Source organism: Convolutriloba macropyga, unplaced genomic scaffold (assembly GCF_964194025.1).
Source record: "Convolutriloba macropyga unplaced genomic scaffold, txConMacr16.3 SCAFFOLD_1108, whole genome shotgun sequence".
Classification (NCBI taxonomy): Eukaryota; Metazoa; Xenacoelomorpha; order Acoela; family Convolutidae; genus Convolutriloba; species Convolutriloba macropyga.
The window spans coordinates 1-65385 of NW_027451001.1; the positions used below are offsets into that span (position 1 = coordinate 1).

A 65385-nucleotide genomic window follows, 5' to 3' on the forward strand; every position below is an offset into this window, starting at 1 on the left:
GTGAGAACAGAGATTGATTCTGGTACACCTAGAAATTACACGCAACGAGATAAGAAAAAAAATTCAAAATGAACGATATATCACACTTTACAAGATCAGGAAATTTTTTGAAAACTAAAACTAAAGACCTAGAAAACAAAGCATATCCCTTCCGAAAGAAATAGAATATCAAGCCTTCAAAAACTACAACAAAAAAATGCGTTCATTCCTTGAACAGGGATGTTAACGAGTTTTGGAATTTTTTTTACTCTCCTCATCGAAGAACTGCAGAGAACGTTGAAATCCTGTTAATGAAATCGGTATCTCAGCCAAAACAAAGAGAAAAATATAATCAAGCAAAAAAATTGCCAACTTGTTAGATGACCGTTTCTCACAACTTGGTAATTTCAACAAATTAATTAGTGAAAATTTACTGAATCCTTTACGTCACAGAAAAAATCTCCAAAGAAAACAAATGTTTGATTCATCACGGACCAAGAATGCATCCGAGGCATTAATGAATTAGACATCCAGGAACCCCAATGGCCAAGACTTATTCTTTATCGCGAGAAATATTCCTCTTAGCAAGCATCTCTGTTTCAAAATTAACGAGAGTTTCTGTAGGTCAATTTTTCCAGAAACGCTCAAAGCTAATCACGCTTCTCCATTTGGCAAGAAAAAAGAACCAGAGGAACTGGATAAGGACATTGACAGTTTAGTAAAAGAAAAATCTTATGAATTTCTGGAAAAATATGGGTTCCAGACTAGAACGCGTTTTTTAAGGAAAACGCAATCAACAACTGATGTGTTAGTATAAACCTTTGATTTTTAAGAAATCGAAATGAAAACATATTTTTTCAGCTGTTTGTATGAATTTGTCAAAAATTTTGGATTCTATTGACCGTATCTGATTGTTAGAAAAACCAAATTTTGTTGGATTTGACGAAAAACATTATTTATCGATAATTTCGTTCCGCTAAGAAGACAAAGTGTCCTTGTAAACAACACTGAGATCAACTAAACTGTATTAAATAGAGGAGTTTCCCGAGATGCTTTTAATTTGTTCATATATGGATTGGACAACTCTTTGAAAAAACATGTGAACTAGTCCAGAATGCGGATGGCAAGATGTTATTTTCAACATCAACAAAAAAGAAATAAGTAATATAGACTTTGAGCAAAACCTTCGGCTGCTCTAAAATCATCTTTTCAGAATGATGTTACAATTATATGGCTCAAAAACAGAAATTATCAATTTTAAGCAACAAAGAAAAGCAAAAAAAAACTAGTTTAATTGTTACTGGTCCTCAAGAGCCAAGTTTTGTCAAATTCGAAGGAGTTAATCATCCAGATAAAAACATAGATTTCCAAGAATATTTAAAAAAAGCTCCTTTACAAATGGCTTGAGGGATAAAAACCATATATGCACTTCGAAAATGCGTCCCAATAGTACTAATAAAAAAGTTCTTAGTGCTCTCGTAAGAATGAATTGACATTATTCTGCACTATTAGATCACTCAATAGGCACAGTGTTGATTCTAACTCTGGAAAAACAAATAAATTGGAATATTTGGGCCAGTAATAGTCGAAAAATGAAGTAATCATTGCAAGAACTTAAAACTAAATATTCTCTTCTATCTATGAAACTTTCTCAATCTCTCTGAAATTACCATTCGAAGACTCAAAGGCTCAATTGCCAAAAAAAATTCTTGAGGACTGGAATAATTTACCTGTTCAGCTAAAATCCCTAGAACCATATAAATTTTGCCTCAAATTAAAAATCCATCGTTTTCAACATCTTCAAAATTACAGCAACGATTCGTCTTTTTGGTACCATCAGTTGGCGAAAAATTAGTTTTAAAAAAATCTTGATTAGGTCTTATATCTTTACTTTTGTTGGCTCTTGGTCAAAAAAGCAAACAAAAATAATTTATAGCAATTGGTCACATGAATCTAATACATTTTTGTTGCTGTCTGTACACTCTTGGGCAGTCATGTTACAATAAATTAATGGTTACAAATACTTGGGAATAAAAATGTTATTTGTTTTATTTTCAACGTTTTTTTTCAAAAAAAAATCTGAAACATGTAAATTCAAAAAACCCATGTGTTGATAAGTGCATGCTGCACAGTGTTATAAATCATACAAAAGAAAACCAGTTTTTTCTCTAAAACTCACTAAGATTCAGATAATCTTTTCCTTCCCAATGAGATATTTCCTGATAAAATACTTTTGAACCATACCATTCTTTTGCACTGAACTCCAGGCGACATCAAATGGTTATTATGCAAGATCTTACATGATCCTGACAGAATCTGGCAAGTTGTTAGATCATTTTTCCAGATTTTCTTCCAAAACTTGTCTTCCAAACTTTTCCTGCAGTAATCTTGCACGACAACCATTAATCTTGCAATATTATATGCAACATGATCGAACTTGATCAGAATGAGACTCAAAAACTTGAAGTAGAGATACTAACTGAATAAATTCGTTGTGCATAGTCGAATGCGTTGGGGAGGTAGTCCGTCTTAGACATTAGATCAACTGCTCCCTCTGTTGTCTTTGTTAAATGCTCTGTATTTAAACAGCTAATCATTTCCTTTTTAAATAAAAGTTGTGCACGAACTGTAAAATGTCATGAAATTAGGTCAAGGTTTGAAAACCATTCATTTTTTCATTCTACTGGTTGCTACATTTTTTTGGCAGGCCCTAAAAAGAACAAGCCTTAAACTTGAATGACCGATTTGCCGTGCAATAAGATCGAACATCTGTACAACATAATCAAACATTTTTAATAATTCTGGCAAAATTTTGAATCCATCCCAATTTTTCTTGTTAAATGGCTCGGTTCGTCGATAGGTCGAGTTGTTGAGTGCCTATGCAAACATGATATATCTTATGAATTTATGGAAAATTTTGAGAAGAGAAAACAAATTAAAATGCCAAATTAAATTTTTCCCCGATATTCTGTTTTTTTTTTAAAAAAAAAACGATTTTCAAAGCAAGTATTTTAACTCAAACTTTCATCAGGTATTTTTTTCTTTTTCATTTGCTTTCTAAATAATACGCACGAACTCAACATCTTAAAGGAAATTCGAAAGATTAATGAAAATGTTTGCTCTCAAAAGCACTCTATTAATAATAGTTCCTGAAAATTTTCGTCGATCGCAAGCATTTTGCAAATATTACGAAAGTTTTTCGTTACAAACTATGTTTTTGAAACTTGTTGAAAGAGCATTTAACTGTTTCCAACTTAATTGGAGCATAGTAAAATTTTTCAATCTTTGCAAGATACTAATCATACTTTGTTATATTCTTGTAATTTTTCAAACATTTTGCAAACTTTATGCAAAATTTGAATCCACTTATAACTTGGGCCCACATTTTTGTGGTCAATTTGAAGTTACCTCAAACTGAAGTTAATTTTTTAGTTCATTGGGGCCTAATTGAGTCAAATACAGAATGATAAGCTCAAGAGATAAACTTAAAGCTCTATATCAGCATGATATTTCACATATAATTTGGATTCAAAAGGTAGCTGTCGCTGTTGTTGTTGTTGTAGCTGTCGCACACAGCTGCAATTCGCAGGTAATTCTGGCGGGATACAGGCACTTATTGCCATTTTAACTGGTACCCTGGTTGCATTTGTATCATGATAAAAACCGATATACTTGTAGTAGTGTGTGACCGCCTATCCACAACTTGCTTGTGGTGCTGCGACCTTTCTGCATCTACGCCATTGTGAATGAGATGAGGTCCCCAGGTTAGGGGGGACCAGGAGGGGCATCGTCAACATCAAGGGAAAGTGGAAAGGAAGGCGGATTCTTCTGTGCAGTGTGCTCGTGTAGGACTGATGGTAATAAGTCCGGCCATTTGGCTACCTCTATTGGTCTTTCCCACAGGTCAATCACTTTCAGGTCCATGGTGCTCTTACTGCAGTTGAAAGTGTGGTTTACGTCAAGTGGTGCTACATCACATTTCGGACAGCGTTTGTGAACATTGTCACAGATCCTACTCAACTAAGAGTTTAGCAGGGGACAGTTTGCAGTTCTCAGTTGTGCTAATCGGATACGTGCAATTCGAGGCAGCGTTTGCTCTTCTTCTGCTGTCTTTGGTAGAGTTGTACCTAGTTGCTTGCTGTCATTGCTCAATTGAGTATGGAGCGTGTTTCGATGCATAATTTCGCGCACATTTTTCTATTCCTTGCGATTTAGCGGTCGTTTTTTTGCTTTTGTGTTGTTTCACGCGGTCCCTATAAGTATCATTTAGTTTTGGTCTCATGGGACAAAAACTGGTTGAAGAAGTTGTGTAATGATCAGCACGATGGCTCTGACAACAACAGGCTAGAAAATGCTCTGCTAACTTTTCTGTGTGAGCTCTGACTGGCAGCATTTCACCCTCATTGTGTAAGCCATTGATGTCGCACATTTTTACACACCCAGTTTTTGTGCAGAGAGCAATATTTTGTTGCGTTTGCAGGTGATTCCAGTTTGTATTGCTGAATTTGGCAGCCTAAAAGAGATTACCGTAGTTCAGTACGTTTTGACCGATAATTTTGGCCTTGTGAGTCACCAAGAGTGTCTGTTTTGTGCAGCCCCAGTCGCTCTCAGCAATCTTTTTCAGCAGGTTGATGCACTTTTGTATTATCTCTTTGGTGCTTCTCACATGTTGTCCAAAATTAAGCATAATATCAAAGGGAGCACCCATTACTTTTACTTTGGACTTTACTGGTATTGCGGAATTGTTGATAGTGAGGTGTGGTTAAAACTTTGCCTCCTTGCTCCATGTTGTGAACAGAGTTGCCATTGATTTTCAGCTGCTAACTTAAGCTTTCTTGATTCTAGCCAGTCGTGTAAAGTAATTAATTATGGAGTTATCATGTCACGTAATGTTTCAACCTGTGGGTGAGATGTAGTTAAAGTTCTATCACCAGCGTAGAACGTGATGTTGATATCCATTGGGTGTAGGGTCAGCTTGCTCAAACAGATGTTGAAGCTTATTGGTGGTAGTACACCACCTTGGGGACCAACTTGTTTGAATCTTCTCCACTTTGATTTTTTGTTGTTATATTTTACTTAAGAAAACCTGCCATGTAAGTGTGAAGCGACCCATCTTATACGACTATTGAGTAGTGATGTATTTTAGTAGTAAGTTGTGGTCAACCGTAACCAAAGCGGTGGTGAGTTCCATGTCTACTAGTAGAAAACGATTGCAGGTTTTTAAGGCCTTTTTGTATATTGTTGGTGACAATTTTGAGATCTGTTGTTGCGGAAAGCGCAAGTCTAAAGCCATGCTGAAGTTTTTTCTGTAGATATTCTATGATGTCACATAGTAAAAGTTTTTGGTTAATTTTGCAACAAGGGGGAGGAGTGCAAATGCTCTGAAGCTTTTATGTTCGTCTACGGTTTTTCCCAGCTTGTGTGCGGTTATAAACCGGCCAGCTTTCCAGATTTTCGGGATTTTTGCACTGTTAACAGAAAAGTTCATGGTATCAGTGAGGTATCTCAGTGCTGTGGGGCCTAGATGGTTTAAAATGATTGCCGCTATTCTATCTGAACCCAGCTCTTTTGTTTTCTTTGTGTCTCTTACAGCTTCTTTCACTGTGTTACACATAAACATTGTGCCCTCTATATCCAGTTTCCTTATTTTTCTCAGTGTATTTCCTTTCTGTTTTTCCTTTTCCTCGGGTATTGTTGGATAAACTTGCTGGCTCATTTCCATGGATCATGTTGAGGAGTAGTTCTTTTAGCGTTAAAATATATGGCTCTGTTTGCAGGTGCTTTAGCAATACCTTTTACTGTGCTCCAGAGTTTAGAGCAGTTACCTCTGTGAGCAAGTTTTTGTACAAGTTTGTGCTTTTGACTTTGAACAAGTTTGTTTTTTTTTCATGGTTTGGTTACGCTATTTTGGTGTCCCATGGATGTTTTCTTTGAATTGCGTCTCAATTTTCAGAAACTTTTACTGCTTCGCTAGGAAATTTGCAACCACTCTTTTAATTCTTTTTTGTGGGTAATGCCTGCTAACCGCTGCATTTAGGGCTTTCCCTAAGGTGTTTTCCACGTGGTAGACATTTCTTGGCCTCGTAGTTTTTTTTTCATTTTTAGTTCAATGTCGTCTTTAAGAAATGCCCAGTCAGCTTTGCGGAATATGATTAAAGTTCTTTGTGGTGTTGATTGTGTGATGAGGTCACATGTGATGGATAGAACTATTGGTAGACGGTCTGAGCCTAATGCTTACTCCGTACGCCAATCGATGCTCATTGCTTTGCTTGAGCTGGCGAGGCTTAACTTCGGGAAGCGTTTACAAGAATCAGTTACTCTTGTGCTGGGTTTTTCGGTGAGTACTACATGATAAGAGAGGTCGATTTCAGTTGCAATTTTATTTCCTCTGGTGTCTTCCGGTAGTTTCGAGCGCCATATAGGGCTCTGAACATTGGAAACAACGAGCGGGCCACCGCTCCGAGGATCCATATACATTGTTTACAGATTGCGGGCAACGAAATTCACATCTTTTTGTAGATCTTGTTGAAGAGTTGGAGCGACAAGGAGGCTCGGTATTGTGCGTACGTACATAATGTTGCCACCACGCTCATTCGCCTTCTTGACTTAATTGGCTACCAAATGAGGAAGAGATAGAAAACTTTCATAAACCTAATACCCTTCAACAAAATGATAATGGATTGAAATAATGCCACGTTATATGACCGATAAAACTTTTTGTTATTTGGACTACTAGAAAAGACAATAATAAAAAAATTAACAAACATTAATTACGACCGAAACTCGCATCAGATAAAACCTAAACAACCCAAATTAACCTAAACTTCTTCAGAAAAAAATTGGATCTGACCGCGATGCGACTGGGTAACAGGTCGACAAGAAGAGGAAAAAGGCGCAAAGTTCAAAAATACGTTTCTCTTTCATGAAATCAATAAATTTCAAAGTGATTATAATAATTTGATATCAATTGTCTTTAACCAATGTACGTCATACGGCTACAAAAAGAAGGACAAATACAGTCAAAATTAAAAAGTATTTAATTTAAAAGTATTTTATTGTTGGAGCAAAAATGGCAGTGAAGCCGTTAAATCCATAAACTTTTCACTGACGGCATTAAAATTCTTCAGTTGCGCAGTATTTCAAAGCCAATGTGAACTACCATAAATTTTTTATTTTAAAAAGAAACAAAAAATCTTTTAAAATATACAAAAATACATATGAATCTCAAACATTTTTTGAAGTCTCGAAGTAACAGTAATAACAAAGCTGAGAAACAAATGAATGAAACTGAAACCATTATAAAAATAAACTATAGTTCACTGGAAACGGTTTGAGACCTGTCTTTACAGAGACTAAGCTATAAATTGACCGATAAAAAATTTGAAATCTGTCGAAGCTCAAAAGTCCAAATATTTTTTGAGACAAATGTTTTCAAAAGCTATAACAAGCAAACGATTTTAGCAAAAGGAGATGGATTAAATTGCCAAAACTAAGGAAGCCAATTGGGTCTGTTATTGAAGAGACAAAGTAACGAGACTACAAAATAACAACAAATACAGGTGGAGGTCAAAACGGTAAATCGCCCTTTGCTTGTCATCTAAACATCAATAAGATTTAATTATAAAAGGACTCCGTATAAAAGACATCGAAGGAAACCCAAAAATTGATTTTTATAGAAAGTTTTTTATGAAAATAAATGGTTGAAGCCATTAGTCAAAGCATATAACCAGCCAAGAAAAAAAGATTCGCATCAGCAAAAGTAATTGAGAGTTCTATTGTAGTGAGACTGAGTTACATGGTAAAAGCAGAACGGAACATTTGAATTTTTTATACAGTTCATTTGAAAATCATTAAAACTAATATCTATTAAAACAAAACTGGATATTTTTCTAAATGAAAGTCAATAAAACAAAACTGAAATCTAAATAGGTACGGTTATACGTCCTGGTGAAGCAATTGAGACCTGTCATTAACACGTATATGTTGCACAACAACCAAAAGAAAGAGGAATATAGTCATATTTTGAAGAAAATCCATTAAACTTTGTGCGAGAAGTGTGTCTCAGCAAAAAAGCATTAACTATTCAACAAAAACAACTAACATATTCAGATGCGCCTTTTGTCAACGCTGCGACTTTTTTCAACTATGCTTTCTTAAAACGGACATGTGAATATGTGATAATTGGACAAGGAAACGCTTTTTTAGTGGCGAAGGTTGTGAAAGCGGAGAAAATTTTGCAAGATCTGCAAACTTTAGTGATGAAGTTAAAGCATTCATTTGACTTCTTACTAATATCACCTCCACCTCATGCATGCCAGTAACATGTCACCTTTACTGCAAATTGTACGCGTTGAATTTTTGAAGGATTAGCTGTTTTTAGTTGTGAAATTTTCATTTTCACCACCCGAAAGGAATTAAAAAAAATTTCAACCCTAATTTTTGCAAACCTGCCAAAAATTTCACCTCTAAAAGTTTTGATGTAATTTTTTAGAAATGTGTTTTCGTAAGATTTGCGAGTTTGAGAGTTAACATTATTCAGCGCTAAAAATTGCAATTCTTCAAGCCATTCACAGCAATCACCGCAATTTTTACCGTTGACACCTCGGTAAAAATTGCGGTGATTGCAAAAGGACAAAAAAACCCACTGTGGAATATGGGCTACATTCACAACTTTTGATTATAAAAATTGCTTTAACGCTGAAGAGAGGTCTATGCTTTATACAATTATCTAATTATCTTTAATAAATCTTGTTTATGAAACTAGATGAGAAAGAGCTTTGCTGAGCTGATTAGTTCTGATATTTTTGACTTTGCAGAAAAATAGCCGGGAAAAGGAAATAAGTTTGCTTGGGTAGTCCTCCATGCGCATGTGAACAACAACCAGAACACATGAAGAGAAGACAGAGCAGTTGTATTTGTCTCTCGCTTTGTTAACGATCCGAGTGGCACCAGATACAACACGGTCGTGGAATCTCATCCGCTTTCTGAACTCAGAGAGGAATCCTGTAAACAGTAATATATAAAAACTTACTGTCACTTTTATCATTTCACCATACCCAAGTTTAGTGGGTTTAGAATTGATTTAGTTCATTCGATTTTAAAATTAGTTTTTTTTCAAATATATTTATAAAAGCACAGTTCGTTATTGCTATGTTGTGTATATTTTCTCCTATAGTTGTTTGTTTGTAACTCCCAGCCTGGTTGAGAAAGGAGGATGGGAACAACACCAGAACATACAGTAAAATCTCAAAGTTTGGTTTTTACCTGGGCTTGAGATAGTTTTCCGACAGAAGTTTGCAAAATTTTTTTTAAACCTTGTTTTTGAGGGCACGGACGATAAAAACACGACTATCTTGCCAGATTCATACACGAGAAAACTCCTATTGTGTAAGGTTCTTGCAAGAATAAACGCATATCTTGCAAGGTTCCTGAAAGAGAAAACGCCTATCTTGTAAGTCTTGCATTTCCACGCCAATCTTTCAAGATCCGGTAAGAATCTTGCAAGAATCCTGTAAGATTATACAATTTGATCCTAGAGTCTTGCACGATTCTTAAAACTGAGCTAAGGAAATTCATGTACAACCATCAACAATCAAGTTTATTACAGCAGCAGCTTGAAGAGTTTTTGAGTTTGAGTTTGAATTTGGGACATTGGTTCTAAACTGTACACTGTTACTGGGGTACGAAGCCATTATAAACACCGTGGAGGGCTTTTACTGGCTTTTCCTGATTGCCATTACTTGTCGTTGATTACTTCTGGCTAGCCGTGTTTGCAGTTGTTATTGAACATTGTTGGGCATAAAGGTAAGTTTTGTCAGGGATAGGGAAGAAAGAAAGAATAAGTAGGTAAAAGAGGAAAGAAAAAAAAGAGATTGAATTCTTAAAAGATCTTGCAAGATAGCCTATAAATGCAAGACTCTTACAAGATAGGCAAGTAATCTTGCAAGAGTCTCACAAGATAGGCAAGTAACCCTGCAGGAGTCTTACAAGATAGGCAAGAAATCCTGCAAGAGTCTCACAATATAGGCGTTTTCTCTTGTAAAACCCGTACAAGATAGGCGTGTAGTGTCGACTAAGGCGCCTCTCGTCAGACTTTCGTGCGCTCATGATTGCCTCTGATCAAAAGAATATTTAATTGTTTCTTGAGTTAAGACATTCAATTTTTTTTATATGTGTTCTTTTCGAAGTCAAGTGGTGCCAATCTATATTGGTTTCATTGATGTGGATAGGACATGTTATTATAATGCTTAAGATCATTTTTTGTATTTTTTTCTACAAAAAAATGCCTTTTAAACGAACATATTGTTTTAAAACGTTCTGAACATAAAGTTTGCTATGTTTTGTCTGCGCTCAACATAGCCTCTGATGAGTATTTTGGTGAGTTAAAAATCTCTCTCTGATCGAACTTGGGGAAACTTATATACTTCTGAAGCTGCTTTCCTTTTGCATATTAACACATTATAAAATCTTTCAATGGGTCTGTTAGTCGCGGCAACTTTGGAAGTAATTTTAATTTAGATACCAGTACACGAATAAATTCAGATGAATAAATTGGAATTAAAATTGTGAAAAATAGGAAAGTTTTTGAGAAACTTTCTATGAGAGTGGAACATTTGAATAGTTGTTGTAAGTTACTAAGCCTTGTTAAGTAATATTCTGAAATACATTTTTTCTTTTTTGCAAAATTGTTGACCGATTGCGAAAATGACGTGCATTACTTGCATGAAAATTTTCACCACATTTTGATATATTGTAACAGCAGTTGGCATAATGTAATCTTCATTTTGAGGAAAATTTTGGGTTCTTATTCTAAATAACTTTTTTAAAAAACAGAACTAATTTTCCCTCTCATGTGGTAGGATTAAAACGCGTCTAGTAACATCACAGAAGTCATTGATCTTTTCCTGGCCGGTTATACTGTAGGATCTAACAAGATTCATGAAAGAATGTTGCAATAATGTTGCGATAAAGTAGCAGGTATGTTGCAAGAACGTTCATTTCGGTAATCCATCATGCAGATTCTCTCAACATTTTGTCATGCGTACATGCCATTTTGCTACCCAAAACTGCTCGCTAAACTGGGGGGAAATTTTGTTTGGACGTTATTTCGCCTGGTTCTACTTCATTTCACCCCTATTCATTTAACCCCCTATCATTTAACCCCGATTTATTCACCCCTCTATCATTTAACCCCTCTATCATTTCACCCCTCTATCATTTCATACCGCTAATTAGCAGTCGACATTAAAGGCATGTTTTGTCATAATTAAGTGGATAGATTAATCCCACGTTCGGTTGTGATAGTTTCATATCAAGTCCCACGGGCCGCTGAGGCATGGCCATGGCCCGCGAGGCATGGCCAAATGATTTAATTGCTAATTTAATAATCATTATTTTATAGGGATTAAAATCGGGGTGAAATGATAGTGGGGTTAAAAGATAGAGGGGTTAAATGATACAGGGGTGAATAAATCGGGGTTAAATGATAGGGGGTTAAATGAATAGGGGTGAAAAAATGGGACACCATTTCGCCTAATTAGCGGCAATAATCTTTGAAGTTTCGTTTTTTGATGTCTCTCAAAATGATTGAAAAGCTCTCATATAATACCTGATATTATTAGTGTCCAAAATCGACTTAACACGAATAACTGAAGCTCTAAAAAAGGATTTAAACTCCGAACATGCCTATTTGCAACTAAAAAAGATACGGTGTTTGATTCAAACAGAAAATTTGTGCGTGTTGAATTTTTTTTAATCCTTCAAAATAGGAGTGATTGATCAACTACAGGTGATCCGTAACAATGCAAAACCTGTTACAATCCAGGGTTGGAATTGAGGATAAGTTGGTAGCTCAACTCTCTTTCCCTCCAAATCAGAGGGCATTTCTCCATAAACTGAAGTGCCTCTCTCCCACAACTCTTCTCTCGTACCATTCAATGTATTATTTCTTGCTACTGTTCTCAGGTCGCAGTCTGAAACCACAACAATGAACATGTGATCTAATTCACCGTCTCATGTTTTTTTGTTGTTGTTTTGGGAATTTATGAAAACTAAAGTATTCAAAACAGAATTCATTTTTGCAAAATTGGAACAAGAAAATATTTTTAGTAGGCGTAGTTGTTTTGCGGATCTCTTCTTGAGACTTGAGAGCTCAAGTGAGAGCTCAAATGGGGGGGGGGGGTTATCTTGAGAGCTCAAGTGGGGGGGGGGTTGAGTTAAATGGAACTACACCAATTCTCTGAAAATCGAATATTTTGTGATCAGCTTTTATTCGCTTAATATGCAACTTATGAAAATAATGAAAGTCTAACTTTTGTCCTCAAAAAGCTACACCAAAAACACTTGCTGTTTTAGACTACGCTTACACAGGATAAAGTACTTACATTTGAACAAGGAGGCGCGGTAATGTGCGATCGTACATAAGGTTCCGACCCCACTTATCCAAAATTTTGGCATAATTGTCTACCAAATGAAGAACAGATAGAAAAATCAAAAAATTCACGTATTTTTTAAAAAAAAACTATATGAACAAAAAGATCGCCTCCATAATTCAATCGAGTAATTATGCTGCATTAGATTGTCGAGTTCTTCCATTATTAAGAAGGTGAGAAAAGACGAAAAACAAAATCAAACAACAACAACAAACATTATTTACATCCAAAACTTTACGTCCGTTTTTTAAAAACAACTTAGTATCAACGCTAACAAAGCGTCTTAAAGTGAACATAATAAAGCTCGGTAAAAATTAGACAAAAAAGAACAAAAACAGTAAAGTTAATAAATCACTTATTTTTTTTTTTCAAAAAACAATTAATTCCAAAGTAATGAAAGCCATTAGAAATCTGCTAAAATATCCTACAGGATTAGGATTGTCATTGCTTCTATAGAACGGCGTCCAGACATGTCCTTATTCAATTTTTGATGCGGTTAAAAAAGAACAACAATTGGACCACACACAAAATTTCAATTAAAGCTTACCAGAAAACGCTCTCGAAGCCGTAAAGCCATATTTTGGCCCTTAAAATAGATTCGATAGCGCCTTCTTTGAACGCCAATAACGTAGCATGTGACCTCTCATTAATGAGACTAGTTGACAGGTAGACAAAAAAGAGAAAAGGGCAAACTTAGGTAATACTTCTGTTTTTACAATCTAAGAATTGGTTTGTATTGGTGCTTTGTCTTTTTGTAAGTTGTTTTCACACCATTTTTCATGACCTTGAGCTTTCAAAACGAGATAGAGAGGTAACGCTCAGCGATTATCTATTTTCATTAGAGGCTCTTGGCCGCGTTTAATAGTCCTTTAAGTACATAGAGTGGTGAATCTACTGGGAAGACCGTAATTCGAAGTTAAAGGTCATTTTTAGAAGATTTGAGCTCAAAATAAAGCAATTGTTCAATTTTTTTGTCAATTTTCATTTTTTCTGTTGCAAAAGACATTTTTCAAAATGTCTTCTGCAAAATGTTGTTACTTTTTTTGGCCATTTAAGGGCTATATGATTTGGTACTCCAAGCATAAAAACGCAAATTTATACTGATACTTACAATTTTTTTCAATTTTGTTTGAAAATTTTCAATTTTTTTTAACGTTTTTTAGCCCCTGATGTCAGGAAACTTCCTCTTAGAGTTAATATTAGATTATTGCATAGTTTCTAGTGGTCAGCGAATGGTTTTCAAAATAATAACATCAGAATCTTTCAGAATTTTAGCAAAGTTTTTTGTCATTATTTAAGTTTTTCCAGCCCCAGGTGCGACAAAACCTCTTTTAGGGTTTAATATTAGGTTACTGTATAGCTTTTAGATTTATTGGAATGTTTTTCAAAATGTTAAGAGCACAAATTTTGAGCATTTTTTGACAAAACTTGCAATTTTTCCGATTTTTTTTACATTTGTTATTATTTAGTTTTTCTCAGCCTCAGGGCTCAGAAAAGCTCTTTATGGGTTTTATTAAAATCACTGAAAAAATGTTGTTGGCCCTTGAATGGTTTTCAACAATTTTAATATCACAAAATGTGGCACTTTTTTATAAGCCTTGCAATTGTTTTTTAATTTTTGGAAATTTTTTGTCAATTTTTATGCATTTTCTAGCTTCAATGGCCAAGGCATCTCCTCTAGGTTTTGACAAAAGGTAGCTGCATAGTTTACAACGGTAATGGGGAATGTGCTTCAATATTTTATTATTACAAACTTTAGCAATTTTAAAAAAGCAACTTATTTAAAATTTTGTAAAAGTTAGTTACTTTTCTTCACTGGGCAGGAAACCTCCTAACGGTTTTGCAGGTATGCTACTGCATAGTTTCGAGTAGCAAAAAATGGTTATCAATTTTTTAATATCACTAGCATTAGCAGGTTTTTTGAAAACTTTCAATTTTTTCATGTTTTTATTTGAAATTGATAGAAATATTTCCTTCACCAGGGGCTTCAGGAACTTCCTCCAGGGTTTGATAATAAGTTACTGTATAGTTGATAGAGGTAATTGAATGGTTATCATTGTTTAAATAACACAAGTTTTTGCCGTGTTTTGATTAAAATTTTCTGATAATTACTATGTTCCAGGTTTATTGATCTTTATGAGCCAGTGAAACTATTTAAGGTCTGCAACCGGGATACTGGGTAGTCCCTGGCGACAATAAAAGGATTCTGAAGATATTAATATCCCAAATTTTAGTAAGATTTGGTTATAATTTTTGATTGTTTTAATTTTTTTTTGTCATTTTCTGAATTTAACGATCTTTACTGGCCCATGAAACTTTTTTAGGTCTCGCAGACAGGTTACATGACAGAACTACAGAGTCAAAGAAATTTTGTCATATTTCTCAATTTTGTGACACCAATCTTTTTTGACACCTTTCCTTGAAACAATTATCTTAATAATTGACTTGTAAATAAAGAGACTAGGTGTTAATTGACCTGTAATTAAGGAGACAAATAAACAATAAAATGAACAAAAATGCGAAACTGAAAAGTTTTTTTTGTAAAACAATTGTTTTCAAAGTCATGAAAGCCATCAACTATCTGCTAATATCAGATTATCAGCTCATGTGTCGTCCCATGAAAAACCAGTGAAACGTATGATTATACCGAAAATTTCATACAACTAAAACGACAAACTAAAAATGACAGTTAAAGATGAAATTTAAAAATTCAGATAAATTCCTCAAAGATAGTGTCGAAGTCTTGAAAACGATAATCTATATTTTTAAGGATTTTAATATGTTCATTTTTGATTTATTTTTAACGCCAAAATGTGATATGTGAAATGTCAGTAAAATGATAATGTGACAAAATTATAAAACGTGAAAAGTAGGCAAATACCTAAAAAAAAAAAGTGAAATCTAGTAGTATCAAAGCCAGAAACACCATAACTTAAGGCGTAAAACCACAATAGATATTATTCTTTAAATCAGTAAAAAGAAGAAGCACTCTTTCTTTGCGGACACTAAGCTACAAGTTGAACAAATTAAGAAAAAAATGGAGGCAAACTTCAATAAGCCCTTATTTATTTAAAAATCAAAACCTTTAAAAGTGAATACGAACGTAAGCTTTCAAGTAAAAAAATACATGCAATAATTTGGAGCTGCTTAGGAAGCCAATTGGAGCTATCACTACTGAGTTTTGATTTGAAATGTTCTGTTTTTTAGTTAATATAAAAAAGATCGATTTTTTTTACAAATAGACTGACTGATTACAATCCGAATTCTTTTTGGGTTTTAACAGTCCAAGATTGGTTCGAAACCAGCCCCCCTAATTCTATTCGTCCATTAGGAACACTTAATATATCGAATGTTATAGATATAGATAATTTGTCAGATTAAAAAATCAAAAATAAATGCTGCGTTTTTGATAATCAACGAGTAAATTTTGCAAAAAACGGCAGAGTTTTAATTACCGAGCACTCTCAGCGGAAGTTGAAGTAAGAATAACCTCCTTTGGTGTCTACAAAGGTTGTGCCAGTGGTGTTTGGGGGTGTACTGCCGGCAAATTTAATCAAAGTTGACTAAAAACGCTAATTTTGTGCTATTTTTATGACAAAGGCTTAATTTTGGAATTTTTAGCCAGCATTTTTGACAAAACATTTTAATAGAAATAGTCGACATTATTTTTTGTCATAAAAAATGAAATCAACAACACTATTCTTCAACATTTTGACAAATTTTTCCAAAATTGACGAAACTTCTGGCAAAAATTCCGGAAAATGTGAATAAAAAGAACGGAATTCACTCTATTTTTCTCAGAAGTTTAAGCCTCAATAGTTCCCTGTAAAAAACGAAAGGAAAAAAATCTTTTCAATTCAATATTCTACCGGGACGAACTTTCTAATGATACCAGTCTCAAAACTGTATGACGAATTTACCGATTGGCCAAAAATGTCCGAACAAAAAACCCATTTGAGTATACAGTTCCTCCCCCTCAAGAGGGGTCGAAACAATAATCCCTAGACCCGATTGAAATCCGCTCTTTTTTGGTTCGTTTGAACTCCCCATACATAGGAAAATTTTTGTACCATATTTTAAAAAGCCCGTGACCGATTGAAATCCACTAGATTTTAAAATAATATGCAAATAAACTTTCTCATCCGACTAAAATTTAAAAAAATCTAACCTTTTTGCAAGAAAAGTCTTAACGTTTTAGACTTCATTACATAGAAAAACTCTGATCGTGAGTATTGTCTAATTTGAACTACAACTTGATCAGAATGAATTCCACTTCGTTTGAGAAATATTAACTTTTCTTCAACCAAAAACAGATTTTGATTGGTGTGTTCTACTAAGGACGTTTAAAACAAAACAACAAAATTTTCTTACGTGTGAAAACGAACATACCGCACAACAGGAACATATCAAAGTTTTCTTACGTTTGAAACTAAACATACAAATTCTAAGAGACCGATCTTACTAACGAGTCCTTATGTTTCTAAACGAGTCCTAATCTAAGGGACCTATTATACCGACAGTTATCATAACTTTAAAGTCGCAACTACTAAGTCTAAGATACCCAACATACCGAATTTTAGGATCAAGTATCCCAACGATTTCTGACGTCTGAAACTGAACAAACCGAATATACCGATGATTTCTTACCTGCAAATCCGAGCATACCAACCATTTCTTAGGTCGGTTTTGTTTGATCTTCTGGAGATCCTTAGTTTGTGCATAATTGGCGGGACGGGGGGGGGGGGGAAATTTATGAAAGCTTCATACTTTTATAATTTTGTTCATATATAGATTATTGGGGTTTATTTGGAGGACCCTAATATGCTTTTTACCCCCTCAAACTGACCTTTTGGAATCCGCATGCAAAAAGTAGAAGCATCGTTTTTGCAAATGACTCTCATGTTGAAGACATTGTTTAATATTCTGAACTGAAAAGGGTCAACAAGTAGTCTGATTCCGAATCTCAAATAAATCTGAAACCCCAGAGCCATCACTCCCAGCTGGTTGCCAAGGCGACCTCGGCAGTCGGAAGAAGAGTACCCTAAAAGCAAGAATTTGTTTCTCGGAAATGCTGCTAAATTAGGAGTACATAAATGGCAAAAAATTTGAACAAATCTCCGAAATTTTTTTGTTCATAAGTTGAGCACACTGAAAATCAACTCAATCCAAGAACTTCTGACATTATTTCTAACAAACACTAAAAATATCAGCATTTTCACTTGATCCATTGCAAAATTTCTTTAAAAAACAGTTGCTGCAAAAACGTTCTCGGGTCCGGTTTGAAGATTGTAGGTGGGGTGATCCATGCTAGTAAGAAATTTGCTGGAAACGTGAAAAAAATGGAAAAGATGCGAAATATGCAGTTGTGGCCGCTGAAAGATAACACAAAATTTGCTGAACGCGTTATTTAGGGCGAGGCTTTTTGGAATTTTCTTTTTAGAAATTAGAAAATTTAGCAGTTTTTTTGTGTTTACCATATATTCACTCCTGTAGAATTTATAATGGAAGTTCATCGAAACTACGTGACAATGAAGCTTTGGGTTGTTAATTAGTTTGCAGAGTTTAGGAGCTTATTTTGAGTATATTGATTATGTTAACGAAAGCAACAATTTTGAGCGATGTAACTTGGGGTCGAATTTATCTTTATTTGTTAAGTAAACAAATGAAAGACTAGCTTCGCAAAGTGATCAAGTTGTCAAAAATAGTCAGAATGAAACTCAAAGGTCATTAAACTAAAAGATCCAAATATGATTACAGCAAAAAGAGGAATCGAGGAGCTTGGGAATACAATGATATTTTTTATTGAATTCTCCCAAATTCCAAAATTGCACACCTTAATGCCTCTTTGGTATAATAAAAGAGAGTATTTATTCCCTTTAAGCAGCTAACAGTTTAGAGTTAGTGTTTAGTGTTTTCAGGAAGGATATAACGGGTATGTTAACTAGGAATTATTAGCTCACAAAAAGGGAAACAGCCAATAATTGTGCTTTGAAGTATTTGTGGGTCATTCAATTTTGCATTTTCAATTTTGCACTTTTCCAGGAAAAAGGATAACTGATTGCCCCCAATAATAAAATGGGGAACAGAAAAAAGAATGAGATATGAAAGTTCTTGTCACAAAAGTTACTTTTCGTTAAAGCAATGACAGTGTGTTGTTTGAAAAAGAAAATATTTATCAATTATTTTAATCTGCCTTTGCGCGTGGTCTGAGCAAATATTTTAATCATTAAAAACTTATACTTTAATGATGTAATTCAGAAAAGGTTTGGCTCCTATGCACAAAAATACACGGTTTTGGTCCCATAACAAATATAAGCAGAACAGAAGGGTGTTTGAAGGGATATACATGAAGAAATGAAAAGAAAAAGAAAATGAGTCGAAAAAAATATTTCTTTTTTTATTGCAATAGTTTTTATGGATCTAAGCCCAGTAATTTTTTACTGGTTGAACGTTTTCGAGTGATAATTAAGAAGCAATTTTTGTATTTAAAGGAGGAAATTGGTTGAGATATTTAGAATTGGGGCAATTAGTTGTTTGAGTTCTCATATTCAATTTTTGTCAGTCAGGTCAAATTTATTAGGAAAACTTTGGGAAATCCAAAGTGTCTACTTGGAATGGGAGCTAAGAAAACACAACATTACTGTAGTTTTGGTAACTGTACAGTAGAAGAAAATAATTTTGTCAAGAAAAAGCAGCAATTAGAGAATTGGAAATTCAAAAAGTATTAAACGGCAATTTTTAGTAGAGATCACGAGTTATGAAAAAAGTTTGATAATTGAGGCGCATGGAATGGACAAAATAGTTGTTAGAACCCTTTCCAACACCTATTTGAAGGAAACAGAATAATACAAGGATTGTTTGAAAGGAATTCTGACAGCAAGAAAATAAGTTGATGGAAATATAATGTCCATAATTTTGCAGCCCCGCCTCAAGTCCTCAAAACCCTACTTCCTAAAGTCCGACCGAACTCAAATTTTGACTGGTGTCTCTTGGGATACTTGTTCTAGCAATGGGAAAAGCAACGGGCTTCTTCCGGCACCCCAAACTGTTCTTTACCAATTTTAAAGCAAATAAAAAAGCATGGCGATCAGAAATAAAAAAAGCGATGAAAGTACTTGTCACGAAAGCAATTGTTTGTAAAAGCAGTAAAATTGCATGTGAAAAATAAAATATTTATCAATTATTTTAATCTACATTTGCACATGGTCTGAGCAAAGATTTCCAATCATTAAATACTGATACTTTAATGGTGTATATCAGAAAATGTTTGGCTCCTACGCACAACAAATATACGGGCTTGGTCCCGTAACAAATTTAGGCAGAACAGAAGGGTGGTTGAAGGGACACACATGAAGAAATGAAAAGAAAAAGAAAATGACTTGGAAAAATATTCCCTTTTTTACTGCAATAATTTTTGGATCTAAGACCGGCAATCCCTTACTGGTTTAACGAGTTCAAGGAAATTTTCAGAAACGATTTCGTAATTGCAGGAGGATATTGGTAGAGTTCTTGGGGTAAGAAGCTTTTAGTTGTTTGATTTCTTTTTTTCAATTTTTGTCAGTCAGGTCATATTTATCAGTAAAACTTTGAGAAATCCATAGCCTCTACTTGGAATTGGAGCTAAGAAAAAGCAAGGTTACAGTACTTCTGGTAACTGTTCAGTACAAGTAATCAATACTGCCAACAAAAAGCAGCAATTAAATATTGGAACTTCAAAATTGTTAAACGAGAATTTTTAATAGAAATCATGAGTTATGAACGAAGTTTGATATATGAGGTGCATCGAACTGACAAAGTACTTGTTAGAACTTTTTCCAACACCTATTTGAAGGAAACAGATTAATACAAGAATTGTTTGAAAAGAATTCTGACAGCAAGAAAATAAATTAATGGAAATATAAGCGTCCATAATTTTGCAACCCCACCTCAAGTCCTCAAAACCCTACTTCCTATAGTCTGATCGAACTCAAATTTTGACTGGTGACTCCTGGGATCATTGCTCAAGCAATGCAAAAACAATAGGCTTCTTCGGGCCCCCGAAAATTTTCTTTACCCATTTTAAGGCAACCAAAAAGGAGGTGATAACAGACTTTTTTGAGTGTTTCTATGAAAGACAGAACACTTTTACCATAGTCAAAAAATCTACTTGAAAATCACATTCAAACTTGAAGAAAAAAATTTAATTATTGTCTGGTTTCAAAGCTTTGGAGCTGACGAATATACTACAAAGAAAAAGGCAGAAAGATCTAAAATTTCCCTGATTTTTCCACCATTGTGATCATAAGGAGAATTGTTAAAAAAATTGATAAAACCAGACGTTTTAATTTTATAACTGGAAACAAGGCAGACTTAAGACAAATCAGACATAGCTGTGAAATCATAAAAACTAGCATGCATGCATAGAAATTAAGTGACATGAAAAATGATTTTTTCTGAATCCTAACACTGGCAAACCAATTTCGCCACCGATCTGCGGTCAAATTGAGCAAACTTTTAATTCAGATAAAATAAAGCCCGTGACTAACATTCTACGCTTACGGTTGCACTTAAGCGTTAGATCAAATGTTCGAAAAGGAACGAGACGTTACGTTTTGCTGATAAAAACTGATAAGGCTGAGCACCCTTAAGCACAAGAATAACGCTCAGAGAAAGACTTACGGGGCTGAAAAACAGCGGTTTGTTAGTCGAAATTGATAAAAATTGCTCGAGTTGAGCAATTGGTTCTTAGTGAGAGATTAATTGTAATCATTGTGTGAGATCTTTGTGAAAGAACATAGTTTCGTAAGTTGCAGCAAACTTATTGAAAATCGCTGCTTGCAAAGATTATAAGTTTATGGCCGGTAAAACAGCTACTGGGAGGCAGAACTTGTTGTTTTTGTTGTTTGGCTTAGGAAGTAAACTGAGTGATTTGTGGATAACTAGGACAGCGAGATTGAAATGGCTTGATTTAGTAAAGACCAAAAATGAATTTTAATAGAAAATTCCTTTTGGTTGTTGATATTAATCATTTATCCGCCTCTGGCTATAACTTTACTTGTTGCTGGATTTTCACACCTTAATTATGAATTCAACTACCAAAAGCAAAGTTTTCAAGCAGCTGAGAGAGCAACATTGTTTGGGGACAACAAAATACACTCCCTACAGCAAGAGTAACCACCAAACAAATCTTTTGGAATTTTGATAGAGTTTTGGTTGATAGCCAGTCCGCAGCCAGAGTTCTGAGAGACTTGCAACAAGTGCTCAAAGCTGGCGACTTTCAACGAAGATTCAGTCGAGGAACACAATGACGATAGTTGTAACAAGATTACAAGTGTTGTGAAACGAAGAACATTAAGGGAATTTGAGCAACAGAAACAGTTAATTTCGGGAAACTGTTTTTTTGGAAGACAGTCAGTGATTTTTCTCTGGACGATGATTCTAACTGAGCGTTGTGGTGGTAGTACCCAAGCAGATAGATTGAAGAGATTATTCAGACGATGTCGAGAGCAAAAACTGAGATTATCTACAACAGAAACTGAAGCATCAGAGGAGCACTCAGAGTAGAAGGCTGTAATTTGGAAAACAATGGCAGGATTCGGTTTTATGAAAAATTTTCTTTCGCCTGGATATGAAGTTTGGGAGGATTGGCGTCGGTATTTGTTGGGTGTTTGGGAAAACTTTTTGTGGACAGAAGAGGAAGTCACGAGATACTTGCCAGAGAAGTTGTGTGGTTGGGCTCTTGATGCTCTGAATTTCTTGCTAATTGAATTTTGGAAACCGATCGTAAGTACCGTGTTTGAGGTTTTCAAGAAATTTTTGTACTTCTTCGACTTAAGAATGTCCGAGTTTCCAAAAATGTATGAAGATGCCTTCGAGAGGTACTTGATAGAAAAAGAGGAGTATGACGAAGCGGTTTTACAGTGTGAAATTGACAGACCAGTGTTTGAAAGTGACGTTTGTTGACGGAAAAGAGTTATCGAGCAAAAAGATGACTCAAATGTTAAAAATGTTAAACTTACAGTTGATATTGTCAAATCAGCTATGACCAGAAACCCAGCACAGACCTTGACTAAAAGTTGGTCTGCCATAAAATCTATTGGTTTTGGAGTAAAAGCAGTGCTTGAAGAAAAGCTGAGGTTCAGAGACGTAATGCAAAAAAGCACTTCAAAACGGACTGACAGTTTGTCCAGTATGGAGACTGTTGCTGTTTCAAACGTCATTGGTGGCAGCCAATTGTTTGATTGCGACAGAGAAATGGAGAAGCAGATTACGGCAAAGACCAAATCCGAAAATGAACAGCTCAAGGAAATGATGGATCGATGCTTTGAACGGTGGGACAATGGCAAAAGCAAAAACGTTGCAGACTTAGAAGCCAACCAGTTCAGGAAATTGCCAGCAGTGAGTCAGAAGATGATGTATTGTTTTGTTACGACAGTTTTTTGACGATGACGACAGCTTCTGTGACAGCGATGATGAAAACAAGTTCTTTTTGCATGGACGACGACGTATTTCTTCCAAACATTTGTGATCGGCCCAGTGAATCTAATTCTTTTGAGTCAATTCTCAGAAACTAATTGACATTTGGAAACCCAAGCTCTAAAGGGTTGATAACGTGTGAATACATCACATCCAGTCCTTGCCAGCCGTATTTTGGCAAAAGGATAGATGTTGGAGAAACAGCTAAGCAGCATTTTAATTTTGCTCAAAAGTCTGATTGGGTATCAGCAGCAGAATATGCTTTTGCTGAAAATTCGACTTCTAACAATTCAAGCCAGGGTAATCAGTACTGGGTCGCAGAAAATTGATCAAATTTGTTTGACCCAAACTGCATCTGAGATAGCTGTGCGAGCATACAATTGAGTTTTGTAGCTTTCACAACAGATGATGTTTAATGCAAAGCGGCCAAAATTACAAAAGCAAGGTTGCAACGACAGACACGGATCGATTTCCAAAAGGTAGCGAAGAAGAAAAATCGACTACACAATCAAAATTAGGCAATAACTTTTTCACCAAGATCTGGAAATAAAACGCAGGTGATGAAACAGACAACAATGAAAACGACGATTCAAAAATTTTCGCATTTGTTGAGGCAGAGTTGATACCATACAAGAAGGTGAAACCTGTTTTGGAACTTCGGGTAAGCGGCTAGCGCCTGCAACTTTCAAAATGGTGGAGAATCAGAGCTTTGATGCAGATATAGCGATGGCTGATGAATGAATTATTTATGATGTTTGTGATCATTCAACTGCTGAACAATTAGTGATATCCGACGCTTTCATTGATGGCCGAGATGAAAGTGTTGTTGGCTGGCATTTTGTGGTCTTCGGTTTAGTTCAAATGAAGTTGGAAGAGCCAGATGGCAAGAAAAACAGTTGGTTAGACTCGGAGCCCCAATTGTTCCACTCAGACAAAAAAAACTGCAAAGTGAGTTTCTCTTATGCCGATAGTGATAGAACTTGTCATGGCAAACAAATTGTGCAAAGCGCCATTGATCAGTCACTGATGGTGGGGCAAAGCAAATCTCTACTGCAAAAATCTTTATCCGAAAAAGTTCATATAGTGAAACGGAGTGTGAAGTATTCCAAAACCAGAAAGTAGACTTCGGTGATGATCATTCGTTGTCACCTTCAACGGCAAGTGGCCTAGAGCTGAAAATGCCAAATGATTGAGGAAATGCTCTTGCATATTCTTTTGAAGAGAAAGAAGTGGCAGCACACTTCGAGAACGGGAGCAGTCCTTGAATGTTTATATCAACAAAGCAGTATGCATTGATCGAAATCAGTTTTCGATGAAACTATCCGGCCAAGAAGAGATAGAACAAAATAGGAGGGAATTACCGTGTCGGTCCTCTCCGAACTTGTTGAAAGCGAGTGACGATCGGAGAAGCCTGGAGTTGGAGTACCCTGAGTTGTGCATGCTGTTGTTCGGAAAACAAAGTGTCAGTCGGAAAGAGAAGTAGATAGAACTGATTTTTGAGTGTCAGTGGCCCAAGGTAATGTGACGCAAACCAAAGGAAAGATAGAAGAATGAGACTGGAGATGGACGTCCATTCAAGCTTTGGAGAAAGAAAGAAGAGTTGACAAAGTCGGTAAAGTTGAACTGTCTTTGGTGAGAGCTAGTAAGTATGATCTAACAAGGCCGCAGCTCTTGCGATTGTGGGCTATTATGCCATACATTAAACTATGAGCTCATAATTGAATCAACAATACTGTTGATAATAATGAGGTGCACGTGCTCTAAATGAAAAAAAAATATTGTAAACAGATTGCCAGTTTGATTGCAAAATTCGGAGTTAGGTTAAAGTTAGACAGAGCTAGGGTTATTGGTATAAAATTGTTTTGCACGTGAGCTTTTTACAGCCCCTTTTTTGTGCAATAACAATTGGTTGACTGAGTGACTTATAAGATCTTGCCTATAGCCTCTATTAAATGTTTAATCACTAAACGGTGCTCTGTGCACTATCGAACCTTCATTTACTTGCAGCTCTATTTACTGGTTCACACTAACCGAGGTTCACTAAGTTCCAAAAAAAAATTTGCAGTGGAATAAGCGCTAAAACACAGGGACAGACGGAAGTTTTTTTTATTTTTCGGGAGAATAATAGTCTAGAAGGGAGGAGTGCAGAATTTATAATGCAAGTTCATCGAAACTACGTGACAGTTAAGCATTGAGTTGTTAATTAGTTTGCAGAGTTTAGGAGATAACTTAGAGTACATTGATTATGTAAACGAAAGGAACGATTTTGATCGGTGTAGCTTGGGGTCGAATTTATCTTTATTTGTTAAGTAAACAAATGAAAGACTTTCTTCGCAAAGTGATCAAGTTGTCAAAAATAGTCAGAATGAAACTCAGAGGTCATTAAACTAAAAGATCCAAATATGATTACAGCAAAAAAACAGAAATTGAGGGGCTTGGGAAAAACAATGATATTTTTAATGAATTCCCCCCAAATTCCAAAGTTGCACCCAATTAAAAGCCATTTTGGTATAATAAAATTGAGTATTTATTCCCTATAGGCAGCTAAATGGTCAGAGTTAGTGTTTTCAGGAAAGAGATAATGGGTATGTTAACAAGGAATAATTAGCGCAGAAAAATGGAAATAACCAAAAATTGTGTGTTGAATTATTCGTGGGTCATTGTTTTGCATTTTCAAGGAAAAAGGATAACTGCTTGCCCCTAATAATTACCCTTAGCATGGCTAACAGAAATCAAAAAAGCGAAGAAAGTACTTGTCACGAAAGCAATTTTTTGTAAAAGCACTAAAATTGCATGTGAAAAAGAAAATATTTATCAATTATTTTAATCTACATTTGCGCATGGTCTGAGCAAAGATTTCCAATCATTAAAAACTGATACATTAATGGTGTAAATCAGAAAATGTTTGGCTCCTACGCACAACAAATATACGGGCTTGGTCCCGTAACAAATTTAAGCAGAATAGAAGGGTGGTTGAAGGGACACACATGAAGAAATGAAAAGAAAAAGAAAATGACTTGGAAAAATATTCCCTTTTTTACTGCAATAATTTTGGGATCTAAGACCGGCAAACCTTTACTGGTTTAACGAGTTCAAGTAAATTTTCAGAAACGATTTTGTAATTGCAGGAGGATAGTGGTAGAGGTCTTGGGGTAAGAAGCATTTAGTTGTTTGATTTCTTTTATTCAATTTTTGTCAGTCAGGTCAAATTTATCAGTAAAACTTTGAGAAATCCATAGCCTCTACTTGGAATTGGAGCTAAGAAAAAGCAAGGTTACAGTACTTCTGGTAACTGAACAGTAGAAGTAATCAATACTGCCAACAAAAAGCAGCAATTAAATATTGGAAATTCAAAAGTGTTAAACGGGAATTTTTAATAGAAATCATGAGTTATGAACGAATTTGATATATGAGGTGCATCGAACTGACAAAGTACTTGTTAGAACCCTTTCCAACACCTATTTGAAGGAAACAGAATAATACAAGAATTGTTTGAAAGGAATTCTGACAGCAAGAAAAGAAATTAATGGAAATATAAGCGTCCATAATTTTGCAACCCCAACTCAAGTCCTCAAAACCCTACTTCCTAAAGTCCGATCGAACTCAAATTTTGACTGGTGACTCCTGGGATTATTGCTCAAGCAATGAAAAAACAATAGGCTTCTTCGGGCCCCCGAAAATTTTCTTTACCCATTTTAAGGCAAACAAAAAGGAGGTGATAACAGATTTTTTTGTGTGTTTCTATGAAAGAAAAAACACTTTTACCATAGTCAAAAAATCTACGTGAAAACCCCATTTAAACGTGAAGAACAAAAATTAGATATATTCTAGTTTCAGAGTTTTGACGCTGACGAAAATCCAACCAAGAAATAGATCTAAAAATTTCTCGAAAGATCTAAAATTTCCCTGATTTTTCCAGCAACGTGATGTAAGGAGAATTGTTTAAAACTTGTTAGAACCATTTTGACATCATAATTGGAAGCAACTCAACCCTATAACTAATCAGACATAGCTGTGAAAACATAAAAACAAGCATGCAAGCATAGAGATTATGTGACATGAAACATGAGTTGTTTTGAATCCTGAAACTAGCAAACCATTTACGCCACGGAACTGCGGTCAACTTGAGAAAACTTTTAAGTTAGATAAAATACAGCCCGTGACCAACATTCTACGCCCACGGTTGCACTTTTACGTTAGATCAAATGTTCGAAAAGGAACGACACGTTACATTTTGCTGATAAAAACTGATAAGGCTGAGCACCTATAAGCACAAGAAAAACGCTTAGAGAAAGACTTACGGGGCTGAAAAACAGCAGTTTGTTAGTCTAAATTGATAGGAATTGCTCAAGTGGAGCAATTGGTTCTTAGTGAGAGGATAATTGTAATCATTGTGTGAGATATTTGTGAAAAAACATAGTTTCGTAAGTTGCAGTGAGTTAGACTGCGAAGATTTTGAAAATCGCTGCTTGCAAAGATTATAAGTTTATGGCCGGTAAAACAGCTACTGGGAGGCAAAACTTGTTGTTGTTGTTTGGCTTAGGAAGTAAATTGACTGATTTGTGGATAACTGTGGACAGATTGATTGAACTGGTTTGATTTAGTGTGGACCATTAATCAGATTCATTAGAAAAATTCCTTTTTATTGTTGATATTAATCAATTATTCGTCTCTGGCTATAACATTACTTGTTGCTTGTAATACATATTTTTGATATTAATTCAACTACCAAAAGCAAAGTGTTCAAGCAGCCGAGAGAGCAACGGTTTTTGGGTACAACACAGTACACTCCCTACAACAAGAGTAACCACCAAAGAAATCTTTCGGAATTTTGATCGAGTTTTGGTGCTAGCCAGTCCTCAGCTAGAAGCCTTCTAACGACAAAATACAAAACTTTACAACTCCATTACGTTCCTTAGTTAGTGAATATTGGCTCTTTCAAACATCTCTTCCAGTTTTTGATTTTGGGTGCAAAACCGACAGGCGTCAAACGTTATGCCTTGTTTTAAAGCCAATTAGAAGTATCTTTATACCCTTCATACCCTTGACACCCCTAGTGGTGGTATAGATTTCAGTCAGGATGTTAACAGCAATGGAACCTATCAACGAAGCATTAATATCTATATATCTCGCAAATTGAAAAATAGGAATTCAACTTAATTTCTTTGTCTCACACAATTAGCGGAGAATTCAATGTCAAACTTAAAGTCACACCAAATTTCCTCAAAATTGAAACAAAAAGTGCCAAAAGGGGAGTATCTAAATAAAGAGAATCGAAGGTTACCATATCAAGACGTTCAATCACGAACGATCTGTCAACAGGCAGATTGGACTATAATTAAAATTCTGAATTTAACAGGTGCTTAATTAAACTTTATCATTAGAAAAACGACACAAGCAACTCTTTGCATTAACTTTGCTCCTTGAAATAACAAGAGTGCCTTTTTGAAATTAAATTGTGACATATGAAATGAAATTCTCACATCAGTCAAAAGTTTTTATAAGCGCAAAACTTGAAAGTAATTCACAAAAAGTCAAAAATCTTTTTAATGCGTCCAAAATTAGAAACTTTGTGGGAAAAAAAAGAAAAGATTGTTTTGGAAATATAACTTGTTGTGCATTCAACAAATTTATTTTAACTGTCTGTTTCGACGGGTTTTGAAGAAGAGCTAAAGTAGCAGGTGTGGAAAAGGAGCTGAAATCTGATCTATAGGATAAATGACCCTTTGATTGGCTGGTCTGATCATGACTCGGCTTCTGCCTAGATGCGCCAGCCTAAAAAAGGTAAGAACGATCAAGTATGAAAAACAAGCGAGAGCCCGTTTTTTTCTGAACTGATTTGATTTGATGATGACTGATTTATGACTAAATGGGTTTACCCAACCATTTAACTAGCCCCCGTGTAACCCCCCCACTATTCACTATTAACCCCCCCCCCCCCCCCACCCCCTCGTACACAATTAAAACTCATTAAGGGGCTGCAATTTTATAGGAGACTTGCAAAGACCCTGTTTTTGAATTTTTAGAGGAAAGATAGTACTTTGCTTGTTTGTTTGTTTGTTCGTGTGTGTGTAAATGTGTGTGTGTGCGTGTGTGTGTGTGTGTGTGTGTGTCTGTGTGTGTGTGTGTGTGTGTGTGTGTGTGTGTTGGGGGGGGGTGAGGGGTGAGGGGTGAGGGGTGAGGGGTGAGGGGTGAGGGGGGGGGGGTTATAACAGAGTGAGCTTATCTAATTAAATTTACCTGTTTTGTTCACGAAGTCCCGAAAGTCTTCGCAACTGATGAACATATGAGAAGTGTTAATATGAAATGGTAATGATAAAAAAGCATCATGTTCTTTTAAATAGATAAAATGTTTTCGAATTGTAAACAATACGAGAATAATAAGAGTCATAATAATCAATGTTCTGTAAAATTTAGTTTTGTAGGTTAGTGCATTTAACGTTTCTGATTTTTGAGCGCATACCATTTTTGATTTCTCAAAAGTTCTGAAACATTTAAAATTGTATTTTAGTATATTGATTTTTTTAACAAAATATTTTACCATGATCAGCAAGATGGACTTGCACGTGCGTCCAGTTGATCTTTCAAATTCAACGAGCAAAACAAGAACTGAGAGAAATATACATTTGAAATTTGAAACTTTAGCACCCAAAATTGAAACCCCCCTTTTGTTTAAATAAGTGGCTGTTATCCTATAATTGGGGTCTTCTTCAAGAAGTCGACTCAGCAGTGTGTTGCCGTGGGGGGCCGAAGTCCCACCGGGTGGAACATCTCTCTCAGTCTCAAGTTGCAGATTCCCCGGTGAGATAATTCCAGTTTTTAGTACTGTGGCAGTCTATAAAGAGGAGAAATTGTATATTGTTTTCTTACAAACAGTTTTTCGCACGCTCAAAAATGAATAACAATTTAAGAACAAAAGAAGCTTTGACAATTGAAAATTCACCTCAGACAGACATTTGTTCCGAGACTGAGGTGAATCCCAAACCAAGCAGTAGTCTAACTCAACAGATGCCCAACCTTACAATAGAAAAAAGTTTCACATTTCACCTGGCTCTATTTTATTCATTCCTGACACAGCCCACAAACTATATAAATCCAGGTATTAGAACACCTTTTGGAAGAAACGAACGTTAGATACATTGGATGGGGCCCTGATTACGACTCATGGTTCAACTGAAAATCAATATGGTCCTATTGGTTTTTCAATAAAACTTTAAGTAAATTAAAAAGAATCTCCAAAGAACTATCAGAGCAAGTGGACGATTTGCTAATTAATGCCGAGAGCGCACCCTATGTAGACGATGCATTAGCTGGTTTGAACTCCGAAAGAATTAGAACAGACGGTAACCTTCCAGATATAAAAACGTTGCTGCACACTAAAGTACCGACTATCCGCTATGTCCCTATCAATATACGGTACAAATGGTCAGAGCTTTTCTCTGACGTCATTACTGATTGCATTGAAGATCCCAATACACAACTAACCTAGAGAAAATTCTTCGGATTATCTAAATGCATTTTACTTGCCAGTAACAGAGGAGGGCAGAAACACAGGCGGAACAACGTCCAAAGAATTCTGGAAAAAATTAATTGCTGGAACTGCGGAGGCTTTGGAGGGCTTTGGAACGAAGCTTGCTCTTTGAGAAGATCAAAACGATCAAACGATACAAACTCTGAAGAAATTATCAAACATGCAAAAACTTGTGTTTTCAGGGCCAATATAGCAGAGCAGCAAAAGTTTTGGCTTCTAATGGTTTTGAACTAGTCTACAAGGCAACTCTCGATTGTTTGGAAAAATTGCATCGCACAGAAGAAAAGCCTATCGTAGTCCAAACTTTTTCATCACTAGCCTATCAATTCAGTGAGGAAAATGTTTCAGAACAGCTGAACTCATTTTCTAGATTTACAGCAGCTGGTCCTTCAAAAATGTTTCTCGAACATCTTTTGGATGCTGGACAGTGTACCGCTTCAGACCAGTCACAAATTGCTTTGAGAGTACTGACTAAGCTGGTAAACATAAGCTTCTGGGGGAACTTCCTGAATTTGTTTCACAATTTCTTTGTAGTGTTTTGTTGTTAGTCTTGTTGAAAAACAAAGGCCGTATTCTCCCTATTGCAGTCAGAGAAGTCTTGAGGAGGCAAATAGATAAATGTTTAGCCATGGAAGCAAATTTAGAAGCAAAAGAACTCTTCCTGAACCTGTAATTGGGTGTCGGAGTGAAGGGTGGGGGGAAGCCATTATACATTCGACTAAGTTTTCCTATGAAAAAATACTCACCTCGTTCAGTTCCTCGGGAATTTTGCAAATTGACTTCTGCAATGCTTTCAATTCGATAAAACGCAGTGAAATGCTGAAAACCGTTGCCATTTTAATGCCTGGCATTGCCGCTTTTACCAATTTTTATTATTTACTACACAGCCACTTTTTCTATTACAGATCTGTTGTTAGCAGTGGAAGCGGTATCTAATAACGCGACTCATTGGGCCCTTTGTTTTCTCTCTGACGCTCCGACCCATTATAGAGAAAATTCAGGAATCTTTGCCAGAGCTTCAACAACATTCCTAGTGTCTAAATGATGGTGTCTTGGTGGGCTCAGAGGACGATCTCATTAGATCTTGGGATCTTCTATGCCAGATCGGACCTGATCGCGGCCTCTGCGTCAGGGTCGATAAGTGCGAACTGTGGTCCACGGGAGGTTTAGACAGACCTGATAGAAGAATAAAACGAAATGATATTTCGGGCCTTGAGGTTCTTGGAGCTGCGTTAGGAACCCCAGAGTTTGCATGCATGAAAGTTAACGAAAAGAAAGGGAAAATAAGGGTACTTTTTGAAAAGTTGGACTACCTTGACGAACCTCAGTTCGCCCTAGGTATGCTACGCCACTGCATTGGGGCTCCCAGATGTTGTATTCTTTGCGTTGTCAGAGGCCCACAAGTCCAGTTATTAAATCCCTGAGTGAATTCGATGCCAAACAGCATCAAAAACTTGAAAATATCCTTGGAACTGTTCTTCCAGAAGAATCCTGGACTCAAGCAAACCTGCCCATAACCCTTTCAGGGTCGGGTGTTCGCCAATTCCAAGACCAATATAAAGCATCATACGTTGGTTCTGTTCTCTCCTCTGAAGATCTCTGAAGATCAGTATAGCACCATTGGACATTTCAAACCTCTCGCAAAAGATGATTCAGCATGCTCTTGATAACGAAAAATTTCATGGTCTCAAAGAGAATCTAGCGTGTGAGAGAGAATCCGCCCGACTTCTCTCATTGTTTGTTCGACATGCTGGAGCTTGGTTGTCTGCTCCCCCTCCTAGCCCTTGGGCTTCATATGGCACCAAATGAGTTTAGGATTAGTGCAAAGTACAGGTTGGGTGTCCCTGTCTACGACGCCGAAAGGAAAGGAAGTGCCCGTTTTGTAAAGCAGGAGGTCTTGACATCTATGGGGATCATGCCATTGCGTGTCACAGTCGAGGAGACGCAATTGCAAGATATAACCAGATTTGAGATAAAATAGTGTCTGCTTGCTCATCTTCAAATCTCTCACCAGTAGTGGAAAAAAAGAATCTCATTCCAGAAAGCCATTCGCGCCCGGGAGACATCTTTGTCCCGACTTGGAAAGCGGAAAAACCTGCTGCATTTGATGTAACTGTTACTTCGTTGCTGCAATTCAACTCTCTGACTAATGCGGCTACAAAGGCAGGATACGCACTTGACGCGGCAGATGAAAGAAAATTTTGCCTCAACGACGATAACTGCGCAAAAATGGGAATTACATTTGTTCCGCTTGCAATTGAAGTCCTTGGCGGAATATCGGCAACCTTCAAGAAAACACCCAAGTGGTTGACTGTCTTAAGTGACAACCGTTCTTTCCAAGCGCAGGGGTTGTCTGTAGTTCTCTGTAAACGGGTGCAAACCCTGTCAATCACCGCTATTCGGGGATAAGCACCAATGTTGCAATGTTGTTGGCACGGGCTCCCTAGTTGAGTATTTTGGATTTTGGGTGCTCGACCGATCGTAGGGGAGATAGTTGATCAATTACTGTTGCACTCATATTCGACCGATATGATCCAGGTGTCTGCCTCAATGATTTTGACTCGCTCCTTTTGACCGGATTTACTAACCAATTCAGAATAAGAAGAGTCCAGATTGGTCCTTTAATGATGAGCCGCCAATACGATTGCAGCAAACGGGAGCCTTATTAGTGAGCAATTCTACTATCATTATTTTTACCTGAACAAAGTGGGGAGATTGAAAACAAAAATCTTTCATGTGGAAAATTAAAAAATGTTGATGAAATGAGATTCATAAATTGTTGATCTGTTGTATTGATAACCATCTCTATGTTAAACAAAAATAATTGTCAATTGAATTTTATATCAGAAACCATTATCTTAACAGACTGATCAAAAACAAAAAGAAAATTAGAGTGTTCATAATCTTGTTTCGTGAGGGGCTGGTTAGTAGTTTTAGTAGTTTTCTATAAGACTGTTATATGAGTTCAAAACTTCCAACATTGACCTTGTGCTGTGAGTAATACCAAAAGTTACAAACCAATGTTCATTAAAAACACACGGAGTACTTCCAAAATAATACAACCCAACGACCGAAAACAAAAATCGACAGAAAACAATTACGTCAAGTTTCAAATCTTGAACCGATGCGCTTCAGCTTTAAAAAATGTTTATAAAACAGCACTTTTCTTTGAATACTACAGCTGCGAAAAATGAGAACTCGATTGTGTTAAGACAGAGATATTTTGCGAGTCAGGACAATTATGCTACTGCTGTTTGGTCCTTGTCACTTCAATAATCGTGTAGGTAGAAAGAAACCAGTAAGTGAATTGCAAAATGAAATTGAAAACTTTTGTAATGTCCGTCGATTTCACCCATAAAATTTGGTGAATTATGACAAATCTTGGTTTTCAAATAAAAAATATAGGCTTTCAATGCCGGTCTTCGGAAATTAGATGTTGACAATTTTCAAATGAAAGGCGTCTCTGCTCAAAATTGTCTCTGGCACTCATTATGTCGCTAATCCAACATTTTCAGCAAGCAGATTTTGTCCGCTCCCTCAGTTGTTTTAAGATCAAGTGTAATAGAATTTGCGGGAAACAGTGACGGAAGGGTAAACCATTGCCAATTCACTCAAAATTGGGAATACTTGTTCGATGACACGCGAGAAAGGCGGCCAGATTTATGTCACTATGGTACGGATAATTGCGTCACTAACATCCGAGCTATGATAACTAATTTCCGCAAAACTGACGTTCCTAATTTGTGCAGTTTTTGGTATCTTTGTCATTGTTATTGGAGTCGCTATTGTCCACAACTTTATTGCCACTATAGTCCGCATCTTTAACGCCCGTAATAGTAATGTCACCAGATATCCACGGCTTATACTTACATTTTTGCTAACATACTTTAATTGCTTCTAATTGTTTCAAAATTGGTTCAGATAGAAAGAAGGGGGAATATCATCCCTAAAGAGTCGGGATAGCTTCTAAATGCAGAACATGATGAAAGCATACCAGCAAAAAATTAACATCTACAAATGACGCATGATCAAAGACTGATGAATAATGAATCTTTGCGAAAAACTTGGTCAGTAAATACCTTCTTTTAAATTAATAACAACTGGAATTTAAAAAAATCTAGTTGTTGATTCCCCCACGACAATTATCGAAGAATTGCTTGTTTTAAATTAGTTTCGTCATCGCAGTAAATAAAACTCCAGAAAACTTGTTTGCAGTAGAGAAGGATCAAAATCTTTTTAAAATGTATTCGCTTTTAAAAATTTGCTAATAACCGGTTTTGAAAGACCAAATATCACCTAGTGAAAAGAAGAGTGCGCATTTCTGTTAAGAGAATCAAAAGACCAGTTTTCCCTATAAAGTGACCAAGCACCGAGGGGTTTCTTTTTTAAAAAATAATCATTAGACCAACTTCATATACGAAATGAATTAGCGCTGAAGTACTCTCTAAAAAAATAGTAAGACGAATTGTACCCATAAAAAGAAACTGAGGAATTTCCATTAAACTAAAAATCAATCAAACTTTATCTATTAAGTGAAACAGCACTCGCTATTAAAATTGGTCTGACACTAGTTATTTTTAAGTCTAGTTTTTGATTCTTCAATTTCTGTTTGACGACATTAAAATGATGGCTACAATTGTGTCCCAATCACTGTCAGCTGTACAAAAACAAAATAATTGCAGCGGTGTGTTTTTTTGCAGCCCACTTTTGTACGTTTTCATCTAACTGTAAAAATTTCAGACTAAACTGACAAATTTCTGTCATTGATATTTACATTTTTGTCAGTTTGGCAAAATAATATGGCCGCAAACCAAATTCAGAGCGGAGCATAAAATTGATATAGAAACAGCATGTTCAAAGTTTGTGCTGACATTGGTGACGATTCCCTTGCTCACATATTGTGCTCACAAAAAGTAATATCTGTGAAACAAAAGCGTGATTTTTACGAGACCAATGACGGGATTTTGCAAAGCTGCTTTTTTTATTGTCACTTTTGTCCGTATGTTACCTATTTTGCTCCCACGCAAGAATGGGTGAAAAATATCGTCACTCCTTTTCGCAAACTCGGACTCTGCTGAATTTGTTGGATTGGCGACGTAATGCTAACTATAAATCTTTGCAAAATTTTTCTACTCTTATGAAGCGGAATTGTGATAGACTTTTTTTACATCTAAATTTCTCGAAATAATTTTTTTTTGACTTTGTCTTGTTTTTTTCTGAGAAGTTAGTTGAGTCATCTGAGACCAAAAGGTTATCTTGTAGGATCTTGCAAAGGTTTCTGAGCAAATTTTTCTTGAAGAGTCTTGCCGGACAGAATTATAATTTTTAAAAAAATTATAGACTCAAAGTTTGCCTTGTAAAATCTTGCAAGATAATAGACTGTTTTGCAAGATCTAGGAAGATGATGGAGTTTTTAGAGTTTTTATTTCGCACATTTTTTTGGAGTTTGTTTCAGTTGAGATTTTTTCCAACTAATCAACTTAATTCAATACTGTGTCAGTCACTCAGTGATGAAAGCGTGTTTGAGTTAGCCGCTCGATTTAGGCATCACTTTCATTCCGCGACTAGGATGAGCGAAATTGTATGTTTTTGAAAACTTTTTATTAACTCAACAAACTTAAAAATTTTAGTTGATAAATCCTAGATTTGATTTCGCTCCTGTTTTTACCTATCTTCAGATATATCATAGAAAAAGCCTCCATGTCAGCTTTTTAGAGGCAATGTCTGTTATAGTTTCGCAAAAAAGCTTTGCCTTGAAGTAGAATAATTTTTTCCAGTGTCTAGTTTGTTTTTGTTTTAAATCACTCTTTCTCATTTCGAAAATCAAAAAAACCAAACATGGACATCGTATAGCGATCGTTCACAAACATGCGGGCTTAGAAATATATTTGCATATCTGCAAAAAACAATTTTTTAAAAAATTTTTTGAGAAAAACGTTTTTCTGACAAGATTTTAGAAGAATATCATGCAAAACAGTGCATTGCCTTGCAATATTCTGTCGGTATCTTGCAAGATCCAGCAAAATAAAAGATATTTTTTTGAATTAGGCAGAAATTTGGAGGTTGTGAAAAAATGAATCAGCTGATCAATGTTCGCTTCTTGTGACCGATCTCTGCTGAATATCCCGGTTCGAGGTTTGAAAAAGAAATAATGTAAAACTAGCGTGAAACTGTGACGACAAAAATATATTTCTCTGCAAAACACCAATTTTCTCAGAGAATCGACTGGCTCATTTTTTTATCTCTCCAGAAATAAATAATAAAGCAATTTTCAACTGCCTAGAAATAATAATAGTGCAACTTTCCTTGTCAGAATTTTTTCAGCCACCCAATTTTGTTGTTGTTTTCTTGACAGGGTAAAAAGTGACATGATCAGAATATGATCATAGTATAATTACAGGATTGAAGTATCATGATTCAGTACTGACTTACTATGCAACCTTACTCGGGAAGGCGGTGAACGATCAAAAAGAGGTGATATTTCTTCTAGGATTGAACATCAATAGAGGTGAAATTCATAGTTGTACAGTGCGTGTGTTCACCACATTCAATGTTAGTTAGATACGCAATTGTTACACCACACTCAAAGTAATTCTTAAACTTGCAAAAACTTATCGTTGACACCCCGACCCGGGAATGTTTGTCAAGCTAATTTTTAAAATTAATATTATTGTAATCGATATATATTTGTCAAAATTGAGCAAAGATTAAAGCTCAATACAAAATGAATGGATAATGAAAATGGTTAATAAGTGGTAACTTTCGGTGTAATTGTTGGTGCTATTTAAAAAGATAGAGAGTTGTCCCATTTTAACACATTGTCTTACTCATAACTGCTTACGAAAACACAAGTAGAATCTAGCAGTGAGATCTATGCTAGTGACATACATTGAAGCAGTATCTAGTTTTTAGGTTTGTAGCGTCTAGTAACAGCAGAATAGAAATCAACTGAGACAACGCGATTGAAATGTTTTCAGCAGTAAGCTTAAAATAATATTTATTTTAAATAAATTTAATCTTTTAGTTTAATTATATTTTAGTTCAAATTTATTCATAATTTGAAGCTATTTAAAACAATATTAACCGAAACTTGGATAGTAGTAAGAGAATCTGCCATTTGCTTGTTGGGGTGGGGGTTCGGACCCCCCCCCTACAAGACTTTTTACCACCGAAAAACTGATATTCTCTTTGTGAAATAAAGTTTTTTGGATAAGTTTCGCCAGCCTGTGAGAAGTTCTTGGGTTAAGCAGTCTGGCGAAACTTATCCAAAAAACTTTATTTCACAAAGAGAAAATCAGTTTTTCGGTGGTAAAAAGTCTTGTAGGGGGTGGGCTCCGAACCCCCACCCCAACAAGCAAATGGCAGATTTCTGCTGTAGCAATGTTCGCTGTATATAGAATTAGGTGTTACCTAGGTTTTGGACTCTCACTAAATGTTTTTGGTGAAAACTTTAAAAATCCAATATAAGACACCAGAAGCCAAAAAATTTCAAAAATCTCTTAAAATTTTTTTCGAAAATCCTAAAATGGTCTGATAGGGAATTTGCGCTATGAAAGAGCACTCAAAAGTGATTTTTTGTTGACTTCACTTTTTTTCACCTATGCAGTATAGGGTTCGAAACAAAAAAATTTCAAAAAATTTCAAGTTTTTTCGAAAATTTGACGAAAGTTTTCAAAGTCCTAAAATGGTATGAAATGGATTTTGCGCTACGAAAGAGCACTCAAATGTGCTTTTTATTTGAGTTCACTTTTCTTCACCTAAGCAGCATAGGGGTTGAAACCTACAAAAATTCCAAATTTTTGAGAAAAAATTCCAAAATTTTTTGGAGTACTAAAATGATCTGGAATGCATTTTGCGCTAAGAAAAAGCACTCAAAAGTGATTTTTGGTTGAGTTCACTTTTCTTCACCTAGGCAGCATAGGGGCTGAAACATACAAAAATTCCAAATTTTTGAGAAAAAAATTCCGAAATTTTTTGGAGTACTAAAATGATCTGGAATGCATTTTGCGCTAAGAAAAAGCACTCAAAAGTGATTTTTGTGGACTTCATTTGGTTCAACAAGTAGGACCAAATAACCCAGTTTCTGAAATAGTCTGTAATAAGACAAAGAGCATTCAGAAGCAGTTTTTGTTCACAATACTTTTGCAAATGTACAGTATGATGTGGAAAGCTTGTCTTTATTTTTTTATAGACATGTGTAACTATGTATGTTTCTATCAAAACAAGTCCGTATATTTGCTTGCATGTGTTCAAAAAGGTAATTTTTATCTATGAAAGAATATATGAAAGAAAGGAAAGATTGAAAGTTTTATGTATAAAATCATGCGTATTCATTTATATAATAATGAAAGTATATATGAAAGTGTATATTTGTTTAAAAATAAAAAAAACTGTGCTTAAGTTTAGTAACATGTTTGTTTTAGTATAAGCTGAAATGTAGGTTTGTGTGTAAAAATTGTAACTTTGTGTATACGTTAAGAAGTTCTTGGTTTTATGTGTGTATGTTTTTTCTATAAGTATACAGTGGAATGTATATATGTCTGAATGTGTTTATGTATTTATGTATTTATATGCTTGCAAGTCAGACGAGAGGGAGATAAGTCCTGGAGGGCAAATTATTTGCTTTGAAGAATGTTGTTACTTGTCTCCACGATCCAATAAAATTATATGTTGCAAACAGATTTTGATCTTCAGCGTTGATAAACTCTGTCCTTTATACATTGGCAAGCAAAATGTCACAACCGAAGACGACAACAATTTTTTGATGTTCTGAGCATGATTTTTTGAAAATTGATTTTTCGACACCTATCTAGCTACCATATTAAAAACTATCAAGATTTTTTTACGAAAAAACGAAATTCATGCTCTTTGTCTTTTAATCCTTGGCAAGAAAATGATAAAGTGTTGCAACACAGAAGACAAAAACAACTTTTTGATGTTCTGAGCATGCTTTTTTGAAAACAGATTTCTCTACACTTATTCAGCTACTCGTCTAGGAATGAGCAAGATTATTTACATGAAAAATATATATGAGATGAATTGTTGAGAGGTAAACAATAAGTTGAGCTATGTATAAAGAATAAACTCTGTAAAAAACCGAATATGTTGGTGGAAAACTATTATATGCAAGAGCAGCTGAACTTTTTAGTTAAATAAAGTAGAATGATAGGAATTCATCAAGAGATTGAATCAGACAAAAAGTGTAATGATGTACAAGAAGAGTAGTTTGCACTGGAACTGTAAAAAGCGCTAAAATTTTCAAAAGTTAATTAGTCACTTTATCAATTAAGCAAGAACAAACACAAACTATGGATCTGTGGGTGGTTGCTAGAAACAGCTTCAAAAATATATGGGTCTTGTTTTTGTATAGGTAATAGCAATAATGGATTTTGCGTGCTGGGACTGAAATATTAAACAATAGCGAAACGCATCGTCAGTAAATGGTTCCGATAAATTCAACTATTGAACACTGCAAGTAAGGTACCAGAGCACCTCAAGCAATCAGAAATCAAAAACGTTCGTTATAGTGTCTTCTTGGATCAAATTTACTGCGTTCAGTAAACCTGTGTTAAAACTTTGGATTACTTATTGTTCTGTCCACGTTTTAAAATAAGATTACCGTAACGATATTTCATAGAGCATCGGAAAGAGGTAAATCCAAAGGAATCTAAAATTAAAAGGAGCAGAGCTTTTATAACATATAATTGTGCTAAGCAGTCTGGCAAACATATTGGAATTTAACACAACACTACTGCTACCTACTACTGCTACTGCCTACTACTACTACCTACAACTACTATCTGCAATTGGTACCTACTACTACTGCTATATACTAGTACTACCTACAATTTCTACTAGATACTATTACTAACTACTACCACTACTTGTTGGTTCTAAGTTACACTAGTACCTTCTGCTTCTTCTTTTTAATACCTTCAAATATTACCTATTGTTTACTAACTATCTACAAAAAAGTTTCTGTTTTTCCAAAAAATGAAAACAATTCCTATCTCTAGAGACTCGTTGAGTCTAAACAACAGAAGCTTTTATCTATCTCAAAGTAATATGCCCTGAATCACACAGACCGATAGAATTTACCCCGCCAATATTTACAAGAAATCATTAAATGTTTGAAGTTTTTTCAAAGATATAAAAAACGCTGAAGCTTTGTCGTATACATTAACTCAGTAATTTTCAACTCAATGTTAATTTGTTAATTAAAAATTTAAAAATCCATGGTATGATATATCAGGTTGATATTTAATTAACAAATCAATGTAGGGTTTTACTGCTTAGCGAACCACTCTAATTTTTAGAACTTCCAATAAGTTTTATTAATATGTTCTTTTTTTGAAAACCAAATTTTGAAAACTTTTTTCACTTATCAGGGATCAGTCAAAAACTTACGTCTCTTTGTTCAAATGCTGTTTTTTTGTTTACTCAATGTATTATGACCTCTGATTCCATTCGCAATTAATTGATAGATATGAAACGCAAACTTTTTCAAAATATCGAATATGAAGGCTTGTATAGCGTAAACATTGACTGGTTCACAATGGCGTTGACTATGTCTATTTATAATATCAACTTTTTAGAAACGAGCTTGCTTAAAAATTGCATAGTGTGCACCTTAATGGAAAAAAAACAATTTACAGGGTACCTACATTATCCAAAAAACTGAGGTTTTACTCTATATAGTTGTTTTCGTATGTTTATTCAGAGTCACCTGTTGTTTCAGTTGTCAGGTAATACACAACTTTTTTCCGAATCCTTACGTTTCAAAATTTGTATAGTCTGAAATGCTGGGATAGCTTGTCAGAAGGATATGTGTTAGTTGAGTTTCATATTAACCTTAGCTTCAGCTCAGAATGTGTTCACAGCTAAGATTGTAATTGTGAACTTTTTATTCATTAAAAGTTTAGCACTATATGATTTTGCAATTTTTGTTATATTAACTTCTTTCTTGTTTTATTAAATTTAATTAGGTCATTGTTTATCTGAAGAAAATTAAAAATCAACCTCATGAAACGTTTCTCAGCAAAATTAAGTGAAACAGTCTTGTTGGATTTGAGAGCTGAAACAAAAACCTTAAATTTAGGTGTTTAAGTGATTAGATTTTGTTTGTTTTTAACCTCTGCTTACACCCAATGGTTCCAGAGAAGTAATTTTTGCGGAATTTGAAACAAAATTCTTTTTTATTAGTGTTCAAAACTCAACAACCGGAGACGGTATAGCTTTGGATAAGCATGTATATCAAAATTGTGAAACCTGGCCAATTACTTTACATAAAAGTTTAAAAATTGAGTTCGTATTCGAGTTTGTGATCTAAACATGGTATTCAACGATAATTGACTTTTTAAAAACAAAAAGACATCTTTTTTAGTATTCAAAACTCAGCAATCGGAGGCGGTATGGATTTCGATCAGCAAATATAATAAAATGGTGATGCTTGGTCAATCGCTGTACATAAAAATGGAAGTTTTGAGTTTCTGTCTCAATTCGTGATCTTAAAACACTATTCAAGGATAATTGACTTTGAAAAAAGACTACTTTTAGTACTAAAAACACAATAATCGTCGGGGACCGTGTAACTTTGAATTACCAAATATATTGAATTGTGAGAACTTGGCCTATCGCTCTAATTAAAAAGCAAGATTTGAATTTGAGTTTGTGTTCTAAAAATAGTATTCAAGGGATAATTGCGTCATAGTAGTTGATTTGTGTTATAAAGTTGCGAACGCAAAACAATTGAAACACGTTCTCACAATCTATTTAAACTATAGCTATATATGTGTCAAAAAAGCGAAGGAGACCTTCTTGTTTTACTAAGCTTTTTTATATAGTTTTTTATATTATATAGACTATATTCACATGGTATATTATGTAATATTTACTGCACGAAATCTACAAGCATTCCTGAAGACTATAATTTTGCAGTTTTCTGTAGAAAAGAACAGAAAAAAGGCTTGATTTTCCGAAATAAGCAGCGTTGACATATTTTACCAGTAATTTTTGAAAAGAGCGATCAGTGCAACCTCTTAAATGATTAAATTTCTTTGAAGAATGTTCGGCTAATGACCTTTAATATAGCAAAATAACTAATAAGCAGATACTTTTAAGTCATGACCACATTAGGTAACAGTTAACACAACTAACTGTGATTTTTTTGCTACCAAAAAAACCGTCAACACAGACAGTAGAAACTAGCTCAGGCGCTTTGATGCCATCGTCAAGCTGACAAGTACATTTCTAAATACTTTTGGTCAATTTGGAAAAGGTTCCAGTGTTAAAACCCTGCTATCCATAGTATATTGAGTTCAAAGTTTGAAGTATTCAAAATTTTCGGAAATTAGTGTTTTACTTTTCTATGTGTTAATAAGTATTCTTGGCTTTATGTACCTCGTTTTGATGCTATCCTACCAAAAGAGTTTCTATGTTTTCAAACGTTTGTTTATTATGGATACTATGAAGAGTCTATTTGAGTTCTTTCAACTGAGTCAAAGACAAAAAACCAGCAAAACAAAATCCTGATTATAGAGGCAATTAGGCTTATTTGACTTCCATGTTTTTTAATGCAGTATTTTACTTTTCTCTGAGCTTATACAATGTGACAAATATGTAAAAATGTCTCTTAGAAAAAGTTCCAGGTAGAATTTTACTACTATGTGTTTTGCTAAATGCCACTATTGTCAATAAAAACCATTGTAATTAAACATTTTTATCTTCATGAAAGTTTGTATCCTCTATAACGATAAATGGTAGAATCATTATGTACAAGAAAAAGCTTTTTTCTCACGAGTAATCATATAACAAAACCCGAATCTTCAATAAAGCTTTATTGATCTGCAATTTACGCTATGAATCAGCGGTCTCACAGGTAGTATGAAAACATTTTTTTTGTGGCGCTCAAAAAAGTAAAACCCTAGCGGAACTGCAAAATCAACAAAGGTAAGAAAAGAACCGTTTTCCACGTTAAATTTGTTTTTTATTTGAAAGACTTAAAGTAAAACAACGCCTAGCTGACATAGAAAAGATTTGGACTATGCAAAACAACGTTTTATAATACTTCCTTGTCAAACAAATGTTTATGAACAAGCTGAATTTTCAATACTACTTTAACGAATTTGTACTTTTAGAACCTCAATGGTTTGCCTGGAGGAAACTCATAAGAGAACGGACAAGTATTCACTTCTTGCACTTATTGGAAATTTCGTTCTGATACGTTAAATGCTTTCTATTCTTGATACCATAGCCATATGGAGTAACGAAGTTTTGCGTTCGCGTTATTGAATACTTAGGTCTTAAATATTTTTGAATTACTTAAATAACATACTGAAAAACTTCATATTGACAAATAGCTTAAAAAGCTACTGAGTGAATTCTGTGAAAACCAAATGTTCCATGACAAACACAAGTTGTTGCACATGTATACAGAAAACATTAGTGCATACTTAAGTCTATGGTTCAGATTGAGCCTTTGAGCAAAAAATGTTTGTTATCTATTAACAGAAAACGTGAGCAGAGGGTTTCTTATCGTTCTTCAAAATAAACCACCTCATAACTAAGCAAAATCAATACTATTGTACAAATAACTTGATATTAAACGTACAACTTAGAACCAGTTACTATATAACCTCGAAGCAATTGTAACCATGAAAGTCAAACCATAAGGCCAATAGGTGAATTAAATGAATTTGATTTGTCCTGTTTATTCAATTGCTTTATTTAAGTTAACGTTATACTGGAGCACACTGTGGATCGAAATTTATTCCGTAATAAATATTTGGAAGCCTATGTACTCACTCTCTTTTTATCTCAACGTTTGCTGCAACACAGTAGAGTACATTCATATACGACTTCTTGATCACAGACAAGAGATGATTTAAGCAATCTAATAAAAGTGCCTGTAGCCAAAAATTTTGCAGAGCAGACTGAACTTCTCACAATATAAGTAATTTTCTTCCTGAATTATCAAGTGGTCAAGTTGAATTTTTGTTTCAAACGGTGACTTGTAAGAGAGCTGAAGTGAAAAGTGCCAATTTAAAAGTGAGCCGACATTTAATTTAAGTTAGTAGTTGATAATTTAAGTAAATTTTGTGGCCAATTAAATTGGCTTCTCAAATGAGACTAATAAATAATTCACCAATCATAACCGAGTTTTTGAGAAAAGAAAATTTAATATCTCCTAGTATAGACACTAAAAGCAAATCAAAAAATAATTATCTTGAAACCATCGCGGACCATGGCCATGCCTCAGCGGCTCTTGGGACTTGATATGAAACAATCATAACCAAACATGAGACCAATTAACCCACTCTGGTACTTTTCTTAGTAATCAGCTAACAATTTAGGGTAATTAACAGCAACTTTTTGATTTCGGCTCTACTTATATCAACATAAGTTGCGGCGTTTTCTAACGTCAGCTATTTATAACGTCGAATCTCTTGCGCGTATCCGTTTCAATTTTTTCTGAACAATAATTTGCGGTTTGGGGATTCTACTCTACAGCAATTTTCTGACTTTCTACTCCTTTGAACAGGCCGAACACTGTTTCCTGTTTCTTTGACGTGGATAATGTTGAATCAACAAACTGTAGTTTAAAGGAGTGGTTTTTCAAATACTAAATTTTGGATAATAAGCATACACAATGAAGTTTAATAATGCACAGCAATTCAAAATAACAGATTATAAATAGAAACAATTCAAAACTGAAAACCAACGTTTATTTCAAAAGCTTTAATCAACAAGAATTTTTCAGTTCTAGCTGTTATTGTCACATGAGCACCTCACATTTTCATCGAATCTCATTCTTTTTGGACAATTTCCACTGTGAAGTACACATCCTCGAACTACACGCAAATCGCTCCTCTTTTGTAGAGCATTGTTAGACGTTGGCTCAGTGCTAAATTTCTGAAAGTTTTCATCAAGAAGACTAGGGAATCGTTCTAAGATGGAAGATATCACAGTCTTTCTGTTATCATTGGATGTGGATGATGTACTCTGATCAATTTTATCGTGAATAGTGGTTAGTTTGGTTTCATTACTGCATGATTCGAGCTTTTTCCAAAGATTTTCCAAATCTTCGAAAGCAGCGAAGTATTCTTCATTGCTCCTGAAGAGGGGCATACTTTCGAAATCGTAACTGCGCAAAATCCTCTTGATGTCCATGGGAAGTGATTCTATGTCAGAAGTCAAAGGATTGGGTATATGCTGAGAAGTTACTTCAGTTTCCGAGGTAGCTGATTTGTTGATTACGTCTTCTTCTTCGGTTATATTAGGTAATGTAGTAACATAGTCAATAAATTTTTTGGGTATGAGGCAATGATCGAAGGTAGTCCAGCTTGAAATTGAACTGTACTTCCTTTGTTGTATAAAGGCAATATTGATTTCAAATCGAGTTTGATAGACAATTGTGCGCTGAAGTGAGCCTTCAAATTGCGTTAGGATATGATACATTTTAGGTTATAAACCAGCAGTTGAGTTTGGGTTTTGGCATACACTAACTGAATGGAATACTAGTCAAGAATGAATACGCTAAAATGTTATTTTGAGAAGCAAGTCATTCAGTTAAAAGTAAATTCAAACTGTTGGCTGGGATGTTAGCATTCGTTCTATTAGCCTAATTAGCCAAATAGTTTCCAATGAATACCTAAAACATTTCAAGGAGGCCTCAGTTGTTAAACCTGTTATACTGATTCTTATTCGTTTTCATTTGTAAAGTGGATTGAAGTTTCTCCTAAGTACATCGGACATTGACATTTCAAGGTTTTGATCTGATTGCTAGGCATAAAGCAGAAGAATTGCACTATGCGTGTGAGAAGTTCAGTCTGCTCTGCAAAATTTTTGCATATTTTCGGCTAAAGGCACTTTTATTAGTTTGCTTAAGTATTCTCTTGTCTTTGATCAAGAAGTCGTATATGAATGTACTCTACTGTGTTGCAGCAAACCTTGAGATAAAAAGAGAGTGAGTACATAGACTTGCAAATATTTATTACGGAATACATTTCGATCCACAGTATGCTCCAGTATAACGTTAACTTAAAAAAGCAATTGAATAAACAGGACAAATCACATTCATTTAATTCACCTATTGGCCTTATGGTTTGACTTTCATGGTTACAATTGCTTCTAGGTTATATAGTAACTGGTTCTAAGTCGTACGTTTAATATCAAGTTATTTGTACAATAGTATTGGTTTTTCTTAGTTATGACGTGGTTTATTTTGAAGAACGATAAGAAACCCTCTGCTCACGTTTTCTGTTAGTAGATAACAAACATGTTTTGCTCAAAGGCTCAATCTGAACCATAGACGCAAGTATGCACTAATGTTTTCTGTATATATGTGCAACAACTTGTGTTTGGCATGGAACATTTGGTTTTCACAGAATTCACTCAGTAGCTTTTGAAGCTATGTGTCAATATGAAGTTTTTCAGTATGTTATTTGAGTAATTCAAAAATTTTTAAAACCTAAATATTCAAAAACGCGATACGATCGCAAAACTTCGTTAATCCATAAGGCTATGGTATCAAGAATAGTAAGCATTTAACGTATCAGAACGAAATTTCCAATAAGTGCAAGAAGTGAATACTTGTCCGTTCTCTTATGAATTTCCTCCAGGCAAACCAATGAGGTTCTAAAAGTACAAATTCGTTAAAGTAGTAAGGAAATTTTAGCTTGTTCATAAGCATTTGTTTGACAAGGAAGTATTATAAAACTTTGTTTTGCATAGCCCAAATCTTTTTTATGTCAGCTAGGCATTGTTTTACTTTAAGTCTTTCAAATAAAAAACAAATTTAACGTGGAAAACGGTTCTTTTCTTACCTTTGTTGATTTTGCAGTTCCGCTAGGGTTTTACTTTTTTGAGCGCCACAAAAAAAATGTTTTCATACTACCTGTGAGACCGCTGATTCATAGCGTAAATTGCAGATCAATAAAGCTTTATTGAAGATTCGGGTTTTGTTATATGATTACTCGTGAGAAAAAAGCTTTTTCTTGTACATAATGATTCTACCATTTATCGTTATAGAGGATACAAACTTTCATGAAGATAAAAATGTTTAATTACAATGGTTTTTATTGACAATAGTGGCATTTAGCAAAACACATAGTAGTAAAATTCTACCTGGAACTTTTTCTAAGAGACATTTTTACATATTTGTCACATTGTATAAGCTCAGAGAAAAGTAAAATACTGCATTAAAAAACATGGAAGTCAAATAAGCCTAATTGCCTCTATAATCAGGATTTTGTTTTGCTGGTTTTTTGTCTTTGACTCAGTTGAAAGAACTCAAATAGACTCTTCATAGTATCCATAATAAACAAACGTTTGAAAACATAGAAACTCTTTTGGTAGGATAGCATCAAAACGAGGTACATAAAGCCAAGAATACTTATTAACACATAGAAAAGTAAAACACTAATTTCCGAAAATTTTGAATACTTCAAACTTTGAACTCAATATACTATGGATAGCAGGGTTTTAACACTGGAACCTTTTCCAAATTGACCAAAAGTATTTAGAAATGTACTTGTCAGCTTGACGATGGCATCAAAGCGCCTGAGCTAGTTTCTACTGTCTGTGTTGACGGTTTTTTTGGTAGCAAAAAAATCACAGTTAGTTGTGTTAACTGTTACCTAATGTGGTCATGACTTAAAAGTATCTGCTTATTAGTTATTTTGCTATATTAAAGGTCATTAGCCGAACATTCTTCAAAGAAATTTAATCATTTAAGAGGTTGCACTGATCGCTCTTTTCAAAAATTACTGGTAAAATATGTCAACGCTGCTTATTTCGGAAAATCAAGCCTTTTTTCTGTTCTTTTCTACAGAAAACTGCAAAATTATAGTCTTCAGGAATGCTTGTAGATTTCGTGCAGTAAATATTACATAATATACCATGTGAATATAGTCTATATAATATAAAAAACTATATAAAAAAGCTTAGTAAAACAAGAAGGTCTCCTTCGCTTTTTTGACACATATATAGCTATAGTTTAAATAGATTGTGAGAACGTGTTTCAATTGTTTTGCGTTCGCAACTTTATAACACAGCTCAACTACTATGACTTAACTATCCCGTGAATACTATTTTTAGAACACAAACTCAAACTCAAATCTTGACTTTTAATTAGAGCGATAGGCCAAGTTCTCACATTTCCTTATATTTGGTAATTCAAAGTTACACGGTCCCCAATTACTGTGTTTTTAGTACTAAAAGTAGTCTTTTTTCAAAGTCAATTATCCTTGAATAGTGTTTTAAGATCACAAATTGAGACAGAAACTCAAAGCTTCCATTTTTATGTACAGCATTTTATTATACTTGCTTATCGAAATCCATACCGCCTCCGATTGCTGAGTTTTGAATATCAAAAAAGATGTCTTTTTGTTTTTAAAAAGTCAATTATCGTTGAATACTATATTTAGATCACAAACTCGAATACGAACTCAATGGTTAAACTTTTAGGTAAAATAATTGGCCAGGTTTCACAATTTTATTATACATTCTTATCCAAAGCCATACCGTCTCCGGTTGTTGAGTTTTGAACACTAATAAAGAAGAATTTAATTTCAAATTCCGCGAAAAGTACTTCTCTGGAACCATTGGGTGTAAGCAGACGTTGAAAACAAACAAAATCTGTTCATTTAAACACCTAAATGTAAGGTTTTTGTTTCAGCTCTCAAATCCAACAAGACTGTTTCACTTAATTTTGCTGAGATACGTTTCATGAGGTTGATTTATAATTTTCTTCAGATAAACAATGACCAAATTAAATTTAATAAAACAAGAAAGAAGTTAATATAACAAAAATTGCAAATTCATGAAGCGCTAAACTTTTAATGAATAAAAAATTCACAAATTTAATCTTAGCTGTGAACACATTCTGAGCCGAAGCTAAGGTTAATATGAAACTCAACTAACACATATCCTTCTGGCAAGCTATCCCAGCAATTTTCAGTCTACAAAAATTTTGAAACGTAAGGATTCGGAAAAAAGTTGTGTATTACCTGACAACTGAAACAACAGGTGACTCTGAATAAACATACAAAAACAACTATATAGAGTAAAACCTCAGTTTTTTGGATAATTTAGGTACCCTGTAAATTGTTTTTTTTCCATTAAGGTGCACACTATGCAATTTTGAAGCAAGCTTGTTTCTAAAAAGTTGATATTATAAATAGACATAGTGCAACGCCATTGTGAACCAGTCAATGTTTACGCTATACAATCCTTCATATTCGATATTTTGAAAAAGTTTGCGTTTCATATCTATCAAATAATTGCAAGTGGAATCAGAGGTCATACATTGAATAAACAAAAAACAGCATTTGAACAAAAAGACTTAAGTTTATGACTGATCCCTCATAAGTGGAAAAAGTATTCGAAATTTGCTTTTCAAAAAAAGAACAGAGCAAAAAAACTTACTTGAAGTTCTAAAAATTAGACTGGTTCAATAAGCAGTAAAACCCTACATTGATTTATTAATTAAATATCAACCTGATATATCATACCATGGATTTTTTAATTGTTAATAAACAAATTAACTTTGAGTTGAAAATTACTGAGTTGATGTATACGACAAAGCTTCAGCGCTTTTTATATCTTTGAAAAAACTTCAAACATTTAATGATTTGTTGTAAAAATTGGCGGGGTAAATTCTATCGGTCTGTGTGAGTCAGGGCATATTACTTTGAGATAGATAAAAGCTTCTGTTGTTTATGCTTAACGAATCTTTAGAGATAAGAATTGTTTTCATTTTTTAGGAAAACAGAAACTTTGTTGTAGATAGTTAGTAAACAATAGGTAAAAATTGAAGGTATTAAAAGGAAGTAGTAGTAGGTACTAGTGTAATTTAGAACCAATAAGTAGTTGTAGTAGTTAGTATTAGTATCTAGTTGTAGTTGTAGGTAGCACTAGTAGGTAGCAGTAGTAATAGGTACTAATTGTAGATAGTAGTTGTAGGTGGTAGTAGTAGGCAGTAGCAGTAGTAGGTAGCAGTAGTGTTGTGTTTAGTTCCAATATGTTTGCCAGACTGCTTAGCCCAATTATAAGTTATAAAGACTCTGCTCCTTTTAATTTTTAGATTCCTTTGAATTTACCTCTTTCCGATGCTCTATGAAATATCGTTACGGTAATCTCATTTTAAAAAGTGGACAGAACAATAAGTAATCCAAATTATTAACACAGGGTTACTGAACGCAGTAAATATGATACAAGAAGACACTATAACGAACGTTTTTGATTTCTGATTGCTTGAGGTGCTCTGGTACCTTACTTGCAGTGTTCAATAGTTGAATTTATCGGAAGCATTTACTGAAGATGTGTTTCGCTATTGTTTAATATTTCAGTCCCAGCACGCAATATCCATTATTGCTATTACCAATGCGCAAACAGGACCGATACATTTCTGAAGCTGGTTCTAGCAACCACCCACAGATCAATAGTTTGTGTTTGTTCTTGCTTAAATGATAAAGTGACTAATTAAATTTTGAAAATTTTAGCGCTTTTTACAGTTCCTGTGCAAACTACTCTTATTGTATATCATTACACTTTTTTGTTTGATTCAAGCTCTTGATAAATTCCTATCATTCTGCTTTATATAACTAAGAAGTTCAGCTGCTCCCGCATATCATAGTTTTCCCACCAACATTTTCGGTTTTTTACAGAGCTTATTCTTTTTACTTAGCTCAATTTATTGTTTATCTCTCAACAATTCATCTCATAAATTTTTTTCCTGTAAATAATCCCGCTCATTCCTAGACGGCTGGCTGAATAAGTGTAGAGAAATCTGTTGTCAAAAAAGCATGCTCAGAACATCAGAAAGTTGTTTTTGTCTTCTGTGTTGCAACACTTTATCATTTTCTTGCCAAGGATTAAAAGACAAAGAGCATCATTTTTCTTTCTGTAAAAAATCTTGATAGCTTTTAATATGGTAGCTAGATATGTGTAGAAAAATCAATTTTTAAAAAAAGCATGCTCAGAACATCAAAAAAATTGTTGTCGTCTTCGGTTGTGACATTTTGCTTGCCAATGTATAAAGGTCAGAGTTTATCAACGCTGAAGGTCAAAATCCGTTTGCAAGATATAATATTATTGGATCGTGGAGACAAATAACAACATTCTTCTTCTTGGCAACAAATTACCCTCCTGGGACTTAACCCCTCTCTCTCGTCTGACTTGCACGCATATAAATACATAAAAACATAAACACATTCAGAAATTTATACATACATTCCACTGTATACATATAGAAAAAACATACACACATAAAACCAAGAACGTCTAGACATATTGACACATTTACAATTTCTACACACAAACCTACATTTCAGCTTATACTCATACAAACATATTACTAAACTTAAGCACATTTACTTTTTTTAAACAAATATACACTTTCAAGAATACTTTCACTATTATATACATGAATACGCATGATTTTATACATAAAATTTTCATTCTTTCCTTTCTTTCAATTGTTCGATCATACATAAATGGTACAATTATGAACACATGCATGCAAACTTACATACTTGTTTTGATAGAAACATACATAGTTAAACATGTCTATAAAAAAGACATGCTTTCCACATTATCCTGCACATTTGCATTCATATTCGATATTTTGAAAAAGTTTGCGTTTCATATCTATCAAATAATTGCAAGTGGAATCAGAGGTCATACATTGAGTAAACAAAAAACAGCATTTGAACAAAAAGACTTAAGTTTATGACTGATCCCTCATAAGTGGAAAAAGTATTCGAAATTTTCTTTTCAAAAAAAGAACAGAGCAAAAAAACTTACTTGAAGTTCTAAAAATTAGACTGGTTCGCTAAGCAGTAAAACCCTACATTGATTTATTAAATAAATATCAACCTGATATATCATACCATGGATTTTTTAATTGTTAATAAACAAATTAACTTTGAGTTGAAAATTACTGAGTTAATGTATACGACAAAGCTTCAGCGTTTTTTATATCTTTGAAAAAACTTCAAACATTTAATGATTTGTTATAAAAATTGGCGGGGTAAATTCTATCGGTCTGTGTGAGTCAGGGCATATTACTTTGAGATAGATAAAAGCTTCTGTTGTTTATGCTTAACGAATCTTTAGAGATAAGAAATGTTTTCATTTTTTAGAAAAACAGAAACTTTGTTGTAGATAGTTAGTAAATAATAGGTAAAAATTGAAGGTATTAAAAGGAAGTAGTAGTAGGTACTAGTGTAATTTAGAACCAATAAGTAGTTGTAGTAGTTAGTATTAGTATCTAGTTGTAGTTGTAGGTAGCACTAGTAGGTAGCAGTAGTAGTAGGTACTAATTGTAGATAGTAGTTGTAGGTAGTAGTAGTGGGCAGTAGCAGTAGTAGGTAGCAGTAGTGTTGTGTTAAGTTCCAATATGTTTGCCAGACTGCTTAGCCCAATTATAAGTTATAAAGACTCTGCTCCTTTTAATTTTTAGATTCCTTTGAATTTACCTATTTACGATGCTCTATGAAATATCGTTACGGTAATCTCATTTTAAAAAGTGGACAGAACAATAAGTAATCCAAATTATTAACACAGGGTTACTGAACGCAGTAAATTTGATACAAGAAGACACTATAACGAACGTTTTTGATTTCTGATTGCTTGAGGTGCTCTGGTACCTTACTTGCAGTGTTCAATAGTTGAATTTATCGGAAGCATTTACTGAAGATGTGTTTCGCTATTGTTTAATAGTTCAGTCCCAGCACGCAATATCCATTATTGCTATTACCAATGCGCAAACAGGACCGATACATTTCTGAAGCTGGTTCTAGCAACCACCCACAGATCAATAGTTTGTGTTTGTTCTTGCTTAAATGATAAAGTGACTAATTAAATTTTGAAAATTTTAGCGCTTTTTACAGTTCCTGTGCAAACTACTCTTCTTGTACATCATTACACTTTTTTGTTTGATTCAAGCTCTTGATAAATTCCTATCATTCTGCTTTATATAACTAAGAAGTTCAGCCGCTCCCGCATATCATAGTTTTCCCACCAACATTTTCGGTTTTTTACAGAGCTTATTCTTTTTACTTAGCTCAATTTATTGTTTATCTCTCAACAATTCATCTCATAAATTTTTTTCCTGTAAATAATCCCGCTCATTCCTAGACGGCTGGCTGAATAAGTGTAGAGAAATCTGTTGTCAAAAAAGCATGCTCAGAACATCAGAAAGTTGTTTTTGTCTTCTGTGTTGCAACACTTTATCATTTTTTTGCCAAGGATTAAAAGACAAAGAGCATCATTTTTCTTTCTGTAAAAAATCTTGATAGTTTTTAATATGGTAGCTAGATATGTGTAGAAAATTCAATTTTTAAAAAAAGCATGCTCAGAACATCAAAAAAATTGTTGTCGTCTTCGGTTGTGACATTTTGCTTGCCAATGTATAAAGGTCAGAGTTTATCAACGCTGAAGGTCAAAATCCGTTTGCAAGATATAATATTATTGGATCGTGGAGACAAATAACAACATTCTTCTTCTTGGCAACAAATTACCCTCCTGGGACTTAACCCCTCTCTCTCGTCTGACTTGCACGCATATAAATACATAAAAACATAAACACATTCAGAAATTTATACATACATTCCACTGTATACATATAGAAAAAACATACACACGTAAAACCAAGAACGTCTAGACATATTGACACATTTACAATTTCTACACACAAACCTACATTTCAGCTTATACTCATGCAAACATATTACTAAACTTAAGCACATTTACTTTTTTTAAACAAATATACACTTTCATGAATACTTTCACTATTATATACATGAATACGCATGATTTTATACAAAATTTTCATTCTTTCCTTTCTTTCAATGGTTCGATCATAAATGGTACAATTTTGAACACATGCATGCAAACATACATAATTGTTTTGATAGAAACATACATAGTTAAACATGTATATAGAAAAGACATGCTTTCCACATTATCCTGCACATTTGCACAAGTATTGTCAACAAAAACTGCTTCTGACTGCTCTTTGGCTCATTTCAGACTATTTCAAAAACTGAGTTGTTCCGGTCCTACTTGTTTGAAAAAAATGAAGTCCACAAAAAATCACTTTTGAGTGCTCTTTCATAGCGCAAAATCCATTTCAAACCATTTTAGGACTTTAAAAAATTGTGGAATTTTTTTTCTAAAAATTTCAAAATTTTTATATTTGTTGACCCCCATGCTGCCTAGGTGAAGAAAACTGAACTCAACCAAAAATCACATTTGAGTGCTTTTTCATAGCGCAAAATCCATTTCATACCGTTTTAGGACTTTGAAAACTTTCGAAAAACTTTTGAAAAAATTTTGAAATTTTTTGAAATTTTTGTGTTTCGACCCCTATACTGCATAGGTGAAAAAACTGAAGTTAACAAAAAATCTCTTTTGAGTGCTCTTTCATAGCGCAAAATCCACTTCATACCATTTTAGGATCGAAGTTTACTTGGAAAATTTTTCGAAAAAAAATTCAAAATTTTCAATGTTATGACCCCCCATACTGCATAGGTGAAAAAAGTGAAGTGAACAAAAAATCATTTTTGGGTGCTCTGTCATAGTACAGAATCCAGTTCAGACCATTTTAGGACTTCAAACAATTTTGGAGTTTTTTTCTGAAAAATTTGAAATTTTTGTCTTTTCGACCCCCCATACTGCATAGGTGAAAAAAAGTAAAGTCAACAAAAAATCACTTTTGAGTGCTCTTTCATAGCGCAAAATCCATTTCAGACCATTTTAGGACTTTGAAAAACTTCTTCTTATAAAAGCTTCTGGTGTCTTATATTGGATTTTTTAAGTTTTCACCAAAAACATTTAGCGAGAGTCCAAAACCTAGGTAACACCTAATTCTATATACAGCGAACATTGCTACAGCAGAAATCTGCCATTTGCTTTTTGGGGTGGGGGTTCGGACCCCACCCCCTACAAGACTTTTTATCATCGAGAAACTGATTTTCTCTTTGTAAAATAAAATTTTTTGGATAAGTTTCGCCAGACTTCTTAACCCAAGAACTTCTCACAGGCTGGCGAAACTTATCCAAAAAACTTTATTTCACAAAGAGAAAATCAGTTTTTCGGTGGTAAAAAGTCTTGTAGGGGGGGTCCGAACCCCCCCCCCCCCCTACAAGCATATGGCAGATTCTCTTACTACTTTGGATGGTTCTTAAAAAATACTTTCTATGTTTTAAGTACCTTGATCATTTTAGATACAAGCTAATTTACTTGATTCTAATTTACTCGATTCGAACACGTTAGTGAAAAGTGATCTGTCCAAATTGTCATCTTTTATCGCATAACTTGTTGGAGCAGTGTTCTTTCGTTATTTAGAGTAATGCTCATTTGTAATGACATTGAGGGAACGTCCCAAATTTACTATTTAAGATTTTCAAAGGGTCGAACTACACTTATGAGATCAAGTTCATTTATAACATAGCGTTCATCATTCCAGTTAAGGAACCCGAGAAAAAATTAGTCAACAAAATTGTTCATTAAATTTTTTCTCGGAGTTTTTTTTTACAATTTTAAAGTCCTCTCGTTTTTTGTTTGCCTGGCATACATTTGTTTTCCTCGTAACGTACGTTTGCAAGCTTTGTGCTAGAACTTGATCGTAGGTTTTTTTTTGTGTTTTCAAAATAGACAAATCGAAATTCGTAGCGTGACGTCCTCCCAAACAGTAACAGACCAACGTAAAGCTATTTAAGCTTTTTTTAGTGCGTAAGCAGGAAAACCAAAAATAAAATGTTGTAAAGCTTTAGATTTTACGTCTTTTTTAAATAAATTGTTTAATAAATTATTAAATCGTGCTTAAAAAGCGCAACTAATTTCATACGTAGGTTTTCTGGTCAAGATAGTATTTGTAATACATGTGTTGTATGAGCTGGAAGTTGTTTTAAATATGATTGACAATATAGGGCTATATCTTGCGGATTAATTTTCGTTCTGTTCGTTATTAGCACGCTTTTTTTGCAACATTTACATATAATCATGGACTAGCATTCTTAAAAAAATTATTGCATTAATATAAATAAACATAACCGACTAACGTCGGGCGAATTGCTCTCAAACGACCGGCGAGTGGTTGACTTCGTCAGTAGCAAGCCACGGTATAGTGAGGCTAGCTTTAGCTTGATTCGACTCTGCAATTTTTAGTTTTCTAGCCTTGTTAGTAAATAAATCAAATAAGAAAAGGATATTTTAAAAATTTGTTAAATTTTGCAAAATTTAAAAAAGCTTCCAGATTTCACAGTCAAAACTAATTTTTGTCTCTGGATTTAAGTCAAGTAACCCATCTGCAAGATTTGAAAATCTTGCTAAAAGTCAAAATATTAAAATCTCCAAAACCATCTCATCGTCTCAAGAGACTATCCAGTATCCCTATTGCAGGCTTTATTTAGAATCACTGGCTCATAAAGATCCTTAAAATTGGAACAAGATAATAATTTTCCGAAAATTTGAAGAAAAAAAAAATCAAAATACATAAAAAAATTGCTAAAGCTGGAATCAATAAAATAATGATAACAATTCCATTAACTCCAGAAACTATGCTACAGTTTCTCATCAAACCTTGGAGGAGGTCCCTTGGACCCTGGTGCTGGAAAAAAACGATAAAAAAAACAAAAGGTTCAAAAAACTTGAAAAAATTGCAAATATTTTTTTTATATTGCTGACATCAAAATCTTGAAAATATTCCATTACATCTAGAAGCTATGCATTAACCTATAATAAAATCCTAGAGGACGTTATATGGCTATTGAGGCTGGAGGAACCTAAAAAATTTTAAACAAAAAAAAAACTTTAAAAAATTGCTAAAATTACAAAAAATTAAAAAAAAACAACTAAAATTGGTTATAATAAAAATTGAAAACTAATACATGGACATGAAATATTTTCCAGTAACTTATTATCAAAAACTAACCGAGATTTTCTGTTAAGCTGAAAAACCTTAATAATGACAATAAATGTCAAAATTAAAAAAAAATGACTAATTTGTAAAAAAAAGCTAAAAATCGCGATGTTAAAATGCTGAAACCATTCCACTACCACTAGAACCTAAGCAGTAACCTATTAAAAAATACTAGAGGAGGTTCCTTGACACCTAGGACTGATAAAAATCAAAAAATGACAAAAATTTCCAAAAAGTTTGAAAAAAACTGAAATGTGGGGGACAACATCGCAGTTGGGGGGGGGGGGGGGGGTGATGTTCGATCTCTAACAACCGCGCTTCACACCATAAGTATGTATGAGTCTCCGAAACGGTTTGAGCTGAAACAGCTGAAAGGTTCTAAGAGCACGAAATGAGCAGTTAGCAAACAGTCGCTTTCTTTTACACTGCATTACGTAAAAAAATTTCAACTGCATTCTTAACTATGGCACTGTATGAGAAACTAAACTCAATTGATCTTAACGATACAAATTCAATGGGTTCATTATTTCTGGATTTCATTAAAGAAATTAATTGTCAAAAAGAAGAAATCAACCAACTGCGTAGAGGATGTGATCAACTAAGGACCGAAAAGGAGGAGCTTTCAAAGAGAGTTACTAAATTGGAACGTTATTCATCTTTTATGTGTTTGACTTTTCATGGGGTAGAGAACGGTGGTGAGTACCCGGTACACAAAATTGTGGAGTTAATCAGGTCAGTACAAATTCCAACTGAAACTCATGATATTGCGGCCTGCCATTACCTACCTGGGAAAAGTAAAAGAAAATCCATAATTGTTAAATTTCTTTATAATCATCAGCGCGATTCGGTATGGTTTAATCGCAATTCTTTTTTTGATCCGGTTTCTGGGGCAAAAATCCACATAAACGAATGTCTAGCGGAAAGTGATAGAGACTTGTACAACTATTGCAGAAAAGAAAAAATCTTCTTACAACCACGAACAAAAACCAAGTACGCGTTAAGTTCTCAGAAAACGATACAAGTTGGCATCCAGTTGACAGTCGGCATCAAGTTGATTACCTTGTGGGAACTAATGGTAATACTGAAAACGAATGGGTTATGGAAACAGTAGAGATGTTGGCACAAGAACCTTATGTAAATAAGAAAACACCATCGAAAAGAAGTCGGCAGGTGGCTTTTCAATCACCTCAAGGAAGCTTTCAAAAGCATTGTGGCACAAAACAATTTGACAAGCTGGACAGGTTATGCTGTTTGACTGAAAAAGTATTCAATTTATTGGTTGAAAAAGAGTCTCCGCCGTCCAAAAAAAGTACAAACTTGAACGATGAATGCAATAACTTCTCGAGTAATCAGAGTAGTGAAGAGAATCCGATTTAGTCTTCATACATCATTGATTGTCATACTAAAAACAAAAGCCGAACTTTTTTGGGTTTAAACATTCAGTCTTTGCGATTCCATCATGCTGAACAAGTAGTTTTCCTTGATACATTAGATCAAAAACCTGATGTTATTGCTTTAACAGAGACATGTTTAAAAGATAGTGACCAGCCTGACGACTATGATCTACCAGGTTATCAGACAATAGTGTCGAAACCCAGAAACAACGCTAAGAGACAATCTGGTGGAGTAGCCTTTTACATTAGAGATAATCTTCAATATACAATACAGGATACTAACACAGAAATTGAATGCTTAATTTTACAAGTGAAATACGACGAGAAATGTTTGCATAAGTTTTGTGTGATTTATAGACCTCCGTCTTTGAAGTTAACTAATTTTCAACCAAAGCTGGAAACCATTTCACATTGTTTGAAGTTTTCAAAAGAGGAAAGTTTAATCTTTGGTGATTTCAACATAGATATATTAAAGAGAGAAAAAAGTACAAAAAATTATGAGAATCTTTTAAGATCATTTGATATTCAAGTACAAAACTCAATGCCTACAAGGGTAACCAAAAATTCAAAGAGCTGTATTGATCATATAATCACAGAAACAAACATAAAAACTGAAACGCTAGCGACGACAAAAAGCGATCATTTTATATTAACTGCTGAATTTTTTGTATCAAGCTTAAAAATTAAAAGCATTCAGTCATCGGTACTCATGCGAAGTTTGAAATCAATCAAAACAGACAAAGCGCTGAATTTTCTTTTCGTCTTAGACCAGAATATCAAAAAAATTCCTGAGAATTTGAATGCTAATAATTACATGAGTACAATGATCAAGAAAATTATTGAAAGTTTAAACAAATTTGCGCCTGAAAAGGTGTTCGAAACATCTGATTCTCCTAAATCTGCGAGCTGGTTTACAAATGAAATCAAAAATGTTATTGCAAAGAGAGACAAAATGTTTCAAAAACGGATAGCAGAGCCTACTATTGAAAACCAAACTAGATATAAATAAATACGGAACAAGGTAACTAACTTGATAAGAAATGGAAAAAGAGACGATAACTTCAAAAAACTAGGCAAAAATCCAAGCCCAAAAATTATTTATAGGACACTAAAAACTTGTAAAAGAAAGGACAATACCATCGATTTACCAAATCTTGACGACTTGAACGATTACTTTGTTTCCATTGGACCAAAATTATCTGCAAAATTTAATAACAAAAAAAGCAGTTGCAATATACGCAATAATGAAAAAACGATGGTACTTCATCAAACAAATGAATCAGAGGTTACAAAAATCTTGAGGAAAATGAAAAACAAGAAAACTACTGGTCATGATGGAATCTCAAACGAAATTTTGAAGTGTTGTTCTCCCATTATTGAATGTCATCTTGCAAGAGCCATTAATTATTGTTTGCTAGAGCGTATTTTCCCAGATTCATTTAAAATAGCCAAAGTAATACCCTTATATAAAAAAGGAAACAAGACTGACCCTGGTAATTACAGACCTATCAGTTTACTGAGTACAATAAGCAAAATTCAGGAGAAGATCTTACTTAAGAGGATGATGAAATTTTGTGTAAAAAATAATTTGCTAGCGAACAATCAGTTTGGCTTTAGACCTAAAATGTCATGTGTGCATGCAGTTGCCACCATAACGGAGTATATTCGAAATGTTATTGCCAACACATCAACTGGGCAAGCTAGTTTTATTGACTTAAGCAAAGCTTTTGATACAATAGATCATGAAATTTTGTTACTAAAAATAGAAAGATATGGATTCAGAGGTCCAATTTTGGAGCTATTAAAGAATTATTTAACTGGGCGCACCCAGTTTGTAATTGCAGGATGCAAAAAAACGACAGAAAAGCAAATAGTTTGTGGCGTACCTCAGGGCTCTGTTCTGGGCCCTTTTTTGTTCATTTTGTATATCAATGATCTCCCCGCAGTTTGTAATGAAAGCACTTTAGTAATTTTCGCAGATGATACTACTGTCGTTAATGCCAGTAATGACAATAATTCGCCTCTACAAATGGATGTTGAAAGAATTTCCAACTGGTTTAATACTAACAAATTAACAATTAATTATGTCAAAAGTGAAGCTATAAATTTCGGTAAACCCACAAAAGAAAAAGTAAAACTCAAGGATAATGCTCTAGATTACAACACATCTTGTAAGTATTTAGGAATCTACATTGATAAGAACTTAACATTCCGTGATCATGTTGATTTTGTTGTTAAAAAACTTAACAAGTTTTGCGGACTAATGTATCGGGTACGACATTTTTATCCAAGAAGGCGTCTTCTAATGTTTTATGACTCTTTTGCCAAATCGGTCATAACTTATGGTCTATTAGTCTATGGGAACACAAGCAAACAGAATTTAGAAAAAATTGATAGGGTACAAGGAAAAATCATTCGAGCAATTTTTTTCAGGAAAAAATATGAATCCTTAGGTCTTACACTAATTGACAACAAGATATATACTGTATACGAACTTTACGTGATTGAACTTGTCAAAGAACTTTTTAAACAAATAAAGTCCGAATCTCCGCTACAATACATAAGTCCGCAAAGTCTAGCAGTCATTAAAAAACAAACGAGATGGAGTTTAAGAGGCCTATTTTCCCCACCAATTTCGAAAACTACAAAAAACAAAAAGTTATTAGCTAACTTGTTGAAGAAAACATATAATTGGCTAAAACAACTGAATTTATTACCGGAAAACTTTCAAAACTTTAGTTTTCAGCAAGTGAAAGCACATATATCAAAAATGAGTGAGCTTTACATTAAAGATAATAGGGATTTTTTACCCTCTATTAATAACTTTTAATACGCTTCAGCAAGATGACATCAATTTATTTGGGTTATTAATTTTTTGCGTATATGGGCACAGACTTGAAGAGCAATTATGCTCATTTTGTGTCCTAATTGGATTGTAATTGGATGTGATGATTTGAAATGTTGTCCAATACTATCCAATTGAATTAACTATTCTATTCTAGCACTTAATGCCCGCTGGGCGCTACCTGTTTACCCCGTTTTTGAGGACGAAAAGTCAGAAGCGTCAGACGAAAAATCGGTCAAGCGAAAAATCGGATAAAAAAGACATACAGGACTAATATAATTGCTACAATTTTCGAAGTGCAATTAAGAAAACGAAAAGAAACAAGGGAAGTTTTCATTTGATAAATCATAGCCTGAAAACTTGCATCAAAAACGTGCGATGCAATGTTTGGCAAACTCGAAAATTGAGATTAATCGAAATTAACGAGCAGTTTGAGTTATTGGATCATTTAAATTTATAAACTCAAAGAGGCCAAGATTGAAATATAAGTTAATAAAATAATCCTAAGTTTTCTTTAGAACATTCCATGGAATTCCTTTGAATCTGGGCAATCCTTTGTTCACACCTGTTGCATCGTGGGAGGAGTGATTAAAGGGGTAGTAGATGGCTTGTTTGTCTTTCCCGAAATGAGTTCCGAAGTCACCGTAAGAACCGTAAGTCAAAATGGCCACCTCTGCCATTGAAAGAATCGCAAAGTCAACTCCTAAAAACAGAGGGAAAAACATTAATAGACAAACGTTTCATGAGATTCGTGTAAGATTTGAAAGGATTTGAACAGTTTTCCGATTCAAAATCTACATTGAGAATTTATGCAACTATTTTTCTCTTTTACTTTTCTGTTTAGAAATTTGACGTATGACTCTAATTTAAAAAATTTATTTGAAATCTTTGTGATGTCTTTCAACACCAAACACAGCACGACGAAATCTATCAGAGCCAAAGAAAAAAAGGATTCCAGCAAACTTAGTACTTGCAGAAGTTCGGACAGAAAACAAAAAACAACTGTTAGAGTAAAAAGAAAAAGCAAAATGTTTTTATTTGCTAACAATGTAAAAACAATATAAAAAAGTTGTTCCAACCCACATTACTGTGGGGAGCAACTATATACTCAAATGCGTTATTTTGGTTGGTCATTTTTCAGAGAGCTGTGAGGGGTGTCATTAGAAAGCCCGTACAGCGTACAATATGGAATTGAAAAGATTTTTTGGTTTTTAGCTTTTTTCAGTGAGTTAAGGAGGTTTAGATTTTGTGGATAATAGAAGAATTTCCGTTGCTTTTATTCACATTTACTTGACTTTTTGCCAATTTTGTTGTCAGTTTTGCTAAGATATGTTAACAATGTTGCAAAAAGTGTGGTTGGTTTGTTTTCTGAAGACAAAAGAGTGCCGATGAAAATTTTTATCTAATTTTTGGCTCAAATGTTTGCTTCTTGTCTGAAAAAATCAGCCATTTTAATTGAAAACTGAAAAAATTAATCTTCTTTCATTAACTTTGCTTGAGTTTACCGCAAATTAAATTCTAAAAATTGCTGACACAGTTTCCTTCAACTGATGAGACAGCTGATTTACCTCTCCGCTGTCTTTAAAAGTTTTCTGGGCGGAAATTTTGCCTGTTTTTGGCTTAAAAATCTCGATAAAAATGTAAACAGCATCATTTTTTTTCACAACTGAACGTTTTGCCTAGGTATCTTTGTTCCTTGAAATGGGAACCATTGCATGTTCTTAATGTGTGACTAGTAACAGCAAGGCTGGTTTGGTCTGATCGTTAAATGCAAAAAATAATCCGGATTGTAATCAGTGGATGTCTTTTTTCTAGAAAAATTATCAAATTTTCTTGTTCATTACATAACAGAATATTTCATATCAAGGCCTAATATTGACAAGTTGAATTGGCTTTATGAGCTATTGGTCACACTGCCTTCATGAGCAATTGTTTTAAACCTTTTAGTCGGAAGCTTTTTGTCTTTTTGAATTTAACTCTTTTGATTTCAAGATAAAAAAGAGATTATAGGGCTTTGCACTCTTTTTCACTTATTTTTGATCTACAGCTTAAATACAGAAAAAACAGAAATTATCTTTAGCTTTAAAAATTTTCAACTTCTCAGGCGGCTTCACGCTTTAATTAAATCTTTTCTGGCTTTAAAATTAATATTTTCACAAAAAAATGTTTTTTTTGGACAATTGCCCATTTTTCAGGTTTTTTCCTAGTTTTGTCTCATTATCAAATTATGATAGGGCAGTCATCACTTCATTGGCGTAAAAAAACGAGTCGCAATTAAATTTATATAGTTTTATGGTTTTAATGGCTTCGACACCGTTTCCTGTAAACATTTAATGGAATTCATTTCAATTTTGGATATAACTGCCTTCCTTCCTGCAGTTGTCTGAGAAGTTCTGAAAAAATCGGAATTGTCAAAAGTATTGATTCTTGTTATGAAGCATTATTTGAGCGTTTTTTTTCTGATTTTATTTGTTAGCTGATCGTTATCAATATCTTAAAGATAACTTTATCAAGAAACAAAAACAATTTACAAAATATTTCATTCTCTGTTCTTTTCGCCTATTTGTTACCTAGTCTCGTTAATCACACGTCATATCTCAGATTTTGAGGTCGCAAGGTGACGCAAACGCTGATTTTTGGTTTTTTAGTGAAATAATTAGGGTTTTAACGGCTTCGACAACGGTTTTTCAGAAAAAGAATTAAAATGTTTAAATTAAGTTTTAAAAGGTCTCAAAGGATTCCGTGCGCGAATGAAAAATGTTTAGGTTTTTCCGTTTATAGCTGATGGATTCTCATAACTTTTCAAAAAATTGTTTTTAAAAAAAACTTCTTTGCTAAGAATCTTTTGTTTCTATTTTGTTTTTTGATACCAAGTCCTAAGAAATAAAAGTCAATTTTTGTTTTTCTGACATCAAAGAAGTTGAATAGTTTTTGATTATAAAAATTATGGTTTTAACGGATTTGAAGTTGAGTTTTCTTCAAAAAGATTAATATATTTTTTTAAAATTTGTGTCTGCGATCAAGTTTCTTTTTGTAAACGTTTACCACATTTTGATTCAATACAGGTAGCAATGGCTTCCGTTGGAGGAATAAAGGAAAGATTCTCCTGATTTGAAATAATTGCTGATGGCTTTCATGACTTGGAAAGATCTTGTCTTCAAAAAATTAGGTCTTTCTGAATTTTCTATCTTCTGTTCTTTATTGTCTCTTTTCTTTAGTTACCTATTTTTGTTAACTAGAGGCCAAATATCACAACATTGTTGTCATAAAAAAAGAGCAGTTGAACAGATCTGAAGTTTTCACTGAACTGATTAAGGATATAACGGGATTGACAAAAGCTTTCAGATTGTTTTCGACAATTGTCCGTATTTCACGTTATTTTTGTCAACGGATAACATTTTTCTGATAAAAGTCAGGTCTTATGGGTGTCTCACTTGAAAAAATAATAGTAAAATTTATATAAGCTGCTTTTGATGTTTTTCGTCTACTTGTAGCTGGGTCTCATGCAGGACTCGATCCATTTTTTCAGTTCTTTTTTTGTTTAGTTTTTATCTGCCGCTATTTAGAGTTGGTTGATAAGTTCTTCTAAAGATAGACGGCGAGTTTTGGCTGTTGTTAATAGCTTTTGTGGTTATTCGATTGCGTTGCTTGTCTTGTCTCGTATTTTTAAAATCGGAAAATCTCCTTGACCTTCTTAAGCGGCATTTTGCAAGTCCACCGAATGATTGAGTCGGACGCAATTTTTTTACTCATATAATAGTTTTCATTTGAAAAACATAGTAATTTTTAAATGTACTTTCTTTAATCCTCATTCGCTTAACAAT

The 65385-nt window shown here is 34.2% G+C and overlaps 1 protein-coding gene across 1 annotated transcript; it reads right to left on the reverse strand.

Moving 5' to 3' along the window:
* Positions 1 to 2459: 2459 nt before the first annotated feature.
* Positions 2460 to 29428, reverse strand: LOC142356330 (uncharacterized; the record flags this gene model as incomplete). Its single annotated transcript, XM_075408261.1, has 5 exons — positions 29407 to 29428; positions 17257 to 17451; positions 11790 to 11951; positions 8827 to 8982; positions 2460 to 2554 (listed from the first exon to the last, which is right to left on the reverse strand). Coding segments are annotated over exons 2-5 (558 nt in total), but the record flags the coding sequence as incomplete, so codon positions are not given.
* Positions 29429 to 65385: the final 35957 nt, after the last annotated feature.